The sequence below is a fragment of the Leptosomus discolor genome, chromosome 23 (assembly GCF_034619465.1).
Source record: "Leptosomus discolor isolate bLepDis1 chromosome 23, bLepDis1.hap2, whole genome shotgun sequence".
Lineage (NCBI taxonomy): Eukaryota > Metazoa > Chordata > Aves > Leptosomiformes > Leptosomidae > Leptosomus > Leptosomus discolor.
Window position 1 is genome coordinate 8490630 of NC_141413.1, and position 67941 is coordinate 8558570.

The following is a 67941-nucleotide window of genomic DNA, read 5'->3' on the forward strand; positions in this document are numbered from 1 at the left end:
CCGCCTCCTCCCGCAGCAGCAGGCCGCGACGGAGCCCCGGCCTCGATTTCCGCGCCCCCGCCGCTGGCGCCGGGCTCCGCCCCGGGAGGCCGCCCGCCCCCCCACCGCCCGCTCCCGGCCGGTGCGGCCAAGGGGAGGCGCTCGGCGGGGCGCGGGCGGGCGCGGGCGACCGCTGGCGGCGGGGGAAGGCGGCGCTCCGTGCCGCTCTGCCCGGGTCCCGGCCCCGCTTGCGCGCCCTCCGCCTCCGCCCCCCCCGCCGCCGCCGCCGCCGCGCACCGCGCAGGCGCGCGCGCACGCGCCGCCACCTCCCGCCCCCCCCTCCGCTTCCCATTGGCCTCCCGCGCGGCGCCCGCCGCAAGGCACGCCGGGAGATGTAGTCCCGCGGGACGGGCCCGGCAGCGCGGGGAGCCCGCACCGACGCGGCGGGCAGCGCGGTGCCGCCCCGCTCGAAGCAACCGGGCGTTGACATTCAGCGTTCGGCGGGGCGCACGGCGTGTGCCGGCTGCGGTCAAACCCCCGCTGGGCGCCCGGTGCCCCGGGAATCCAGCCGGTGGGGCCGGGGACCGCGGGCTCCCGAGCGGCGGCTCGTCGTGCCCTGGCCTCACCGCAGCACCCACACAAAGCTGTGGCGCCCACCACGAACAGAGCACGCCACGCTTAAACCCACGGAGGTGAACGTGGCGGGAGGATGGACGGCGGTGCCGGCAGCCCTGGCAGTGACGGCGGCGGGGGGTCGAGCAAGGAAGATGGCGGCGGGCACCGAGCATGGGGCGCGGCGAGGTGTCCCTGCGAAGCCCAGCGTGTGCCGAGGCGTTACCGGCCCCGTGGGCGCTCCGTGGCGGCACGAGGCCTGGGAAAACACCCAGTTCTACTGGAGAAATCGTAAGGCGCCGGGCGGCGTCTGGGTCTAGTTCCTGAGGTTTGGCGTCTGGGTTGGAGCGAGAAAGAAAATGCTGTCATCCTCAGGAGTTTCTAATCCTAGTTTGGCTGGAAAATTATGCACGGAGATGTTTGCAATTAATTCCCCCTCCTCCACAACCCTCAAGTCTTTCTTTTGCGGAAGAAAACACAACTGAAGTGCAGACAATAAATCTTTCCTGCAGCAAAAACATGAACATGCAAGGGGGGGAAAAAAAAAACGAAAATGGAAAGGAAGAAAAGCACAAGAGAATGGAAGGTAAACAAGATGGGGAGATAAGGTGACGTCTGTTACCAGAACACAAAAAGAAGAATTAGGCAGAGACATGCCCCAACACGAAAGAGGAAGCTGTGGAGATAGGAGCTTTACGAGTCCCCGCGCAAAGGCTGAGCAAGGACTCCCAAATTCACGGCGTTTCCTGCTGCCCAGAACGCAGCAGCTCGGAGCCCACAATGAGGCAGCATTGCTCCTGGGGGGGCGGGGAGGGGGGAATTGCTGTAATAAAGTGAATTTAAAAAGCGACTCTCCTCCTCCTTAAACACAGTAAGGCACCAAAAATGGAGGTGACCTAGAAAAGGCCTTCTGTCCCTCTCTCTTCTCCCTCCTGTGAATTCTAAATGCTTAATATTAAGCATTAATATTAATATTGAATATACGGGGGGGTCCTGATGTTCCTGCAGCTGAAGGGATGAGAATATATTTTCTTTCCGATTCCTTTTGACAACTAATGAACGTTCTCACAGGAATTACAGTTTTTCCTGCGTTCTTCTCTTGTTCGCTTTCATGTCACATTCCTGTTTGCTGCTCCCGGCAGCTGTTCCCGGGAATGACCTGTTGGCTGGGACACGGCACGCAGGGGTGAAGCCCAGCGCAGAGGAAGGAAGCGCCACGACAGCACCTTCACCGTTCTCAGCCCCGGAGGAGGGCTGGGTGATCCGTGCCGCGGCCAGCGCAGCACAGCGCCTCGGGGACCCACGGCACGCCGCTTCGCCTGCCCCGGGCAGGGCCTACAGGCCACAACCAGCCACCAGAAGAACACACCACCATGGCAACTGGGACCGCCGCTCCGCCTGCCCCGATGATCCTGCGGGTACCTGACCCCGGCTCTCGGAACAAGCACTTCTGCTGCTCTCCGGGCGCTCGGGACCTCCCCGACAGGCTCCGCGTTCCCACCCCCGCGAGTGACCGCAGCCCCACCAGGAGCAGACCCCGGCATTCCATTCCTCACGCGCTCGAGTGTTTCACAGCAACCCTGAGGACGTCCGCAGGAGAAAACAATCCCCTCGAACCACGGGAGAGGCGGCGCGTTCTCCCTGAGGAATGTCCCCTGCACACGCAGGGCGCTAATTGCTTCCAGAGGCTGCGCCCCCAGTCGTGCTGCCTGCGCGGCTCAGAGCAGCTCAGAACCGGTGCCCGTTCCTGGACAAGACAAACGCCCCCAAACATGGGGTGACACAGCCAGGGGGCTCTGACCGGCGGCGCGGACGCTGCGGCTCCCCGACGGGGCAGTCTCGAGGAGCAGCTCTGCGCCCTCACCGCTGGAGTGACTCTCCTAGAGGCCCCGTGCTCGACACGGCAGGGGAGCACCCACCCACGGTCCCCTTCGAACAGGAGCATCCAGCCCTCACTCACGCAGGAAGAACTCCACCAGACACAACCGAAGTCTGCTCAAACCACAGTTTTGGACGCCCTGAGAGCGAGAAGGCAAACGAGCACACCCCACAGCCTCTGCCCTGCGCCGTCCCAGAAGCCAACGCACAAATTCACGTGGAAAAGTGTCTCTGAGGAGACCCCCGCGTCTGCAGGTGCTCAAAAGCTGGAGCAAGGCAGAGCTCCTGCTCTGGCGCCATGAACAGAGGACACCTTCCTGAGCCGGGGTCAGAGGACAGGAGTTTGTGTTTGATACCCATCTAGTTGTAATTTCCTTTTCTGTCACTTCCTCAAGCAAGAGCCTCTCCCAAAGGAAGGAAAAAACCCCCAAAACTAAACCCTCTTCTGCGATCCCAGGGGACGTGGCTGGGCAGAACAAAGCACAGGGGAACTACACCGTACCACTGCAGGGTCTGCATTGACAACGCAGAAATGGTTTTGACAGTAAAAAAGTATTTGGGTTAAGGGTGGGGTGGGTTTTTTTTCAGAATTTAAAGGACTTGGAGACCAGCCCTTTACGGGAGACATGGAAAACACAGCAACGCATCAACAGCTCTGGTGGCAGACCTCAGGAACTTTCTGTCCCGTTTCTTACTCATCTTTCCCCATTTTATTTTCTACGTTTGAAAAATACTGTTCATCTGTTTGGGAACCCAGGAGTGAAGTTGCCAAAGGGTTACATACCTTTTTCGCTGCAGGCAGTAAAGTGTTTTTTCCCCACTAGCCTCTCAGGCACAGCAGACGTTTTGACACCAAGTCTCCTGTCACCCACCGCGAACCTTTCTGCAGCTGCCTGCATGTTTCCTCAGGTCCGCAGACCCACAGAATTTGTCTCAAACACGTCAGGGCTTGAAAACTTCCTTCTGACACCTCATTCCATGCAAAGCTGCTCTCAGGCGACAACACGCAAAAGGAGGCTCCACTCTTACGTGCCCCATCGCACACGCAGCTGCTCAGAACGTGTTCTGCTCTATACACAGGCTCAAACTGCAATCACTTCAATGGGAACCTTTCACTGAAAAGCAGTTTTGTTCCATACGAAGAAATAAAGGGGCACTATCAACGTTGTGCTGGAGAGCGTGGGCCAGCTCCTGTGGGCTGCTGAACGACCGACGGCGTTTTCCCTTTTGAAAACCACATAAACACACCAGGAAACGCCCGACGTGGCCGATGGAACGGCTTTAGCGTGCGAGTTCACTGCCCCAGCGGCTCTCCTGCCTTGCGCCAGGACCCGAGCCCAGGCTGGGCGGGATGCGGCAGGCGGGTGGAGCAGAGCCAGAGCGTCCCCTCCGGCCCGGAGCCCCTCTCCGTGCGTGGCTCCCGGCTTCTCTCCCGCTCTCCAGGTGCGACGTGAACAACATGGAAAAGGCGGAGCTGAAAAGACGCCACCAGCACAGCTCCCCTGGCCCCGCCATCCGGGCGGGAGCACTGCCGGCCCTGGGAACGCGCTGGGGCAGCCTGCGGCAACACCGCTGAGAGCTGACGTCACGAGTGGGGGAAAGGGGCGTCCCCAGGCCCGGCAGCCCCGAGCGCGGCCTGTGCCACCCCGGGCCGGGGAGGAGGCCCCGCCGCAGGCCCCAGGCCCCGGGCCCAGAGGCCGCCCCGGCCGCTGTCACGGCCCTCCCATCCGCCCCCCCCTCACCCTCCCTTGACGTCACGCGCAGCCCCACCGCCTCGCGATGGCGTCACGCACCGGCCCGTGACATCACCCTCTCAAGGCCCGCCCTCCCGCACGTCGCCACCGCCGCCTTCGCAGCCAATGAGCGACTCTTCCTGAGGGCACCTCGGGTCAAGCTCCGCCCCTCCTAGCTCCCATTGGGTGGCCTCCGGCAGGGCCGCGAGTCCTGCTTTCTGATTGGCTCCCGCCGAAGGGGCTGTGAGGCAACGCGATGGAGTGATGGAGGGCGGACCATAGAGCGCCGCTCGCCGGGCTAGAGCGCCGCGGGCGGGGCGCGATGGGAGAGCCCGGGAGGACTGGAGCGGGGCCGGCGGTGAGCGGGGCGGGGACACCGGGACCGGGCCGGGGGAAGGGCCGCGGGACCTGCGGGGATCAGCCGGGCGCTGCCCCGGGGCGGCCTCGTCCCCCAGCCGGCCCAGGGCCCGCCGGCCCGCCGCCGCCGCTCACGTCCCCCCTCTCACCCAGGGCGGGCAGGGGATGTGCCCGAGGCCCGGCGGGTCCTGCCAGGGCCCGGCCCCGCGGCGCGGAGGGCCGCAGCGCTCCCCCAGGCTCCGCGGCCGCTCGCCCCCGCCGCCGGCGGTGAGGGTCCCTGCGCCGCCCGCGTCCAGCCGGAGCCGGTGACCCCGTGGCGCCATGGCCGCCCGCGGCTGTAGCACGCTCCTGGCGATCGCCAGGTCGAGGTAAGAGCGGGTTGGCTTCGGGAGGCGCCCGCGGTTCCTTGTGCTGGATGGGGTGAAGGGCGATCGCCCCCAAGGAGCGAGGGGGCTCCCCGGCATGACAGCCCTCTTCTTTAGCCTTTTATTAGCGCTGCTGCCCCGCTGGGCGCTGGCGTGCACGTTCAGCGCGATGTCAGCGCTTTAGGGTGCTTCCACAAAAGATTACACGTGAGAAGTACGAGGTTTGATTTGTCTCAAACTAACGGGTTTCGGCAGTGGTCATCGTGCACAGCGAGGTCTCGGCTCTTCTATGAAGAGAGATCTCCTGTCTAACCACTTGCCTCTCCTGGGTGCTGCCCCCCTTTGCCAGCTGACGTTGCCGGCGGAGGGAGGTGCAGGAGATGCAGCCAACTCTGTTCTGAGCGCCTGGTGAGAGCAGAAGGGGCTTCGGTTTTAATTTGTTTGCAACTGACAAATTTTCACCAGTGCAATTGGTAGCAGGGCTTCCTAAAGGCAGGCTGAAGTCTTGAGCCATCCTCCCCCATGAGGAAAGTGTTAGCGTGGGATGAATTCTCAGTATTTTATCTGTAGCTGAAGGACAGAATCTCAGACACTGAGGCAGCCACGAGGTCAGTTTCCCAAAGTTAATTTGGCACGAAGAACACTGGTTTCTGTGTAATGCCGAGGCGCCTTAGCCACGACACGCTGTTCCTTGCTTAAACACCTCTGCAGTTTCAGGTGCTCCCACCTTCTCGCGCACCCTGGTTCTCCGTGCTCCCCAGCAGCCGCTTTTGTCCAGCTCGTGGATTCTCATCTAAACCGGACTCATCCCAGAGGCTCCGAGAACCTGCTGGCGCTGCGCTGCGCACGGTGGGGCGCCGGCCTCCCCCGCGCCCCGGCCACAGCCCTGCGGGGGCTGCACACGGCCACCCGCGCGTGTCAGGAGCCCCGCGGCGACCCCCCGCCCCGCCGGAGCCCCGTCAGCCAGGAGCCCGCTGGGACTCCGGCCAAACGGGTCACGGGCGCGCCCGGGGGGAACAAGTCCGTACGCCAAAGGATCGCGGATGAGCTGAGGCATTACTGCAGCGGGTTCCACCTGCTCTGGATCGACACCAAGGTGGCTGCCAGGATGGTGTGGAGGCTGTTACACGGGCAGGTCCTCACTAGGAGGGAGAGACGAAGGGTAAGTGCCAGACATGCAGACACCTTGCTAAAGCAGTGCACCAAGAGGCTTACTGTAATGGAAGAGGTTTAACCCCTCAGTTCCCACACTCCTGTGGAAGACGTGTTTTTGGCGCCTGGCTGACCGATAGTTTTCCTGTGCCCTTCTCTGTGCAGCTGCTGAGAACTTGCGCAGATCTCTTCCGGCTGGTGCCCTTCCTGGTGTTTGTCATTGTCCCCTTCATGGAATTTCTGTTGCCTGTGTTCTTGAAGCTCTTTCCCGAAATGCTGCCCTCGACGTTTGAGACGGAGTCAAAAAAGGTTTGTGTCCTTTCTGACGACGTAGGCCGTGTACTCCAGCGCGGTAGAACATCTGTACGGCTGCGTAAAGAGCCCGTGTTTCCTGCCTGCGGCTGTGAGCGAGCCTCAGCCTCACACGTCTAGGTCGGGCATTCCCAGCTTGTTCCTGTACAGGGCAGCGGAACCACTTGAAGGTTGTGCTGTAAACAGTGATCAGTGGGAACGTGCACAGCAGTTGCATTTCCTACAGTCACCAGAACCCGTTTGCTTTCAGTGCTGAGCCTCGTTTCACCTCTTTCCCAGAGTCCCCTCCCTTTTGATTTTCACGTGGAATTTCTGATTATGTTTTATTCCCTAAATGAAGGAGGAAAAGCAGAAAAAGAAATTGAACGCAAAGCTGGAGTTAGCAAAGTTCCTGCAGGAGACCATTGCAGAGATGGCCAAAAGGAACAAAGCAGATACAGGACAAGGGAAACAATTCTCCTCTTACGTGCACCAGGTAACACGGGCTGGGCTGGGGATGGCAGCAATAGTGCTTACGCCAGCTTTAGTGCTGTGGCCTCGGGCAGAGAATATGGGGTTTGTACAAAGATTGCAGAGGTTTGGCAGCCTAGAGCTGTCCCATCGGGTGTGACTTAACTGGAGACACTCTTGCAGCATCTGTCAGAGCCAGCAGTACAGCCAAGCATTTCCATCCTGCCACAACAGTGAAAGTTTCACCCTGTGAAATCCTTTAAGTGGCCACTCAAGGACACTGATTCACTTTGGCCTTTGCACTGTCACCAGTCTGTTTCTGCCGAGAGACAGGAATACCAGTGTGGGAAACGGGAGGGACTTCTTCCTTAGAGGGGGAAGAGGATCCACAGACTGACCCTGTTTTAGTTTGGCTTTTGGCCCTGATGCCTCTGCTTTGTGCAGATCCGTCACACCGGCCATCAGCCCAGCACCCAGGAGATCGTGCGCTTCTCCAAGCTCTTCGAGGACGAGCTGACCCTGGAGCACCTGGAGCGGCCGCAGTTGGTGGCTCTCTGCAAACTGCTGGAGCTGCAGCCCATCGGCACCAACAACCTGCTCCGCTTCCAGCTTCTGCTGAGGCTCAGGACGATCAAGGCAGACGACGAGGTAAGTTGAAGACCGCGCAGATGGGACAGCTTTGGTGGAACGCCGGCTTTTGGCAGCCTCGAGTGCTGAGTCACGGCCTGCGTGACGGAAGGCGGGGGTCCCTGCCTGGGCTGCCCCCTCAGATGTGGCGTTTAACGGTGGTGGGAGTTGGATTCTCCCCCTGAGAGATTCCAGGACAATACCAGCACGAGAGTTCATCTTCCTGCACCCTTGCTGCCTTTGGTGCACCCTGACCCGTGTGCCGCTGCAGGTATTGTCACTGTTCGGAAGCTGTCGGGTTTTTATCCTGGAGTCACGCTGACTTGTGAAAAAGGGAGGTTCCAGTTCTGGGGTAAATATTGTGTGGGAACACCAGATTTTAAACAACTGAATTCAGTGTGAGTTTATACCAGTGGATAAAGTGGCTGGATTTGTTTAGCCTGGAGAAGGGCAAGGGACAACCTGCCTGCTGTTGGCAGCTGCCTCATGGGGTTATCCAGAAAGTGGAACTGGGCTTACAGGTGCGTAGTGAAAGGACAGCGGGTGATGGGCATCAGTTGCAGCAAGGGAAATGACAACTTGGTAAGAAAAAAAAATTAAAATCCGTGAGTGGCTGAACAGTGGAACAGGTTGTCTAGAGGCTGTGAAATCCCCATCCCTGGAGTGGCTCGAAGCGTAAGCAGAAAAGACGGAGCAACATAACAACACTTTGGAGTTAACCAGCCCTCTTGAACAGGAGGTTGGACTGGGGACCTCCAGAAGTCCCTTCCAGCCCACATTCTGTGATGGTGTAGGATCTGTCATTTGAAATGCTGTGAAGAATCCTGTTACGACACGAACACCCAGAAAACTTCTCGCTAGCGAGAGGCGAGCAGCTCCGAAAGGCCTGTGCAGCTCCCGCGGGTTCAGCTCAAGGCCTGCCCGTGAGCGAGTTCTTCAGACCTGTGGGATCACGTGTCAAAGGAAATTCTCAGTACTTGGGGGGAAACCAAAATAATCACAACTGAAGTTTTTCGTCCTCCGTAGCCAGAGACTGTCAGCTTTCAAGGACAGAGGGAATCAGCCACAAAGTCGGTTCTGTCCCGTCTTTGACTTTGTGCCCAGTTACCCACCGGCGCTTCTCGGGGCTCGAGCTCACCGCGTGCGTCAGGTTTTGGCGTGCGCTGTGCCTGGGTAGGAGCGTTGCTTTTCATTTCAGATGATCGCCAAGGAAGGAGTCAGCGGGCTGAGCGTGTCGGAACTGCAGAGCGCCTGCAGAGCCAGGGGAATGCGGTCGCTGGGCCTCTCGGAGGAGCAGCTGAAGGAGCAGCTCAGGCAGGCGAGTAACTCTGGTCTGGCCTTGTTGGAGGAGGTTTCTCCCAGGACAGCGTGCCGTGCAGCGCAGACAGAGCAGGCACGGGTTCACTCGGTTCACACCAGCGTTCCTGGATGGTGCTCCCCTGCACGGCTGAGCTTTAAGGCGTGAAGTATCAGATTAGACTGAAGAGAAACCCGAGCAGCATCAGGGTCAGCTAGAAGCAAGATGAAGTGCGGGGCAGGGCTGGGCGTGTGTTTGAAGCTTCTAAAGTAGCCAAGTTGTCGTAGAGCCAGCGCTGGTCTTTTATGAGCCTTCAGACAGGTCACAGACACTGCCGTGGTGCTGCCTTGCAGAGAAGCTGTGGGTAGTTCCAAGTACTTGGCGTTCGCTGTTGGCTGTTTGTCAGTAGTGATGTTGGTACCTCACTAGTAGCTGGAAACTTCTTCCCCAGTGTGTATCCCATACGGTGCTCTTAACTCTTCAAAACTATTCCTGCCCCTTGTGGTAACTTAAACCTGTATCAGCCAAACTCGCGATAGCTGCGAGCTCTGTAAGGACAGAGTGCTGGATACCTAAGTACTGACGTGGGGCCGACGGGAAATAACTGTTCCTCCTCTTTTCTTCTAACAGTGGCTGGATCTGCATTTGAAGGAGAACGTTCCACCTTCTCTGCTCCTGCTTTCCCGTGCCTTGTACTTAATAGATATAAAGCCACAAGCTGTTCCGGTGCCACAAAATAAGGTGAGTGGTTTGAGTAAAACTTCCAGGTTAATAGTTTAACCAGGACACATTATAAGATGAAGCACTGTGACATGTATCTTGTTCTTTGATCCTCTAAGTGGGCTGAAGTGGTAACTGTGCTGAACTGTGTGTCCTCCTGCAGGTGGGTGAAACTGCTGGAATCGTGACGTCTGCTCTTGGAGGTCAAGAGGCTCTAGTGGATCCCGCCCCCGTGGTGCGGGGAAGGAAGGTGAGAAAATAGCACCCTGCGAGTAGGAAAACGCGTGTGTGGCGCTGGGAAGAGCCCGTGACAGATCTTCCCAAAGCCAGACGAACCCGCGGCGCGACACCTTGCACAGAGCACAGGAGCAGTGCGTGTCCTTGGTCGCGTGCCTCAGCCGCGCGCTCTGACTGAGGAGGCGATGCAGAGGTGCAGAGATCCGCTGCGGCACGGCTCGTCCTAGGGCTGGAGACGGCTGGTTCTTCCATGCCGGGGTACTGGCTTCCAGCAGAGGAGCACTCACAAGCTTCTCAGCTGCTTTGTTCACATAAATACAGAGACTTCAGTCCAGGTACGCGTAGCTCAGAGAAGCCAGTTAAAGGTGGCTCGTTTTCAGTCCTCCAAGTGAACTTGGGCTGAGTCATCCAAGACAAAGAGCCAAAATACCTGGAGTAAGAAAGCCAGAGCATATGGTTCTCAGCGTAAGGCTGAAATGAATTCCTCAGATTAGCCCAGGCTGGTAAAAGCAGCAAATGAAAGGAGGATGTTGTGCCAACTGCTGGAAATATTTCCCAATCGCTCTGGTAAGTCTGTAGGGGAAGCAGTGGAGGTGTCGACACGGAGCTTACACACACGCATTGCAGGGAGCAGCCTTGCTCGGGAAGGGGAAGGGCCTGTATGGGCTCTAGCGAGGGCGTTGTTTTCTGAGAGGGTTCTGGGACTTCAAGCTGCTCTTTCCTTAAAGAATGAAGAGTTTGTGTCTCAGCCGACAGAGAAAGCGCCAGTCGCAGAAGCAGCCGTTCAGCCGCCCCCACGACAGGTAAGCTTTTCAGAATCCTTAGACTTTCCAAGGGAGGTTGTTCTTCACACAGCTCGTAGACAAACTGTGGGAATTTGTGCCACAAGACGTTGTGAGCGTTAAGTTCAAGGAGCTACTGGAGAAATTGTGGATGAGAACCGCAGTGAAGGCTGTTAAATACAAAAATATCACGTGTGGCCAAGAGACTGCAGTCAGGTTGGGGGGGGCAGCAGAGCACTGTGGGGAATTGCCCGGAGAACGCTCCTTTACCCTGAAGAACTTTGTTCTTAGCAGCTCTTACTCTGCAGAGCAGCTTCCCATAGTAAATGGGAAGATTCCTTTTTCAAGAAAGGTTTTGGATTTCAAGAAGCATTTGTGCGGGCACTGCCTAAACCCTGCGCCTTCCTCTTACACCTAGGCTCGGATGGAAGCGCCTCAGAGCAGCAAGGCCGGCGCCAATGGAGCCTAGCCTGAAGCCAGCAAGGACTAACACTGGGAGAGAGGAGCTTTCACCTCTGCACCTCCTTGAAAGGGAAGAGCGATTTCCCAGGATGCTGCTTTGCCCAAAAAGGTGTCGGTGCCCCTCAGGGGCCCCTCTGTCTATTCCAAGCTTGTGAGGAACCGGGCCGTGCCAAGGCTGTCTGCGTGGCACCGGCATCTCTTGTACTGGATCCCCTGCCCCACCATTTCAGCTTGCTGCTGTCTGTGCTGTCGCTGGAGCGGCGTTGGTGCTCCGACCCCCTGGGAAAGGCAGCTTTTCGTGGTCAGGGAGCTGGGCTGGAAGCCCGGTAATGCCTGTTCTGCGGTTTGAAGTCCTCTGTGAGAACTTACCCCCACACCCAGGGCTTGCAGCTCGTCCTGCTGCTGCAGCTTTACGGGCTCGAGCTCTTGATCCCAGTTAACGTGGTTTAACCGATAACCAGCGCACGGAGTGACCCCTGTAGCCATGGTATTTCAGTCACGTTTGTACCCAGGGGAGTAACCGCAGCAGCGGGGGACCAGCGCTCTCCTCAGTGGTGCTGTGGCTGAAGTTAACAGTTCAGAAAGACTTCAGAACTTGCTGGGCGAGAGCAGAGCTGTGGGGAGGACAGCTTCTACCACGTGAGCATTTGCGTTCGTCAGCAAGAGCTGCAGCAGGTGCCGGGCGCTGTCACACAAGGCAGAGATTTGTATTTTTTTAGGATCCCAGTGGGTCATGGGAGGTAGTAACCTGGGGACCCGCACACGTTTCCCAAGTCCGATGTAAGGCTTGGTTAAACCTTATCAGGCTCAGAACTGCACATCAGCAAGCACTCTCAGACTTACTGTGCTCTACAGAACGATTCTTCACGCACTCCAGTGCTGACTGTTACTTTGGTAGACTCCATAGGAGGATTCTGAAAAGCTGGTTTTAGCGTTTGTTAATTTTTTTACTTGGTCCTATGTAAAACTTGTCCTGCATCCTGCCTGGAAATTACTCACAGTACGGATTTTAAATATGTATATTTATACTTCCTGTAAAATTAAGGTTAGGCTTGGTGCTAAGTAGAAGGAAATTTCTTTTCTAGAGGTCAGGCAGCCTTTAGAACAATCAGACAGAAAAAAAGCCAGTCATCCCACGGTCAGGTGTTCCCAGCACTTTAACCATGTGATTCAGGCTCTCAGGAGCAGCAGGAACAGCTTGTGGAAGGCGGCTGCCGGGGGCTGTGCTCTCCGCTCTGGACCTGCATCCCGCCTTGCGACTGCGGCCAGGGTGCGACGCTGAACGCCTGTATTTTGTTGGTGGTTAGTGAGAACAAACGTTATTTCAATAAAATAACCCCATTGCTCAAGTGTCACTCCTGCCTCTGCGTAGCACGGACGAGGTGTTGCTGGTAGCCATTACTTGCTGGCCACGACGGAAGAGCCCTTGGCCGCTTGTCTCCTTGATATCACTGAGCGTTGCTGTTCTTCGAACAGGTCTGTGACCCAGCACCCGCAGAGCCAGCTCCCTCGAGAGAAGCGTTTCACCCCTGGCAGAGCCGAGCACGAGTGATGCTCGGTGCCAGATTGCTGAGCAATCCGAGATTAGCGTGCAGAAGTCAAAGGATGCAGGTAATTCCTGTGTTTTGGCTAAAAACATGTAAATAGCGAGAGGGAATTCCTGAGTTCGAGGTAAGTGAGAAGAGCTGTGCAAGGGAAAACTCTCCTGGTTTAAAGCACACGACCTGGGCTTGCAGGGCCAGCCTGGGTCACCGAACCCCACCAAAGCAAGGCCGTCCCAGGCAGGAGGAAAGTTGGCCTCGTTGATGAGGTGAGCAGAGCTCAGGGGGTGGGATGTCTTGAAGGGCAAAAGCAAAGAAGCAGCAGTGAGAGAACCTCGAGTAAGCCGTTGCTGGGGGGGGGGAAGCGGCTACCGCCGGCCGGAGGGTCCCGGCCGCAGAGCCGGGGTTGGGGACCGGGGACCTCCGCTGCGTCCGCAGGGGGTGTTGGGGGGCTGCAGCTCCGGCCGTGATGGAGGGTGGGCTCAGGGTAGCGCGGTCCCAGCGGAGGGTCCCGGCCCCGCTGCGGGGACGGGGGTCCCGGCCGGGGGCTGCCCGCGCGGCCGCTGCCCGTTCCCGCCGGCAGGGGGCAGCACCGGCCGCTCCGCCGCGGGAGAGCCCCGGGAACGGCTGGCGGGAGCCGGAGCGCCGCGTCCTCCCCGGCGGGCAGGGCTGGTAGCCCGCGGCTGGCGGGAGCCCGCGGCTCTGGGGCTCCGCGGGGCCGGGCGCAGGCAGCGCCTGCCGAGCACAAAGCCGCAAAACCCCCTCCAAACAGCGGGGGCAAACACACCCCCACCCCCCCCTCCAAACAGCGGGGGCAAACACACACACACACCCCCCCCCCTCCAAACAGCGGGGGCAAACACACACACCCCCCCCCTCCAAACAGCGGGGGCAAACACACACACACACACACCCACCCCTTCAAACAGCGGGGGCAAACACACACACCCCCCCCCCCCCCCTCCAAACAGCGGGGGCAAACACACCCCCACCCCCCCCTCCAAACAGCGGGGGCAAACACACACACACACACACCCCCCCCCTCCAAACAGCGGGGGCAAACACACACACACACACACACCCCCCCTCCAAACAGCGGGGGCAAACACACACACACACACACACACCCCCCCTCCAAACAGCGGGGGCAAACACACACACACACACACACACACCCCCTCCAAACAGCGGGGGCAAACACACACACACACACCCCCCCTCCAAACAGCGGGGGCAAACACACACACACACACACACACCCCTCTCCAAACAGCGGGGGCAAACACACACACACACCCCCCCCCCTCTCCAAACAGCGGGGGCAAACACACACACACACCCCCCCCCCTCTCCAAACAGCGGGGGCAAACACACACACACACCCCCCCCCCTCCAAACAGCGGGGGCAAACACACACACACACACCCCCCCCCTCCAAACAGCGGGGGCAAACACACCCCCCCCCCCTCCAAACAGCGGGGGCAAACACACCCCCACCCCCCCCTCCAAACAGCGGGGGCAAACACACCCCCACCCCCCCCTCCAAACAGCGGGGGCAAACACACACACACACACACACCCCCCCTCCAAACAGCGGGGGCAAACACACCCCCCCCCCCTCCAAACAGCGGGGGCAAACACACCCCCACCCCCCCCTCCAAACAGCGGGGGCAAACACACACACACACACACACCCCCCCTCCAAACAGCGGGGGCAAACACACACACACACCCCCCTCTCCAAACAGCGGGGGCAAACACACACACACACACCCCCCTCCAAACAGCGGGGGCAAACACACACACACACCCCCCCCCTCCAAACAGCGGGGGCAAACACACACACACACACACACACACCCCCCTCCAAACAGCGGGGGCAAACACACACACACACCACACACCACACCCCCCCCCTCCAAACAGCAGGGGCAAACACACACACACACACCCCCCTCCAAACAGCGGGGCCAGGGTCCTGCCTCCAGATGTGGCATCCGCAGCCAGCACGGAAAACCCCCCCGACCCCGTAGTGATCACCGACCCGGGTGATGCTGGTCACTGCACTGGGATCGCGCTTGCTCCCCAGTACCAGGGGCTCCCCAGTACCGGGGGCTCGGCCACGCAGGCAGCAATCCTCCGGCTCACGCCGAGCCCACCCGCGGGGTTCGGGCTCCAGCTCCCCGAGCAACCCCTGAAAGCCCAGTGGAAGGCGCACGGCGAGCCCTCCGCCGTTGGCGGGAGTTGGCTGCAGCCCTGGCACAGCAGAGCGGCCCTCGGGGACCCCCGGCCTCGCCCCCAGCCCCGCTGCAGCGAGCCAGCGGCTGCGCCGGGGAAGGCGAAGTTGGGTTGAGACACGGTTTGTGTTTCCAGGGGCAATGAAGAGCCCCGGGAGGGAGCGATACCCAGAAAAGCCCGTCCGAAGGCCCCATCACCGCTGAGGAATTTCAAATCCCCAGCACCGGCCGCTCACCAGCGCGGGGTGACGAAGCGTTCTCGGCACCAGCCCCACGTCAAAGGTCTCTGCTCTCCCCCCCACGCCCGCAGCAGCAGCTGAGCTTCAAAGCTCAGACCCCGGCGCTGCGTCCAGACCCCCTCCAGCCCACGGAGGCGAAGCAAACCCACCGGGACACACGCTGCGGAGCTGGCCCGCAAGCAGCGGGGAGATGCTGCCCGTGACCCAGCCTGCCCACCTGCTCCTGCCCCATCCACAGTCCCCCCCCCCCCCCGAGGGCAGCACGTCGGTGGGACGCAGGGCATGCCAGGCACGGGTTCCCCAAGGCTCCCGTGCATGTGTGGGCATCACCTCCCGGTTGCCGCTCCTGCAGCCCGCCTGGGAACTGGTGCTGGAGCCATGTCCTGCCCCAGGCCCCCCAGGTGAGCTCCGGTGCAAGCACCACCAGCGCACAGACGCGCTTCCTCCACCGCTAACAGCCCGTGGAAGCGAGCCTGGCAGGTCCCTTCTGCACAGCAGCAACGGGCTCATCTTTCCCCCGCCTTAATGTTGCATCCCACACAGACCCACATGCCAGCAGCGCCAACAGCTGAGCAGGATCAGCCCATCAGCTTCTTGGGGTAAACAATCCAACAAGGACAGGCTTGGAAAAGCTGATTTTGAACCAGTACCAATGCTCCGTTGCAAACCTGAGGAGGTCTGAGCTGGTCACGGGTTGCAGGGAGGGATATTTACTGCTCCGGCACAGCAGCGTCAAGGCTGCATGAAGCCGTGTGCCAGGGCAGCGTCAGCCACAGCGCCCCCGAAAAGGGCTGGTGGGGGAGACAGCACGGGGGGGTGTGGGGTGTGTGTATCTGCCCTCCTTGCTTCTGGAGCTGTAGAATCAACACTGTCCTGTTTTCTGCCCTACTACAGGGAGGAGAGTCACTAAATCAGAGTTACTGTGGGTGCCTGAACACCTGACCCTGGGAACGAGGGTTTTGGGCCAAAGCACGTGCCCACAGGCCTCCGGAGGGGCAAGGGCCACGCACCGAGTTCCTCAACAGCTGGGAATGGGAGTTAACAGCAGGAGTTCACCAGCATTTCCAGAGAAATCCCTGCTGCCAGCAGCTCAGCTGCTTGGGCAGGAGTGAGCAGCTGCAGGGAGGAGACTCCTCTGTGCCCATTTCACAGCCCCCATTATGCAAAAAATTTCTGAGAAAACCATAACAAGAGCACACAGCCCCAGAGCTGGGGAGCACTTACCGGTGGCGCCCTGGGTGCTGCAGGCTACAGGGATCCCCTCCCACCGCCAGGGTCTGTGTGGCACAGTGTGATGGTAGGCCTGGCCAGGGGACAAGCACCGTGTTATTCTGGCAGCCTGGAAAGTTTTCAGGGTGTTTGGAGAATTTGGAGTTGAATTTCAAATTGTCAGGGGCTTTTCCGGTCTCGGTGCAAGAGGTAGGCAGAAAATTACTGAGATAATACCCTTAATTTCCTGCAAATGGGTAATGTTCCCCTGAAAGACTGACACTCTGACAGTCCTTAAATACATCCTAGGAGAACATCTTATACCACATAATACAGGATAATGAGGGAAGTCATCTTCTCCTGCCCGGTGTTCCAGGCCTGCGACTGCTCCAACTCCTGAACCAGACCGAACCCTTCCTGGAGCATTTAGCAACTGCCCTGGGAAGCCTGAGCTGAAATGATCAGGTAAGGGCTCCTTTGGTGGCTGCTCTGCCAGCCGGGCTCAACCAGCCCAGGGGAGCAGCAGCTCTGTCCGAAAGGTCCGGCAGCCCCTGAGCACCCTGCGCAAGAGGCGCCTTCTGGCCAGGGGTGGGTCTGTCTGCCAGGGTTGGGGATCCCCCCGGCCCTGCAGCTGTCTGAAACTCACCCACCGCTGCCATCCTTCATCAGGGGGCTCAAACACAACATAGTTCCTCCAGGTAACCCAAGATCCAGGGGAGCTGCTCAGCTCCGCGCCCTTGGCAGCTTCCCCAGGGTGTGAGGCACTGCAAGTTGTTACCCAGTCGAGGCACAGGAGCGTGAGGAGGCCTGTCCTCTGCTGCTTTATGGTCATCAACAGTAATTAACATGGGAAACAGCTGTTGGCACCCAGGGCCATGGTGGGAGCCCAGCCGGGGCTCAGTTCAGCTCATCCCAGCCCCCACCAAGCTGTTCCCATTGCCTACCTGCTCCCTCCGAGCACCCGCCCCATGCCGGCTCCCTCGGGATGCTCCCGCTCATGGTGGAGGGAGAGGAGGAGGCTGATGGCAGGTCCTGGGTGGGATGAAGGCAGAGACAGCCTGTGCCTGCCACGGAGGGAGCAGCACCTTCTTCTTCTGAGAGGTTTTGCAGACGGGGAGCAAAGCGGGGCTGGCCGGGAGCCTGCAGCATCCCCCGGGCGCTGCGCTTCGGCCGCCCGTCCCCGGGCGAGCTGAGGGCGAGCTGAGGTGCTCCCCGTGGCCCTGGCTGCGCTCTGCCGTGGCCACGCCACGCTGGCGTGTGTGCGAGGGCTCGCTTCGTGCCTGTTCTCCTCCTGTGTTTTTAACGCAGAAAGCTCTGGAAGCCGGGGCTTGCTCCTCCCTGGTTTTCCGGCGGTGACCCCCCGCCACGCGGCAGGGCTGCCAGCCTCGGCACTTAGCCGGGATGCGGCACGAACCATCAACGAAGCCACCCTTCTCCTGCGGGGAGAGGGGCACTGGAGCCAGGAGGAGGCAGGTGAACCCAGGGCAGTCTTGGGCTGCTTACAATCAGTCCAGAAATCCCTGCACACCCCCTCCCCCCCCGCAATTGCTCCCCCCAGCCCCTGGACTGGGAGAGGCAGGTCCTTCCCATGTGGGTTTGTGCCGCAAAGATGCGGAGAGGAGCTCTGGTCCCCCGTGCCCCTCGGCTGGTGTCTGTGGGCGCTGCGGGGCCGGTGGCACGTGCCCAAGTCTGGGCTCCACCGGCACCTTCCTGGGAACCCCTTTACCCCACAGGCACAAAGAGGGGAGAGTCAGCGGTTTTGTTACATGACCCCCCGAGCGAGCGGAGGAAACGAACCCAGCAGAGCCCCATAAATTACTGGATTCTGTTCTGCAACATCGGGCAAATTAAACGTTGCAGAGATCCAAGGCCGTGTGTGCTTTGGCGTGGGGAGAGCTTTTCCAGCCACGCCGGTGCCAAACACCTTTCAGCCCTCCCCTCGGCTCGGAGAGCCGGCTCCTCCGCCGGTTTACCCTTCCCCAGGGCATCCCCGCGCTATCGCAGCTCCTGGCTTGGAGCCGGGCTTTGTGTCTGCCGCCATCCCACCAGCGGACGCCGTGCCGGCGCGGGGACAGCGGCTTGCCCGGGCGATGGGGGGTTCCTGCTGGATGCTGGTCGGACACATCTCCCGCGCCGCAGCCAGCCCCGGTCCTTGCGTCAGCCCCTTCCCCAGAAAGCTGTTGGGGAAAGATGCACCGGTCAGCACTTTCAGAGTAGATTAATATTCAGAGGGAAAAGCACTGATTTAGTGAGGCCCAAGCACAACAAAGGCTGAGATTTATAGCCTCCTGTATTCGAGCGTTGCATTCCTAGCAGGCTTTCTGTCTCTGTTACGAATTTGTAACAAAGGAGGCGGAGGCTTACACCAGCTTAAAGTAACGTAGAACAAGGGCTCCACAGCCAAACCTTGCACAGAGCGTTACAGGGCCGGGCGGCAACGTCCCCGGGTCGTCTGCCAGGGGTGGTCCCGTCCCACCTCTGCCCGTCCTCACACCCCCACATGCCCTGGCTGCACCCGACGGAGCCCCAGCCGCGGCACAGGGGTGCTGGGGGGATGCTCAACCCCTGCAGCCGGAGCTGAGCCGCGGTGCCAGCACCAGCCCGGCACGGGCTGCGCTCGGGGTTTGGGAGCATCCCGTCCCGGAGCCGTGCTGCGAGGCCGGCCGCGGCGTGAGGAGGCACGTGGGGGTGCGGAGGGTGCAGGGTCCCTTCCGAGCCCACCGCGCAGCGGCAGGGCTTGGCCAGGAGCGGGAACCGCCTGCAGCTGCCCCGGTTCATAACCGACGTTTTGTTTGGGTGAAATGAAGCCGATCCGGGGCGTTTGACAGGGTCTGGTGCGCGAGCTGTCAGGGCGGTGATGTGCAGCAGGGGAGCCTCGCCGAGAGCCGTGCCAAGTTCCCGCCTCGGGACGGCCTGCGCGGACGGTGCAATCCGTGCCGAGACACCGACAGCCACCGCAGGGCTGGGTGGCCACGCCGGGGCAGGGGCACAGCCCCCCGTGTGCCCGCGGCCCCTTCCAGAGCTGCCCTCCCCTGCCCCTGCCTCGCAGCCCCCCGCACCCAGCATCCACCCCACAGTTGGGGCTGTGAGAAGGGGCATCCGTTCCCTGACATCCCTGGGGTTTTGGGGAGCGCTGCCCCGAGCCCTGGGCAGACGGTGGCTGCCGGGGGCTGCTGGCACCCCTCTGCCCACCGCGCTCACCTGCAGCCTGTCCCAGAGCAGGTGCAGCCCCGAGGGTTTTGGGGGGAGCCGCGTGCCCCCTCGCAGGTTGCCTCCACCGCGGCTGCGCACACCTGGCTCCGTCTTTGTGGGTGGACGGCCAGGAGCGGGGCTGGAGCCAGACCCCCGGGTCCCGCTGCCTCGCAGCGGTGCTGACCCCGCAGCTGGGGAGGACACGCGGGGCAGGGGCCGGCGATGGCCCCGGGCCGGGGGGGTTGCTCCCGGTGCACCCCCTGAGCCGTGCTGCGGGAGCTGGGCCGTGGGACCCCGTGTCAAGGTGGGATGGCAGAGGAGGGATCCTGTCCTGGCTGGCAGCAGGACAAAGCCCAGCTCCGCGCCGAGCAGAGCAGCCAGGTCCTGGGCCCCGGCCAAGAGATTGTCTCGGTCCTGCACAGCCGGAGGGCTTTAAAAGGAGAGAAAGAGGAAGGCGAGGGGTGGAAGAGACAAAGGATGCTGTGAGAGCCAAGCACGCTGTCATGGGCCGAGCGCTCAGCGGCCGCCAGCGCCCAATGCCCCCCGCCACCCACTCGGGGGGCTCCCGCAGGCAGCGACTCCGGATCCCCCATTATTTCGCGGTCATTTCCTGAGCGACCCCATCTCACCCACCCCCTGAGTTCAGTTGCAGCTGGGAGGGAGGGCCCGCAGGCACCCCCCGAGCTGGGACCCAGCAGCGCCGGGCGATGGGGATGGCTTTGGTTCCACGGGACCCCAGGCAGCCCTGAGCAGGGCTTGCAGGGCATCCCACCCAGGGGTTGCAGGACGAGCTCCTGCAGCCTCGTCCCAGGTTTGCTGCCGCCCTCGGGGTCCCGCCCCGTGCGGGGCTCAGCCGTGTGCTGCTCCGTGAGTGCGGGGTGCTGACACCAGCGTCGGGGCACCCCCGTCTCCTGGCGCAGCCGGCGTGAAGAGGACGCTGTAGTGGGAAGAGCAGAGAGGAGCCACACATCCCTGCTCCGGGGCCAGCGCCCAGCAGCACCGATCCTGCAGCCCTCCGAGGCTGTGGCTTGGTGAAAGGCAGCGCAGCATCCCCAGGGCTCTGCCGGAGGCATCGGCCGTGCCTGAGGCACCAGCTCCCCGAGGGGATGCCAAGAGGGCACCCAGCTCTGCTGCCCAGCCCTTCCCCAGCCCTGCAGCGGGCGTTAGCAGCGCCGCTGGAGTCGCTCTGCTTATTATCATATTTAATTGCCCTCCTGGTAACCCCAGGAAATGAGCAGAAGATTGTGATAGCAGCAGTTTCTGATGATGTAAACACGAGCTCCAGCTCTCCCCGCCGCCTTGCCAAGTCGGTCCCGGGGAGAGCGGTGATTTATGGAGACCCCCAGCCCCACTCCCCGCACTGCCGGCTGCCTGGGCTGCGAGTTTAATCTAGGACTGTGAATTCAACATAAATCACTTGATTAAAAGCTCTACTTAATTTAGGAGGGGGGGGGAGGGGGGGGGCAGAGCGCAGCTGATCGATTTAATTTACACAGGGAAACAGCAACAAGCAGATGCTTTTAAAAGGGCCAGTGAGGCCGGTGATGCTGCAGCCGTTTCATCTTAACCATTTAAGTGCTCGGTAAAGGGGCCGGCAGCCTCTCACCCCCCAGGGTGAGCCACCACCCAACACCCCTGCCCCGACCCCGCACGCCCGAGCAGCCTGGGGGGCCGTGGGGCATGCGATGCCCTGATGGAGGGTCCTCGGCACCATCTTTACCCGCTTTAACTGGGTTTCTGGGGCGATGAAACGCTTTTCCCAGGGCCGGCGGATTCTGGAGGCAGTAGGTCAAGTTTAAATGCAAACAGGCTGGGGCTGGCACCGGCTCTGTCCTGGGAGGGGAAAAACACGACTGGAAAAGTGGAGAGATTGAACCAGAGCCCCAGCGGTACCGTCAGGAGGGGAGGGCCGCCCGGCCGGACCCCACCGCCCCAGCCCGCGGGGACGGTGGCACCTTCTACAGGGTCCTCGCCTGCCAGCCAGCGGGCCCCGGGCCCTTTGCGGGCGAATGGGTGATCGCCAGGAAGGCACCCGCCCTGGTGACGCTTTCTGACACATCAGAGTCGCCCACACGTGGATTTGGGAGCAAAAAGGAGAGGAATGGGTTTTCGTGTTGAACGGGAGGATATTTTTATGGGGAATGAAGCCATGAAAAACAAGAGCTCCTGCAAAACCAGCCGCCATTCCTCGCTGCCCTCTGAACGTCACTTTCCCAACCCGGTCGCTTGGATGAGCTTTCGCACCCGGACCCCTCACAGCCCCTTCCCCATCGCCCACCAGCCCAGAGCATCTCCCACCCCCCTCCCCCCAGGGATGGGGCCATGGCTGGCAAAGTCTCGGTTAAAGTCTTTAATAATTACAAGAATTCCAGATTCATTACAGAAGAGTTTACAACAAATAATATTTCTCCATACAAAGGCAAAATAAACTTTTCAAGTAACAGCCTCCCGGCTCTGGAGCCTCAACACTAGCGACGGGGAGGGAGCGGGGCACACGTGGCCCCTTCCCCGGCAAGGGGCTGCCCCCGGCCAGGGAAATGCCCCGTCCTCCCCGGCACAGCAAACCGGCACCAGCTCCGCGGAGCAGAGCTCGGACACCGCAACCGCCTCCGGGACAGAGACCGGCGGGCATGGACGGGCAGAGCCGGGCGGTGCGGTGCCCCGGACGAGGACGCTCCCCGGGCGCCGGTAAGGCACTGGTGGGCATCGCCCGGGGAGCGGGGGCTGTGCAGGGCGCACGTCCCCCGGCCGGGGCACAGCGGGGCTGGGACCGGGCACCGAGCCGGGCTGGGGGGGTTGGCACCACACAGCACCGCTCCGGTGTCCTGGTGCTTCATGGGGCGGCGTGGGACCGGCGTGACCCCCCGCTCCTCCCCAAAGGGGGCCAACCGCCAGGGCAGGGGCTGCAGCCCCCTCCCCAGGGCTCCGTCCCGACCCCTCGCCGGCGCTGCCGAAACCACGGGGCACGCCCGCGCCCCGGCACCCCACGCACCAATATGGTGCCGCGGGCGCTGGGCAGGCGATGCCCGGCCCCAGCCCCGCCAGAGCCCCGGGGGGTGCGGGGGGACGCGGGGGCCAGGGAAAGGCCAGGCACGTAACGACAACGTATTCCCGAAAGGCATCGACACGTTATTATTATTGTTTAATACAACCCCATATAAAACTGAAGCAGCAGCAGCAATTCTTATCGAGGGACCTAAACTGAAATAGGTTTAGAACATAATTTAAAAAAATAAAAACAGCAAAAGTAGCAAAATATATGAACTTTTTTTTTTTATAGCAACTGATATCTACCAGCCACTAGTACCTTACTACCAAACTGGTATATCTCTGGTAACAACCCTTTTAAAAAGACATGTAAATATATATTCATATTTATACATATTTTTAGTTATGTACACAGGACTTTTGTTTTTAGCACTGGTGTATTTGGCTGCCTCTGCCACCAGTGCTGAGCGATGCGTACGCTGCGCCTCCCACTGCCGAGGGACCTGGGGTTTGGTCAGCCAAGCCCGTCGGTGCTGGCACTGCCGAGCTGCGGGACCAGCCCCGGAGCATCTCGGGCAGCGAGCGCGGCGCCGGCAGGACTCCCGTGCTGACGCTCCCCGGCTCGCGCGGCCGCGGAAACCCGGCGCTGGTCTCGGCTCAGCGAGTTCTCCGAGTCGCAGATGAGCCCGGCGCTCCGTGCCCTGCCAGGACGGGCTGTCCCGGGATGGGAGGCTGGCTGCCTGGCAGGGCGCTGCCCGCAGGAGAGGATTTCAGCTTAACCAAGTGGAAATATTCAAGCACAGACTTCATGGAAAAGAGGGTTTTTTTTTTTAAAAAAAAAAAGGAAACACCAAAAAAAACCACCAGAACAAACCCTTTGGGCTGCAGAGAGCTCACAACTAAGGCGGCAGGAGAAGCTGGCATGAGAGGTGGGTGGTTTTGGTTACGTGAGATGCTACGGTTGTGTCTCTGAACCCTTTCTGCCACAGCTCAGCACGACCGGGCTGCGCAGGCAGCGTCCGCCGGCAGCCGTGGGCACGGCCCGGCACGGCACGGCAGTCCCTGCTGGCAGTGCCACCCTCAGTGTCGCTTCAGTCCGCCGTTGGTGTGCTGAGGGGGGAACTTGGGAAGGCACGGCTCGTCTGGAAGAGGGTCGTGAGAAAAAACAGAGTCCTCTCCCGAGGAGCAGGTGGAGCTGCGGGTGTCCGGGAAGCCGGGAGAATACTGGTCCAGCGGCATGGAGAGGTCCAGGTACTCCTGGGAGGGACAAACCCCGAGGACGGGCTCAGGAGGGGACTGGGCATCCCCCAGGGAGCGCCCACCCCAGGCAGGGTGGGTGCAGGTGGGGGCTCGTGGGTGCCACCTCTCCTACCTGGTTGGAGGTCATGGCCACGATCCTGTCCAGGTCTTCCACCAGCTGCTTGAAGGTGGGTCTCTGGGAGGGGACGGCGTGCCAGCAATCCCGCATCATCATGTACCTGGGGGGGCAGAGGGGAGGCGAGGGCTGAGCCCGGAGAGAGCGGCTGGGGCTGGGGACCCCCCACCCATGGCAGCGGAGCGGCACCCCGGGACAGCCGCCGGCACTCGGGCTGGACCTGTGGCCAGCGAGGACACTATTCCGGAGATTTAGGGCTAATCCCTGCGTGGAGGGAAGGGAACTCCCTGCCCACCCTCCCGGCTGCTGGGAAGGCGTTTTGGGAGGAGGATGTACAGGGAGCGCAGCTAGTCCCTGCTCCGGGGTCATCCTGGGATTCACTCCTGGTGAGAAATACCGAAGGGAGACGTTGGTTATTGCAAACAGATTGAGCTGATGTTCTTGCAGGGCTGGGAGCCGCTGGGAAAGGAACTCTGAACATCTGCCCGGCCCCCTCCTGCACCTGCCTGCGCCCCGCGCTCGCACCCGGAGGCTCCCGACCCCTCGCTGCCGCTGCAGCCCCGGCTCCGGGGAGGGGAAGCGGTGCCGGTCCCCGGCCGGGTGGGGGGGCCTTGGGGTGCCAGCATCCCCCCTTCCTTCCCCGGCACTCACAGCTCGTTGGTGCAGTTGCTGGGCTTGTCCATCCTGTGACCTTCCTTCAGCAGCTTGAAGAGCTCCTCGACCGGCACGCCGGGGTAGGGCGAGCCGCCCAGCGTGAAGATCTCCCACAGCAGCACGCCGAAGGACCACCTGCCCGGGGCAAACGCAGGGCAGATGCTGGGGCACCCGGCTCCGTGGAGCCGACCCCAACACGTCAGAGCTTTGGGCCCGGTTTGCTGGGAGGGACGAGCACCAAGAGCTTTGATTCGCTCCGCAAGACGAACGAGTCCCAGCGCCAAGTAGAATTTGGATTCAAAACGCTTTGTCTGCTGCCGCTAATTGTATTTCCCTTAAATTAAGACGAATCGCATCTGGTGCACTTCGCCCGGCACACACCGCGCTCGCCAGCGGGGCGGGACGTGGCCTCAGCAAGATGCTGCGAGATGCAGGCGGTGACGCAGGCGGCAAGGACGTGGCCGGACGGGGTGGCCGAGAAGGGCCACGTCCCCCAGCTCACAGCACCCAGCAGACACGAGAGGGTTCTCCCCGCTGCACCGGCAGTTTTGGCTCCCCGTCACCCCCCCGACCCAGCCCATCGCTGGCGAGGCCCGGCAGGGAGCACGTGTCCCGCGGCTGCTACTCACACGTCGCTCTGGTGGGTGTAGATTCGGTCGAACAGAGCCTCCGGGGCCATCCACTTCACCGGCAGGCGACCCTGGGATGCAAGAAAGCCCCGCATGGGCTCCGTGCCGCCAGGGAGCAGGGGGATCTGAGGGGAGCAGCCCTGCACACCCGTGGCATCACCAGCACGGGTTGGGGGCACCCCCGGCACGGAGAGTGCCACTGCCCTCGCCCACCCTGGCAAAGCCCCTCGCCCACCACTCACGTTTGTTGTCTTCTTGTAGTAATCTATGTGGTGGATGTCACGGGCCAGACCGAAGTCAGCGATCTTCATCACGTTGTCCTCGGTCACCAGGACGTTCCTGGCTGCCAGGTCCCTGTGGATGCACTGACCGAGCACGGGGCCATCAGGTGGTCCCCAAAGCCCCCGGATGGTTCCCCACAATGAAACGGGCTGGGAGGGAAGGGCATATCCCTGCCCTGAGCCCAGCTGCCAGGCTCCCCGTCCCACCACAGCCCCCCGGGATCTCCTCACCTTCTTGGAGGCCAGGTACTCCATGCCCCGGGCCACCTGGTAGGCGCAGGAGACCAGGTCCTTGAAGGAGAGCTGCTCCTCGGGGACGCGGGTGGGGTTGTAGCAGTACTCCATGCCGGGGGGCCGCCGGGCCTGCAGGTACTCCCGCAGGTTGCCCTTGCTTGCGTACTCCACGATCACATAGAGGGGTCCTGCGGGGGCGGCGGGATGAGCAGCTGCACCACGGGACCCCACGGGTGCAGGGTCAGCCCCCTCCCCTACGTGGACGGCAGCTGAAGGGGCAGCAGAGGGGACGCCCCCTCCCCGCTCTGTGCCCTCACCGTCCTGCGTGCAGGCTCCCAGCAGGTTGATGATGTTCTTGTGCTTGCCGATCATCTTCATCATCTCCATCTCGGAGATGAGGTCGGACAAGTCCTTCTCCGTGGCGTCGGCTAAAGCGGCAGAGAAGGCAGCAGTTGGGGGGCGGCCAGGCTGGGTCCCCCTGCGTTGCACACACCCGGCATTGTGCCGGGACTCCCCCTTCTCGCCGCCACTTACACTTGAGCATCTTCACCGCCACCTTGGTCACACGGTTTGGCTTGTCCTTGTCGAGGCCGATGGCTTCTGCCAGCACCACCTGCCCGAAGCACCCTTCTCCCAGGGGCTTGCCCAGGATCAGCCTGGCGGGAGGAGAGACCCCCGAGGCGGGGGCCGGCGGCCACGGGGGGGAAGCAGGTTGGTCACCGGCATTGGCAAGTGGCCTCGGTGGTGCCACCGTCCTCACCCGGCTCCCACCCAGGCTGCTCCAGCAGCTCGACCCTGGGGACGGGACCTCACCTGTCCCGGGGCAGCTCCCAGCGCGGGTCCTCGGGGAGCTCGTACTCGGAGACGCCGGCCAGCATGGGGGTGCCGCTGGAGGAGAGCCGCGAGGGCCGCACCAGCATCACGCCCGAGTTCATGGAGGAGCTGGAATCGGCCGACACCTGCGGTGGGGACCGTGGGTTACCTTCACGCAGCACCCGGGGCCACGGCCGGCTGCCCCCGCCGGGAGGGAGACGTGACCAGGAGCCTGACCCTGCCCGCAGCCCCCTCTGCCTGCAGCCCCGTCAGCGCTGCTTCCGTGATGGACCCGGGCTAAGTAATTATTAATTACTTCCCGGCATGCGGTACCGCAAAATACACAGCCTGGGAGTCCTCCTGTCTCCTCATGCTCTTCTCCTCGAACATTAACCTGCTGTAAACCCTCCTCATCACCCCCACTAAGCAGGACGAGGTGGTCCCGCCGCTCCCCCCCCCATCCTCATCCAGGACCTCCCCCCTGGGAAGGGCAGGTCTCCCGGGAAGGGGCAGTAGGTGCAAACAAACCCCCTCTCTACTTTCTGTTACCTGTCTGCGCAGGGGGATGCTCTTGGCCAGCTTGTGCACGGCCAGCTGGCTGTTGAAGTCCGTCTTCTTGGTGGTGCTCTTCATCTTGTAGATGATGACGGTCACCACCATGCAGGAGATGAGGAAGGCCCCGGTGCAGTAAATGATGATCTCCAGGTACAGGGGGGACGTCATCATGGCCGGGGTGTCTTCAATAGCTGGGTCAGCGTGAACAGGGCGTTAGCACCCACGAGCCCGTCCAGGGCTGGGGAGAGGAGCTGTGCTGGGGGGAGCCCCCCCTGGCTCTCCCCCACACTCGGCAGGGACACGCTCTGCATCGCTGGAGGCCTCAGTGCAGCGTGTGGCAGGGATTGGGGGGCTGCCCACCCACCCCAGCGGGGAAGGCGTGCGTGCACCCCCGGGCTCCTCACCCCCCCGGCCGTGCAATGCCTCCCGCCTCCGGGCAGGATGGGGCCAACCGAGAAAGGTGTGAGAAGTGGGGGGGACGGTGCCCGTGTCCCTCGGCCGGGGCCAGGCAGGGCAGCAGCTCTCCCGTCAGGGCTGCGCTGGGGTTCCTCCTGCATCGCCCCGCAGGGACGGGCCATCGCGGGCAGCCCCCGGGGACGGTCCCCGTCCCAGCTGCTACGCTCTGCCCACACTCGGAGCTGCAAGTCCCTGGGGGTCTGGGGGCTACCCTGAGCACGGTGGGACGGAGGGGGCAGCCCGCAGTGCCTGGGGCTGCGGGAGTCCAGGCGTTACTGATAATGACCGGGGAGAGCTCGGGGCGGAGCAGCCAGAAGCACTTCCAGTGGCAGCGACCGACCGTGGGACCCCCGGGCTGCTGGGGAGGAGGGTCCCGTCCCCGCCGTGCCGTAGGGCAGACCCCGCTTTGGTGGCCGCCGGTGGCAAAGGAGGTGTCAGTGCCGTGAACAGCTCAGAGCAGCTGCAGCCACGCGGCACGGTCCGGCGTGGCCACAAACCGTGGTGAATCTGGCAGGGTGGGAGCTGCCATTGTACCCCGCCGGCAGCACCCCCGACCTGACCCCCCCAAAGAACAAAGCCTCAGAGAGAGGTGTAAGAGCGAGTCAAAGATTTCTGTCCCACCTCCGAGCACACCCGGCTGACAAAGCAGCGGCTGATAACGGGGAAAGTTTTTGGCTGGAAAGCAACCACCACGCAAGCACCCCAAAAACTTTCCCGACTGCTGTTATCAGGCTTTGGTCCGTGCAGCATTGATGCCCGAGGAGCAGCATCAATGGGGACAGGGGCAGCCGTCCCCAGCAGAAGCGACACACAGCCCCGGCGTGGGTCCTGTGCCAAGCAGCCCCTGGTTAAGGTCCCCACGGTATGCATTGCCTGGGCCAGGGAGAGAGCAGGGGGGCAGACCCCAGTTGGGGGGTGGACGGCGGGGGAACACGTGCCCCATCCCGCTCAGGCTGCAGAGAGCAGCCCCGCAGCTCTCCCGCTGCGCCCAAACCAGCCCCGGGTCGGCAGGGGCCGGGACGCGCTCTCTCCCGGACCACAATGCATACGTTGGACAGGAGGGAGGAAAGGGAGAGGAAGAGGAGTATATACCTTCGAGAACTGTCAACCATGCAGAGTGATGGGAGATCCCAATAGAATTACCCGCCAAACATGTATACTCCCCAGCATCCTCAAATGAGACATTCCTTAAGTGAAGGACTTCCATTTCTTTGTCTGTTGTGTTAACGCCAGCCGTCTAGAAGGAAAAATGGAAGCAAAAAACGGAGAAGCAAACGACATGAGATCTTCTGGGAAGGAGGCCAGAGAGGAGGGAGAGCCCAGTCTCATTTGCCAGACCCCCGGGGAGCAGACAGAGACCACTGCAGACCTGCTAGAGAGACCCTCAGGATGACCACTCATCCAGGCGGACCTAAGGAGATGCTGGTTGAAAACCCTTCACCAAACTGAGCGTCCTGCCCATCTGAACATGCTGGCAATGGGCCACATGGAGAAATAAACCTCAGGCAGAGCCGGCCGGCCGACTTGCACGACACGGGGGGGCACGAGGACGGAGACGGGAGGACAGAGACAGGAGGGCAGCACAGACGGGGGATGCAGACGGGGCGCCCGGGCTGGGTGCGAGGGTGGCCAGGTTCGGGGGTGCCGGACCCAGCAGGCACTCAGGCAGTCCCGGTGTCTGCGTGACGGGGGGGAAGCACAGAGGAGAAGCGCTGGGACACACACAGAGCACAAAACCTAGCCGGCCCCGCTGAGTATTTTTCCATGGCTTGTCGCACCAGAAACACAGCAGAAACAAGAGAGCCCAGAGTTTTGTTTTCCACCGCCGGGGACTGACGGTCCGAGGAAACACCCCGCCGGGCGTTCTTCCGATTACCTTGTGCCAGAGGTCTGGTGACAGTGAGCCACGCAGACTGGTTGGCCTCGCCAATATAATTGGAAACCTTACAAACATACTCCCCGCTCTCCGCCTCTGTCACATTATACAGGGTCAGCACCTCCGCATCAGAGCTATTAATCCCCGAGTGCTGGAACAGACCAACAACATGGAGTCACATTGACGCGGTCGGGAACGGCAGCGCCCGCAGCATCAGCACCGGCTCTGCCGGCGTGGGGGCTGCTCCCCGCACCGGTACCCGCTGCCGGGCGGGAGGGACGGGGCTGCCCACGGGCGGTGGTGGGCACGGGAGGCCGGGGCAGACAGTCGCGGGGCTGTATTCCTGCTCCCCCCCCTGCACCCCGGGGGCCAGGGGCAGGGCTGGGGATGGCTGCGCGCCCCGGGGTTTGCACAGCAGCCGGTTCGCTTGCAGCGTGCGGAGGGAGCTGCTCTCGCTGGGGCGGAGCAGGGGCTCAGCAACCCTCCTCCAGCGCCATGCCTGCTCCCCAGGATAGCCCACCCAGCCCCACAGCGTGTTCCCGCTCCCTGGGCTAGCCCACCCAGCCCCACGGCATGTGCCCACTCCCTGGGCTAGCCCACCAGCCCCATAGCGTGTTCCCACTCCCCGGGCTAGCCCACCAGCCCCACAGTGTGTTCCCGCTCCCTGGGCTAGCCCACCAGCCCCACAGCATCTGCCTTTAGGGCTTCAAAGGGATTGCGCTGCCTTACGCAGCCCCCCCTGCCCACCTCTCACCCCGCGCTCCTCCGGAGCCCGGGCAGGCTGGTGACGGCTCTGGGGCTCGGCTGCCAGCCGGTGGTCCCCAGCCTGGCGTGCGGCTTTACCTTCAGGATCTGCACGTAGGGCAGGTTGTCGGGGCCGATCTTGCTGCCGTTCACCTCGATGTGCTTCAGCCACTGGATGTGGGGCTGGGGGTCGCTGTAGACCTTGCAGACAAACTCCACGTTGCTGCCCAGGGCCACCGTCTTGTTGGCAGGTAGCCCGGCCTGCAGGATGGGCCGGTGCGGGGACCGCTCTGCAGGACCCGGGGAGACGGGGCACCTTAGGATGGGGCTCAGGGGTCTCACCCACCCGCCCACGGGGAAGCGCCTGCCTGGCGCGGGGGTGCACCCTGCAGCCCCCCCCGTGCATGAGGACCCCTGGCCGGCGTGGGCACCGATGCACCCGGCAGCGCCGTGGCATCCCCTTGCCCAGGGGCCCCCCTGCCACGGGGTGAGAGCAGCCAGGAGGGGATGGGGACAGGTGAAATCCGGGCGCGGGGACGGGGAGGTCAGTACCTATTCGGGGGGTCAGAGGTCAAACAAACCTAACGAGGGCCCCGGCCGTTAACAAAGCGGCTGCCACTGTGGTGAGTCAGCATTAACAAACCCCTTTGTTCACCTCGCTGACTGTTCCCTTCAGTTTGCTCAGTGTAATCAAATTAAATCACATTTTTAATGGTTCATTTACTGGCATTTAGAGCAGCTCCACATGTGGAACTGCTCAGACCAGCCTTCCCAGCTGGGAATTATGGCTAATAAGGCGATTAGAAAAAGTTTCTGTCTGGTCTATGAAATTATTTCCACCACAATTAAAAACCCCCAGAACGGGCTGAGGTGAAGCTTCTGCCTCGCCTGCTCGCGGGCCCGCTGTGCCGCAGAGGTGCACGCCGGGGCGGGCGGCTGCGAGGACGGTGAGTGTGCCCTGACCCCGCGCGCGCTCCCCATCCCCGTCTGTGCAGGGGGCAGCGCCCGCTTCTGCCCAGGGAGGCTGGGGTGGACGGGGACCCGGGGTAAGCCCCCCCAGCCCCGCGCTCCTCACCCACGACATCCAGCTGGTAGGTGTGGTTGATGCTCCCGTATTTGTTCTCCACGATGCAGGTGTAGTTGCCCTTATCGGACGGCACCACCGAGTCCATGATGATGCTCCAGGTCGCGTAGCGGACCTGGGGGCACGAGGATGACGACAGAGCCCGTTACGTGCAGGCAGGAGCACGCGAGCCCTCGTTCCTGTCCACGTCAGAGCCGGCTCAGCCCCCCGGCCCCCGCCGTACGGGCAGGACATAAATCTCCCTTTGAGGTCACCTTTCCCCTTTCCTACAGAGGGACCGTAATTGCTCCCAGCTGTCCCAGGACAGCCTCGCCACGGAGCCAACTGCGCCGAGAAGCAGATGTTGTGAGCCGAGCGTGATGGGCTCACCCGGCGCGCAGGGACACCCCTCTCCGGCGGCCCCAGCGTGCGGAGGGAACAGACCGGCATTGTTCCCCCGCCGCCGCAGTCCGGGAAGAGCCGCTTCCCCCGGCGGGCCCTGGGGCTCGGCCCCGCGCTGCTCCCCACGGCCAGCCCCGCCGGCAGGAGGGCACCGTGCCGGTCAGCAGGCAGGCTGCAGCCCGGGCGTTTCACCCCGTGCACCCAGGACGCCTCCGTGGGTGCTGCTGACCAGGCACGTCTCCTCTGGGACGGGTCCCAGCGCCACAGCTGGGCTGCGAGTGCTCCCCAGGTCCCTCCCGGCCACGGGGCGCAGGGACGGCTTTCCGACACCCAGCCCCTGCTGCTGCCAGCTCTGGCTGCGGCTTCTCCTGGCAAGACCTCCCTAAGCCCTGCTCCCTGCCGGGGCGGCTGCATTCCTCCCTCCCAGTTGGAAACTGGTTATTTCCACAGTCCTGCATTTCAGCCCCATTAGCTATCCAGGGCACCACGCTGTCACCATCCGGGGAGCTGCGGCGCTGCCCGCAGCCCCTCTCCTCCCTGCCCACGAGCTCGCATCCTCCCTGGGACGTGCTACACGGAGCTGGGAGCCGTGACACAGCCATGTCGCTGCTCCGTGTCCCCGGCAGCGGGCTGGAGCCCGCGGCACGCAGGGCCATGGCTGGATCCCATTTGCACAACGCGGTGCACGACCCGGTGGCGAGCGAGCGCCCAAAGGCACGGCCCTGCAGCGCCCAGCCGGGCTGGTACGGGGGTCCCACCCAAGGAGACACCCACCGAGGGGCGTGAGCCCTGGGCAGGCTGCAGCCCCACTCCAGAATACTGAGAGATGAAAAAAGGGGATGGTGCTCCCTTGTAGGGTCACCCTGGGGGGGTCCCGGGGCTGGAGCTGCCACCGGCGCAACAGCGGCTCTGCACGCCGGAGAAGCACAGTCCGTCCTCTCCTTTGGGGGGGGATGGAGCTCGGGGGTCCTGGCGTGCTGGTCCCACTGCTGGGGCTCTTCTGCAGCAGGAGCAGCAACCCTGCTGCGGGACCGTTGTGAGAAGGGGAAAGCCAAGCCCCCATCACCCCCCGGAGGGGACCTGCAGCCTCAGGGAGCGAAGGTGGCCCCCGCACGCAGGCCGGGGCACCCTCCCTGCCAAGCCAGTACCCCTGGGCTGCTGGTGCGGCTCCTGCCGACCGCTGCTGGGCAATGGAGGGGCTCTTCCACCCCTGCAGCCCCAGGGCGGCCCAGCCAGCCCCGGCAGCCCCTGCGCCTGCCGGGGACGCCAAGACCCCCGCTCTCCTTGGCGGGGGGATTAGGCGAAGCCAGGACAGGCAGGCTGGCTTCGTCCGCCGCCCCCTCCCCCAGAGGTTGAGCTGGTGCAAACATGACCCAGAAGCAGGTCACTGCCGTAGGGCTATTTTGCAACAGGAATGTCAGAGGGGCCCATCTGCCCCTGCCAGGGGCTGCGTGGACAGGGGGCTCGGTGCCTCTTAAGCTGCAGAGCCCCTTCCCAGTCCTCCCCCTCCCCGCGCCACCCCAGAGCGAGCCCTCCAGCCCCGGCTCCTCGAGGTGCGCAGAGCCTGCACCCGGCCGGATTGAGCCCGCAGGCAGCTGCCCGCAGCATCCGCGCAGGCAGGGCCAGGGGCTGCCTCCCCATCGTGCTGCCCTGCGCCGCCCCGGCCCCCCCCAGCGGTGCCGGTACCTTGTACCCCCCGATGCGGTGGTCGGGTTTGAACTCCTTGCCGTTCTTCAGCCAGCGCAGCGTGGGGTTGGGCGTCCCGCTGGACGGACACTTGAATTTCACCGTTTTGGCGGCGGGGACGGCGTGGAGCTTCTTCTCCATCTTCTCAGGATAGGTCCAGTAGGGAGCGATGGCCTCTGGGGAGCAGAACGAGGGGGTTCAGCACGGCTGGCGTGGGGCACCCGGCCAAGCCCACCAGGGCTTCAGCCACAGGGAGCTCCAGCATTTTACCCCCAGTTTAACCCTGAGGGTGCCCAGGCAGGGCTGAGCCGGGAAGCCCGAGAGGTGCAGGCAGCTGAGCCTGGCTCTGGCAGGAGGGGAGCTCCCGGACACGGGGCGTTATCCGGGAGTCGGAGCAGCCCTTTCTGAGCAAGGCTCATGCTCAGCACCCACGGCTGCAGCAGCAGTTACCCGACGTGCCCGTGCCGGCACCTCTCCTTGCTCTGACCAGGCTGCTTTGCCCGGTGCACCCAGACCTGCTCCCTGCACCAACCCTCGCCACTGCTGGGTGCCCCGGGCTGCAGCGGGAGCCCCTGCCCACCCTTGTCTGCCTTCCTCCATCCCTGGGCAATGCTTGCAAGGGTGCCCAGCTCCCCCCTCGCCCACCCCCAAAGGCCAGGGCGGCTCCAGGGGCAAACCCATCTCACACATACGGTTCGGCTTGGTGTTGTCCGCCTCCTTCTCCTCCGAAGAGGAATCGTCTTCGTCATCGTCATCCTCTGCAGAGGGGAGCGCGTCTGCAAGAGAAGAGACGGCCCAGCTGAGCGTCTGTGCCCGGACCCTTCCCGAGCGGGGCCAGTCCGGGACCGCAGCACCGTGGGCTGGTGGCGTGGGACTGCGCCCGGTGGGGCGGGCAGGGCAGGGCAGCGCTGACGCACGGTGCGGAGGCAGGGGGGATCCCGGGGGAACGCTGTGCATGCCCACCAGCACAGCCAGGGCTGACCGTGCCGGCCGCCCCGGTGCTCACAGCCCGCGGACATCGTGGAGCAATTTGCCCCCAGAGGTGATTTCAGAGCTCCGCGCCGTGCGCCCAAGCACGGCTCCTCGCCCCGTGCCTGGTGCCACCAACCCCCCTGGGGCGGCAGCCGAGACCCTGCGGGCACAGAAACGCCCCACGCCCAGCGGACACCTCGAGCGTTCGTTGTTCTCCAGCCTCAGGCTCCATCAACGCCAACGCGGACCTCGGCTCACGCCCGGCACGCGCCCGCTCCTGCGGGCAGCCCCGCAGCCCCCCGGCCCCACGCAGACAAACACTGGGCAACCTCCGGCTGCTTCTCCCTGCACCGCGGCAGGCGGGCAGTCACCGCGCTGCGCCCGTAACTCCTCCGGGCACCCCCACATCGCAGGTCCGCCCCGAACTCACCGCGCAGCCGGACAGGTCCGTGCAAAGCCGGTGCCCGTGCCGGCGAGCATGCAAAGGCGTGCAGAGGCAGCCTGCTCCTCGCTCCGCAGCCCGGCCCGGGGGCTGCCCCTTCCCTGCGCACCCAGGGCCGCTACGAACCTGAGACATTCACGGAGAAGTAGGTGGTCTCGCTTCCCGAGGGGCTGTTGGTCATGCAGGCATAGAGCCCCGAGTCCTCGGGCACCGCGTCCCTGACCTCTACCTCCTCCCCGGTAATGCGGGTCCGGTTGTTCTCGGCCAGCTGGACGCCGTCGCGCACCCAGTTGATGCTCTGGACGTCATCCCTCAGCCGGCAGCGCAGCTGGAGGAGGTCACCGGGATGGGCCGAGTAGGACTCCACTTCGATTTTTGCTTTGGGCAGAACTAGAGGAGTTAGGAGAGAGAAGAAGGAAGGGAGGGGGAAAAAAAAAGGAGAAAAGAAATAGAGACCAAAGGAAACCATGCTGCTGCTGCTGCTGCTGCTGCTGCTGCCGCGGCTCCGTGTTAATGAGGCAACATGCGCTGCTGGGATGGTCCCGCGGCGGCACCGAGGACCGGCCGCCCTGGCGAGCCCAGGGGAGCCGGCGGGGGCGGCTGCGGAGGGAGCGCGGGAGGCAGAGGCAGAGAGCACCCCAAGCAGCACCAAGCGCTTCACCCCTGCGGCAGGACCCGCTCGGTGGGTGGGGAGTTCCAAAGCGCCCACGGCACCCCTCGGTCCTCAGCGAGCACTGCTCGGCCCGGAGGGAGCGTGCCACTGCAGGGGCGTCGGCGTCGGGGACAAACGGGCGACTTGAGGCATGTCAGGCAGCGCCGGCTGCTTGGGCAGGGTTTGGCCTCTCCCAGGAGCATCCCAAATCCCTGCTCGGCTCTGCCACTGCGCAGGGGTCCTGGGATCCCCACCACCATGAGCGGGCAGCCAGCGAAGCAGGCCAGGGTCCCCGTGCCACCAGGACCCTCGCCCCGGTTAGAGCGCTTCGGGGCAGGGGCGGGAAGGCCAAGGGGGGTGAGGGGGCTGCGGCGGGACAGCAGGCAGAGAGCGAGAGGCTGCGAGAGCGGCATCGCTGGGAAAGGTCAGCCCAGGGGAGCTCCGGCGAGACAGGTGCCGGCTGCGGCGTTCCCCTTCGCAGCGACCCTGGGCAGGGCGAGCTGCAGCTGCTCCCCGATGCGACACTTGTGTGAGCAGCACAAAGATCCTTTCTCTCCATCCCGCTGCTACGTGATCTTGTCTCTCCTGGCCACCGGTCGTGCAGACACGGCTCCTCCGTCCTCCAGCGCTGCCCTCCACCCTCCGCGGTGGCGCACGAGTGGCTCTCCCGGCCCGGGGCTCGGTGCAGATTTCGGGTTTTCAAACCACCTCTTCTGATTTCACAGCCCGAGGAAGGGGCTGCTGCAGCTCCACGGGCACCAGGGCTCCCTGCGGTGGTGCGGGGTGGCCGCAGCGGGAGCATCGCCCCGGGAACGAGCACCATGGGCTGGCGTGGATGGCTCCGGGTCCTGAGCGCTGCTGCGGGAGCAGCACGGAGGGGCACACAGCGCTGCTGCGGACGCTGCTCTCGGGGGTCAGAGCTGCTCGGCAGCGCCCTGGAAGGACACACCGTGTTTCCACTGTCCCTCCGGGCCGGGGGCAGGCCAGCCTCGGGCCGGCTGAGGGCAAGAGCCGGCGGTGCCGTGGCGGCACAGCTAAAGGTCTCTGCAGTGCAACTGCGCTGCACCAGAGGGGTCCAGAGCGGAGGCTGGAGAGTCCCAACAAACCCTGCGCAGGCAGCCCAGCAGAAACGGTCTGGAAACGTCCAAACTTCAGCTGATTCGCGGCTCGAGGGCTGTTCCCCCTCAAAGGACCGAGGTGCTCGGCGGGCACGCAGCCTGCAGGCACCGTACTCTGCCCACGGGGGTCAGAGCAAAGGCACAGCTCTCCCCTGGGACCCACAGAGCCCCCAGCGCGGCAGTTTGCGAAACAGCAGCTAATTACGAGCGCCCGCAGCACCCGGGCCGACACACGAACTAAGACACGCTGCCACCTCCCCTCGTGGTGCCCACCGAGCCAGACAAACTCAACCTCTTCCCCTCCTCTGCGCGCTCACCCCGTGCCCATCAGCTGCCGGCAGCCAGCGCAGGGTCTCTGCCTGCACCAAACCCTCCCGGTGAAACCTCCCCCGGCCGAGCCAGCGCAGGCAGGGAGCGCAGGCTGGCAGCGAGCAGCACGGCGCTGGGGCCGTCAGCAAGGCACCGCTCCTCCCAGGACCCACCAGCGGCTCCGTAATGCCAAAAGCTCTTCAGAAACTCTCATTTACTGCGTCGTGATCTGCACTTCGCTTTTCCTTGTACTGATGAGGAGCTTCATGGGGAAAACACCTACGAGCAGCTCCAGAGCTTCTCCTTTTTCTTTTCCTTTACACTTGAAGGAAACCAGCGTGCTGGGTGAGATTCACGTTCCTCAGCTGCCAGAAGACCAAAAGCCAGGGCTCCAGATCCATCAGCAAGAGGCTACAAAGCACTTTAACGTGGAAGGTGAAGGCTGGTGGGAGTCCCTTAGGTGGTGGGGGAAGGGTCTTGCTTTTGCAATCCTGTTTTCCCCCTGGTTTTCTCTCGCAGCCTCGCAGGACGGGCCCTTCTAGTAGCTCTGATTTGTGTTTCAAGTGATTAGTCACAGGCGCCTTCCAATGCACACAATGCAGCAGCGATGTCCCGTCGCTGTCTGCCTGAACACCGTGGGACCCGGTAACACGACGTCCTCCTGTCCGTCCCGACTCCCTTCTCAAACAGAGCAAGGTCGGCGAGCGATAAACAGCCACAAAAACCCAAACCGACACAAAACGCTGGGCCGCAGCCGTATCTGCCCTTATCTCGCTCCCTCCCCACCCCGTGCTCAGGTCTGCCCCTCCCCACGCACCGACAAACTTACTCCTTATCGAACAGAATAACCTGCAGAACGTGGCTGGAGCTGCCAAGGACGCCCACCGCCCACGAACGTCCCCTGTCGTCCCTGCCACCTGTCCCCAGCCACCTGCACTCTGGCACACGAGGAGCCACGCGCAGGTCCGGGGTCCCACGGCCCCGGTGCTGAGGTGCGGTGGGCGCTGCTGGACCTGCGGGGTCCCGCCACGCCGCAACTGAACCGACGCTGGGCCAGGGCCAGCTCCAGCCAAACACCGCTGTGACCCAAGAGCTCACCCAGGTCTCATCCTCACCGAGCCCACCCTAGGGACCGCCACAGGCTCCTGCCCACCAGCTCGCCCGGAAAGGTCTGCAGGAAAACCTGCCCTGCTGGCGCCGGGAGGGAAGCTCCTGTCAGCCCCGTGCTCTGCAAACACCTCTCAGATGGACCCGCAGACCAGAGAGGAGGTGGCCTGGGGGTAGAAACGGTTTTGGAGGGAGGGAAAACTTCACGCCACCCCAATCCAATGCTGGAAGGCAGTGTCCCAGGCTCGGGCGGGTCCCCTCCGATGGGCACAGCACGGCGCGGGCCCCCGGGCACCCCGTGCAAGTGCCACCGCTCCTCCAGGCCACCGAGCCGCGGGCTCTGCTGCGCCGAGGAGCTGGGGCAGGCGGGGGCCGGGGGTCCGCCGGCGTGCGGCCAGATCGCTTTTCAAAGGCAGCAGCCCCCTCCCCCAGCCCCTCCGAGTCGGGGGCTGTTTTGCATTAACAGCATGACCGGGGAGGAGCGGAGGCGTCGAGTGGGATGGGCGGGAGAGGGGAGGCAGAGGACAGGGCGGGATCCTGCCCTTCGGTCACCCAAAGCACATCCCTGGCACTCGGGGATAAGGCGGAAAACGCGGCATGGTGGGAAGAGCCTGAGAACGGATTCACAAGCCAACAAGCGTGTCCAGGGTAGCTCACCCTCCAGGCGGGAGCGGGACCGGGCCGGTGCGCAGGCTGGGGCGACGGTGCTGCGGGGCGGCCCTGGCAGGCAGACAGCCCCACGGCCGTGCTGCTGGCACCGGGGCAGCCCAGCTCGCGCGGCAGCCGAGGCACAGAAGCCCCCTTGGACATGCAGCCTCGGCGTAAAACCAGGGATGGCAGCGGCTGCACCGGGAGCAGCGCGGCCCCGGGCTGCCCCTCGCCTGGGGGCTGCCGGCAGCGTGAGCCGCGTTACTGGTGTGCCCCCCACGCCCGTTAACGAGGGTGAGCCCGTTTGATCACTGGGCTCCATCAGCCTCAAACGTCCCCTTCTCATGTTCTGCCTTTCTGTAACCCAAACCGAGGCGCCAGGTGCAGCCCCTCCGCAGAGCCCGGCCGGCTGCGCCCATCGGGGTGCGAGCGAGCCCCGAGCCGGCCACGTTAGCAAAGGTTTAATCAGGCAGACAAACGCTTGGCTCCCCTCCCCGGGCCCTTGCCCGCCCTGGCGCCGCACAGCGAGGCTCTGGGTGCTCCCAGCGTCGCACAAAGGCTGGGTGGCGCTGGGCAATGCCCGGGGCGGGGGGGATTCCTCTCCCCAGCCGGGCTGCAGCAGCACCGAGCGGGAGCTGCGTGGCTGCAGGGGTGCCCACAGCCCCCTTTGAGCAAGACAGGGCAAGAGCGAGGGGAGCCAACAAAACACCAGCGGCGCCTGCCTGGAGAAAGCAGCAAAGAGCACGTTAGATCTGGCACATCTAAACTATCTGCTCTCCCCTTTTTGAACTTAATCCCTTCACACCAGGGAGGCAGCACCAGCTTCCCGGGCTGGATCCCGCAGGGCAGAGCCCGTCCCGTCCCAGCGCAGCAGGGACCCCAGCACTTACCGCCCGCGGGGAGCCCCGATCCTCTGGGCGAGGCGAGGGGCAGCTCCGGCCCCGGCCCATCGCACCTCTGCTTTCGAACGAGTCCAACAAGTAGACACACGCTGCCACGGCCAGAGCAGCCCGCGGCGGTTTTATTACTTTATTCCAGCTTTGAAATGGAACCAAAAGCCGAGCCGAGCCTGGCGAGCGCCGGCCAGATGGAGAGTGTCACCAAGTGCGTATAACTGTCACTGGCTCCCCCGGGGCTGGCCCCCACCGGGGACGGGGACACGGGGCAGCAGCCCTGGGGAGAGGAGCAGCACAGATTAACCTTCACCCCACGGTTCTCCACACAGCCCGAGCACGCCCAGGGAGCCGCGGGCTGCGCCGGCGATGGCGATGGTGGCAATAAAGCGGCCAACAAAGCGGCGCTGGGGACAATGCGGGCGGGGGGCGCGGGGCCACGGCCGCCGGTTGCCCTGGAGACCCCAGCGGGGCTTTCCGAAGGTATTTCCTGAAGAAAAAGCACACACATGCCCGGCAGCCCCACTAATCCCAACAGGAAGCGCTTACCGGGATGCGGGGATTGGCTTCTTTCTTTTTAAAAACCTCCTCGCCCTGCTGCCCCCCGCCAAACCCGGGTGGCACTGGGGGGATGCCCCCAGCAGCATCCCTGCGCACCCCGGCTGCTCCTGGGGGGATGCACAGCCCCGGTGCCCCTTTCCCGGGGAAAGGCTGCAGCAGGGAGACGCCGGTGGGCGAGGGTCAGGGGCTGAAGGTACCACTGGCTCTTCCTGGGGGGCTCAGGGCAACACCGGCTCCTCCAGACCAAGCCAGCCCGGGAAGTAGCGGGCTTCTGCCCACTCTGCGGTCCCTGGATGCTTCCTCCGGCAGGGAGAAGGGGATTTATGTACTGCTCCGGGCACTCCTGCTCTCCCTAGCCCGCACGTCAAATGAAGCAGCACTTAATTAACAGGCCTGTTGGTAGTTCGCAAAGCTGCCGGAATAAATCCACCCCTTTCCCCCCGGGACACCCCCGGCCACGCGGAGAGCTCTGCAGCAGAGAGCAGCCCACGGGGCAGCAGCTCGGGGCACAGACACTCACCCATCGGCTCCCCCCAGGCGTGGGACAGCCGGGGGTCCTGTCCATCCCGGGGGGACACGAGCAAACACCCCCATCCGCACACGTGCCTACGGTTTTTTGCAATAACCGCTGGCTTCGCCTGGGCTCTGGCTCACTGCCGGCGCAGGCAGAGTTCGCATTCCTCTCCCCACATCATTCCTGAGCAGACCCGGGCTGTTGCACACGGAGGGGGGCCAACAGCCAGGCAGCCCCCAGACACACGGACACCCCCTTGCACGGCTCCGCTCGCCGTGGGGCAGCTCTGCAGCCCAGGCTCCGGCAGAGCGCTGCTGCTTTTCCCAAAGACTCATATTTCTTTTTTTCCTCCTCAATTAAGGGCCGGAGTGACAGCATCCGAGTGGAAAGGCGGGAGGCGGGGAACAATGCCTGCTCAACAGGCTGGGAGGGGAAGGCCAGCAGCGTGATGCCCCAGAGGACACGGCGAAGCCCCGGGGACTGAGCGGCTGCAGCAATTGGGGTCTGGGGGAGCAGAGGGCTGAGAGGTGCAGGTGGGGGCTGCTGCCCCCCCCCCCCCCCGAGCTCTGGTAACGACCCTGGGCTGCTGCCATCAACAGCAAAAGTGCAGGAGGCTTCAAGGCTTGCCAGGGGATCTCCAAGCTGCTCATAGGGCTCGGGCGAGGAGTTGGCTACTCCAGACCCGACGCCCCGGGGCTCCCTGGCACAAGGGGTGAGGAGACACCGAGAGCTGCAAAAACAAGGGGGCGGGGGGCTGGGCAGCCGGGAAATGGGGAGGGGGGCACAGAGCCGAGGGCCAGTGGTCCACCCAGGGAGCAGCAGGGACAAGCTGAGGACCCTCGCTGTGCCACTGCCTCTGGGGATGCTGTGGCTGGTGACAGCACGTCCCAGGGTACAGCTGTGCCGAACAGCCCCAAACACCTTTGCTGCTGGGTGGGAGGGGGGCGGCGCAGATGTAGCCCCTGGGTTCCTGTGCTACACCTCTGCCAGTGCCGAGGGGGTTTTGGGGAGAGGAGGAGGAGGTGGCAGCACAGCCCCATGCTCACATCGGTCCCCAGAGCTGCCTGGGCTGAGCACGCTTCCAGCCCCGGACTTTTGGCTCCTGTTGGGTCCAGAGCAAGACCCTCTGGATGACCTGGGCACAACAAAGCCCCGGGAGCCAGGGCCCCCGCTGGCCCCGCAGATGGGGCCAGGGGGAGGTTAAGCCTGTGGCCAGCTGGGCGGCTGGCAGCACCGGGAAATGGGGCAGCACCGGGAAACGGGGCAGCCCCGGGAAATGGGGCAGCCCCCCTCAAGGCTCGGTTGCACATTGAGGGGGCTGCAGCCTCGCACCCCTCTGCCAAACACCCTCCTGCTCCGGGGGGCAGATGCACCACCTGGGCAAGCAGCTGTGGCTGCCAGGGCTCAACGTGCCCCAAAACGAGCTGCCCAAGGCAGAAGCCCCCCCAGCCCTGTGACACGGCAGTGCCTGGCTGCCCCCGAAAACCTGCTCGGCCGCTTTGCACCCCAAGCACCCCCCAGGCAGGGACGAGGCAGACCCCGAGCGGTGGAAATGCCTGAACAGCGGCGAGGACAATAGCAGACAAGGAGAGGGGAAAAAAATCCCCTCGGCAATTTTCTGCAGGTTTCTATTTAACCTGAAGACAAAGACGGGCTTTGTGCGGGAAGGCGATGGAGGTTGCTCATGGAAATTTCTTGGCTTTTCCCCTTAACTAAGTTTTTTTTTTTTTACCACCTCCAAATTTAGGTAACTATAAAAATGCAGTGACTGCCCATTAATATTTTATTTGCTGCAGATTTTTCAGTAATGGGAGCGAGTCCCTGACAAAGGCAGAGTTCCCAAGCCCCCTCCCCACGCCACGAGGAGAGGCGGGCCGGCGACTGGAAATCCTCCTCCGCGGCGAGGCAGGGGCCGCTGGCCGGGCGCGGGGGATTACTCGCTCCCTGAGAAGGGAGCTTAGCTGCCTCAGAACCGGGAGTAAACTGAAACCCCATAAACATCCAGAACAAAGTCCGGGAAAGCTGCTGCCTCCGCCACGGAGGGGACCCGAGCATGGCCACCGCTGCCCCCGGGCCGGCATGGGCGACGCTCACGAACCAGTGGTGATGTTGGGGAAGGACAGCGAGCCCGTCCCTGGGGACACAATGCCCCACGGCACATGATGCCCCACAGCACGGGAGCTGAACCCCCACGCACACCCCACGGGACCCCAAACTCCCCCAGAGCCCTGGCAGGCGACCTGCAAGGTGCCGATGACACAGCCCCGGCCACGGCTGCTGGCCCAGGACCGGCTCTTCCCATCCCGCACGTCCTGCCGGGAACATTTTGTTCCCACCAGCCAGCCCCGGAGCCAAGTGACGGACTCTGCCCCAGCCGGGCTCCTGCTGTGGCACTAATTGGGCCGCCCTGGTGAGAACCGTGTCGGGAAATGTTTCCAGAGGTTATTGTTAGCCCTGGCATGAGGCTGGCGAGGAACCAGCTCCCTCCTCTCCAACCTCTCCTCCTCCACCGCCGCCGCCTGACGCTGCTCCCCGAACCCTCCGGGGCCTGCAGGGCTCCTTAAGCACCCCAGCACCCACCTCTGCTCGAATCAGCCCGAACACCCCAACAGCTTTCCTGGCACCACAGCCAGGGCCGCCAGCGCCGCTCTCCCGGCAGCACGAAAGCCACCCTTACCCCAAACGCCGCCAGGAAACCTCTTCCAGGAAGAGCAATCTCCCGAGAAAAACATGTTTACCACCGTCAGCCGCGTTATTTACAGAAGCTGGGAGTAAGCATGCCAATGGAAAAATCTCGGAGATGGTCCCCGTGAGCGATGCTCTGCCCAGGCTCCTCTCTGGAGCTCCCCAGGCGACACCACGCACGGCTCCAGCTCTCCCGTGGGATGCAGCTGTGACAGGGTCCCTGCTGCTCAGACCCGCGGCACCGACCCCAGCCCCCCGGCCACGGCGTCACGGCACGCTTCCAGCCGGGATCACCCAGTCGTCCCCCACCGAGGGACCCCAGCCGCAGCGTGGTTTGCTCGCTGGTGCCAGCTCTCGGTGAGGGAGGGACCATGGGCACGGGGACCACGGCTGTTCACCGGGGTGCCACGCAGCACCGCGCCCACGCCGGCAGCACCAGCAATCAGCCTCTCAGGGCTTTGGTGGGAGGAAGAGGGAAGGGGGAGTGAGCCTTAAAAAGAAAAGCAGTACCCCACCGACCAGACATTCTTGGGTAATTAAAACCAAAAGGCAGCAAGTCCTGCGCGGCGCTGCCTGGTCTGTTTATTCTCTGCCTCACCGAGGGGAAGGCCAAGGCTTTGAAATGCTGGCGCGGTGCTTTCTGTCTCCAGGGCCAGGTGACCCGCTCAGCCCATCCACCGCATCTTGGGGTGCCACTGGGCTCCGGAGCAAACCCCCAGCCTGCCCGTCATGGGCCACAAGCCCTCACAAGGCTTTTAGGGGAAAGCAGTGCCGAAAGACGAGGGGGATGCCCTCGCCTGGGGCTGTGCTCTCCAGCCCCACCAGTGCAGAGATCAGGGCTGCAGGAACCGCCTGAGCCAGCCCCGGCTCTGAAGCCAGCCGGGAGCAACGCCGGAGCATGCCGGGGGTGTCCGCGGGGTGCATTCATCCCACACACTGCCAGCCGGCCAAGTCCCCACCGGCACCCTGCACCCAAATCCTTGTCCCCACCTGCTGAGCCCAGGATCACCCCGGTGTCAAGCAGGGGTGGGAGAACACTTCAGGGTCGTCGCAGGGAAGCAAGTGCCATGACACGCGACGGCCCCCCAGGGTTTGTACCCTTCTCCAAACCAACCGGGTTTCCCCACCATTTCCCTCCAGGTTTACAACGTCCACGGGCGACACTGGGACCGTGCGTGCGCTTCCCGTGCCCAAGCGAATTGCTCTCGGCAGACAACATGTGCCACGTCCCCGCCGGCCGATGGCTCCCGGGCGGCCACACGGCACCGTGCTGCTGCCAGGGGACGTGCCCGTGCCCCCGCTGCAGCCCCCGCGGCTGGGCCTCGCACCAGCCTCGGCCTCTCCCGCCAGGGAGACCGTCCGTCTTATCGCAGAGCAGGAACGCGAAGGACGAGGGCGCCGGGCGCTGCCCGGCGCGGCCGCGGCAGCCGTTTGCTCGTCTTACCTTGGTCGGGCAGGGTGGGGGCCGGCCTGGCAGCGGAGAGCGCGGCTGTGACCAGCACAGCCCAAAGGATGAGGCACCGCCAGGTAAACATCCCACTGCTGCGGCTACTGCTCGGCGACTGGGCTCCGCAACTCCCACTCCATGGGGACCCCGGGCTGGCCCCGGGCGGGCGCGGGGGGGGTCTCCGCCGGGCCGTCAGCCCCTCCGAGCTGCGAACGAGGAAAGCAGAGTCAGGGCAGGGGGAGCTGCGCCCCGACGTCCCACCACCCAGCCCCGCTTCGTGCACGGCACAGCTCCGCGCGTGGGACGCGCTCGCCGTGGCAGGCGATGCTCTTCGAGCGTCCGGCCCGGACAGCAAGATGTCCCCAGACCCGTGACGGCAGGTCCCCGCAGACCCCTCCGCAGCCTGAAGCGACCCAGCGCTGACTGGCAGGGTTATGTTTTCCTGCATAAAAGCGCTGATGTGTCGAGAGTAAAACCGCTGGCGAAGCAGAATCGAATGCAGCAAAATTTCCCAGAACGGTGGGAGAAATTTCCTAATGCCGGCTAAAGGAAGAGATTGTGCTCTCTTGCTTTCCTCCCCCTGCACTTGCTTTGTGCTGGAAAGAGGAACCCCATACAGATCAAACTGACACAAAACTTTCAGAACAAAGCCCCCCTTGGTCCAAGCTGGGTCATCACGGTGCGGCACCTCCCAGAAAACTCATAGTTTTCTTTGACTCTGTTCAGGTGAAAAATAATCTCAAAATCTTGACAAGTTCTGTGGGACAGGAGAGATGTTTCTGTTGGGCTCTGAAAGGCCGTTTCTCCCCCGCACAAGCAGGCCTGCAGGCAAACGCCCTCCTGCCTCTCTCCCTTGTATCCACAACATCTTCTGCCCCAAACGCCCCAGGCAGCGCTGGGACCAAGCCCAGGACCCTCGGGCACCCCAGGACCAGCAGCACCCCGCTCCGCTGCGGCTGGCCCAAGGCTTGGCTGCGGCAAATCCCACGTATCCAGACCAAAATCTGATGTCGCCCACGTCACTGTGCACCCCCAGTGAAGCAGATCCTGCTGCAAACCCCAGCCCCTCCATCCCCTATAGGATCCACAGGGCACGCACGCAGCCACCCCCTATGGAAGCGCCTTCCCGGAGCCGAAGGGGTTAGCCGGCGCCTCGGCCCCGCTCCCACGTGTGGGAGATCTCTTTCCACCGACAGCTGTTTTCAGAGCGGCCGTTTGGGGAGAAATCCCCCGGCTTCCATGGCCAATACTGCAATTTGCTCTCATCCCTGCCAGCTCTCACGTCGGGCTCTCCAACCCGCCCATCCCCGCGGGTCCCTGTCCCCTTCCCCTGCCAGGGGACCACTCCATGCGGGGAGGCATCAGAGCTGGGTTCTGGTACTGGGAGACCCAGCGGAGCCCAATCCCGGCTCACGGTGCCCTGGGGATGTGCCCTCCAGGGCCCTCATCCCTCCTTCCCTCTGACCGTCCCTCCTTCCCGCCATGCCGGGAGCGCAGAGCTCTGCCAAAACACGTTCGAGGGGGACGCTGGAGCCAGAGCCGAAGCCCGGCCGCTCCTGGCCAACTGCTCCCAGCAGCGGGGATGCGAGCAAACCCCCGCGCTCCACCCCCGCGACACATCTGCGGCTCCGCAGAAGCCTGGGATGGAGGTCCTGACACCGGCCGTCGTTAATCGCCCCGCTGGGGCTCGCTGACGAGCTCGCCAGCGAGATCCCTGCCCAGTTCATTGCACAACCCGAGCACGGCCGTGCTGGTCCGGCCAGGGTGCCGCTGGCCCAGGACCGGCTGGCCGCAGATGCTCCGGGAGAAGTGCAAGGACCAGGGCGGGGATGGGATGATACCATCCCCCAAACCCTCCTCCGGGCTCCGTCAGCCGGACGCCAGAGCACCTCCCCGGGGTGCAGCCGTACCTCCGTGTCCCGCAGCCCTCGCCAAGTACCCTGAGCTCACCCCGTTCCTCTCCCGACTGACGCGCGCTCCCCGAAGCCCCGTGCCGAGCTGTTCCCAACCTGCCGTGTGAACGAGCGCTTCCTTTTGCCGTAAGGCGTCTGTCTAAAGTATGTGCTGGTAAAAACAGTGAGTAATAATCATAGTGAGTAATAAGCCACTACTCATCCTCTCCACACGTTCGGTCCATCGGGGCTCCGGACACCCTGGCCGCTGCCCCTCCTGCTCCAGTGAGGGAGCAAGACCTTCGCTCCCCTTGCCCGAAGCGCCGGTTTTTCCCCAGGGATGGGCTGAGCAGCCGCCAGCACCAGCTCCAAGGGGCTCCCGGTTGACACCGGGTGCTGCCCGGGGAGCTCAGTCCCCCCACGCAGCCTCTGCAGCCCAAGGAAACCCAGCTGGGGTGCAGGTTTGGGGGCTCTGGCTGCCTCCTCCCTGCCCCAACTGCTCTGGCTGGTGCAGGAGCATTTGGCACCCAAAATACTGAAACAAGCAGTGGAAAGTGGCACCCAGCAAACACCGGCGTTATCTCCAAGCGCCAGCACTCCCAGGCGCCAGGCAGCGCGCGTTAAAATAGTTATTGAATGTTAACAATTTATCAGGGTTTGGAAGGGGGAGGTGGAATTCCTTGTGGAAAAAAAAAAAAAAAAGTCTTTGGTATTTCTGGAAATTATTTTCCGTCTCTAAGTGGTTTTGTTTATCGACAGCACATGCTCTCCGGAACATGCCCTAATGCGGAGTGTCTGCGTGGGCCTCCCGAGCCAGCCCCATGCTGAGGGGAGGGATGGAGGGATGGAGGGACGGAGGGACGAGAGCGCCTCCAGAAGTGGCAGAAAACTGAGCCAGTGCTGGCTCGGCGCACAGCAAAGCCCTTCTCCAGATACACCTCGGAGCAGGCGCCTTCCAGCTGATTCAGGGGCTCGACAGCAGCATATTTCCACGGCGTACGGACCGCTCGGCAGTGAAGAGCTGCCCCGCGTCTGAGAGAGTCACTGGGAGGGAGGGAGGGACGCGTGCCAGGATCCAGAGGGAGCGCACAACCGACGCTCGGCTCCCCGGGGGCAGAAAGGGAGGTGGCAGCAGCCACGGCTCTGCTAGAAGGCAGACAGGCGCGGGACAGGGACACATCCTGCACACAGGGGTCAAACCAAGCGTCCTGCCTGATCCCCTTGGACAGGCTCAGCAGCACCCAAGGAAACCCTGGTGTTCGGAGAGGAGTGGATGCTGAAGGGAAAGGGCAGCACAGACCCTTCCCTCCTCCCCAAGGTAAAAGGGAGCCCAGGGAGCCCCACGGCACCTGCCCCTGCCCCCCCAGGGCTCCTCCGTGCCCGCTCGGGAAGGAGGTGAGGAAGCAGGGAGAGCGCTCCTACCTGCACAGACAACGGCATGGCGCTTCTCCGTGCCTGCACAGCTCTTATATCAATCCCAACAGGAAACTGTTCGCTCGGGAGGACGGCGGCTCGAGCGGGGTGGGTCTCCGGCTCCGGCTGGGCACCATCCCCGCGCCCCGGCACACTGCAATTTACTGCTCAGGGGTGGATTCAAACAGCTAAAAATGGAAGCAGCAAGAGCGGAGCCAGGGCTAACTGCCCCTCGGAGACCTGCCTCCGAGACTGCAATTACGACTGGCCATTACACCCACGGAGCTATTTCGGAGCGGTGACGGATACCCCTGCGCCCACCTGCGCGCCCTCCCAGGGGCACACGCTCCCCGCACACCCGTGCGTCGGGGAAGGTGCTCGCACGCCGCCTTTGTACGCCCGTGAGTTCAGCAGCAGCCTCACACAACCTGCCTCCCCTGTTGTCCCCGGGGACCCCGAGGGCTGCACTTTGGCCTCTCGCCTCTCCCACGCCCGTGAGTCACCACGCTGAGCTGTCCCAGGGCCAGACCGGACCTTCCACGCTCGGACGGCAGCCTGTGCCGAACGTTTCCGAGCTGAGTGCAGCAGGGAAGCCCCTTCCCATCCCACAGCTCATCCCCAGGAATGCATCCGGGGTGCCAAAAGCACGAGCCGGTGCCGGAGCAGGGTGCTTGGCTGGGGTACCCGGGAGCCGGAGCCCAGGTGATGCCGTGCCAGCCCGCAGGGGAGCCCCTGGGAGCAGACGGTGATAGGGGGCAGCTGCTGCCGGTGGGCTCGGTGGGGCTGAGGTGGCTCTGGACCGGGAGAGCTTGGCCTCGGCTCACGCAGCCGCCGCCTCCCCGTTGGAGCAGAGCTGGCCCGCGCAGCATCCACCACGTCAGAGCGTCCCGGAGGCAGGCGAGCGCCAGGGTGCCTTGGCGCCAGCCACCAGCATTTAACGCAGCGGGCAGAAAAACAACAGGGCAAGGACAAATTCAACAGGGAGAAGAGCCTGAGCTCGGCTCCCAGGTCTGCAAGGCTTCAGGAGCCCACGGCGGGGGGCTGCACCCCGCTCGGGGCCACACGTCCCTCGGGGTGGAGAGGTGGTGACGGCCAACGGGAGACCTCGCCTGGCACAGATGCCCGCCAGCTCCAAAACACAGAAAGGAGACTCAATTTTTCTCTGAGGCTCAACACAAGCAGCCCTCCAGGCGCCCTTGGGGGAAGAAGGGCACACCAAAGGCAAAATCCAAGGGCAACGCGGAGAAAAGCCTTTCCCCTGCCCAGCGTTCCTTGCCCCAGCCTGCGGCTCAGGGCAGGAACCGAGTATTTGCTGAAATAAAAAGCAAACACAACTGCAAATGTAGCTATAGGGGGAAACTATAATGCTTAAAGCAGACGCATGCTTGGAAAAATAAATATCCAACTGTGCAGCACTCATACTGCGTTAACCCTTCCCGGCCATACGCGCTGCAGCCTGCCGCCAGGCCTTACAGCTACCCGGTATCTCCAGGCAACGAGTTCACTGCACGCTGTGGGCATCCAGCAGCGAGGGAGCCTGGCATGTGGGGCAGGAGGGATGGGGAAAGGCCCAGCCTCACCCACAGATCTCTCTAAAACCAGTTCAGTTTTGTAAGCACCCCCAAATTCAGGGATCCCTACCCGAGGGCTTCATTTTCAGATCTACAGAGCATCCATTGGTACCTGAGAAATCTCTGCTGGGCTGGTACCACTGGAGGGGACAGGTCCAGGACAGGGATGCTGGGACACAGCCACAGCCTGCCATCCCCTAGGAAGGGGCAGCGCCCTGTTATCCAGCCTGGGAGGGAGCTGGATGGGGTTTTTGCTACCTTCAACTCTTCCAAGGAAAGCTGCTGGGAAGGGAAGGGCATGCACCTCTCCAGCAAACACAGCTCCAACCGTTGGCATTCAATCTTGCGCCCAGAAGCAGAAGGTCCCCAATGGAGGAGAGAGATGAGCCACCGGGATGGGACGAGCATCTGCAACCCAGCCCTGGTCAAGTGGCCCCTTCTAGCAGCCAGGGCTTGGGGGGCTGGAGCACCACGGGGGAAACCAGCTGTGCCTGGAGGCAACACAGCTCCTAGTTCAGTTCCCATTTTTTGGCAGATAAATAAGCAGGGAGCTCCAGTTCACACCCGAAAGCAACCTGGGCTCCTGCCCAGCACGGCTGGGGCAAGCACCTTGTGCGCGGAGCCGAGGGATGCACACGCAGGCTGCTCTTGCAACGGCGCTGCTCCTGCCTGCGCCCCGCCAGGTCAGGGACTATTTATTTTAATCCTCTCTGAGCAACACAACGAAAAGGCAACAGTGCATGCCAGCTACCGCAGAGATTAAGGGAGGAAGTGCTCCTGTGTGGGGAAAATGGCTGCTAGCCAGAGCAGGGGTCCGCAGGGTCCACGCTCCTGCAGCACCCCCAGGGCCGGGCAGGGGGGCTGCCTGCCCCGCGCCCCCGCACGCACGCTCGCATCCAGCTGGTCGGCACCCGGAGATCTCCAGCCAGAGCAAATCGCCGCCTCCGCTGGAACACAACCCCCAATTTCACTCTGCCTGGGACCCTGGCAGACCAGCAGCCCCCGAGCCCGTCTGTTTTAGTAACACACGCAGTTGGGCCAACCGCAGTGTTGAGGTTTAAACATTGACGGGGAGGAAGCTGCACCAGCCAGCCGTGACACTCAAGACACGGAGCAGTAACCCAACGGTCTGGGCAGAGAAGGGAATCGCCAGGCGGCTTCAGAGCTCCTCGGCGTAACCTGAACGCGGACACGCTCCGCTCCGTCCTCGCACAAGGCCAGCGGGCTGCGACCGCGCCTCACGGCCCCAACAGCCAAAGAATAAATCACCAACACTGCAACCGAAAAGGCCCCCCGAAACCCACCCTGGCGCTGGCGGGCGGCGCACGTCGGCCCAGCCGACCCCGACCATCGCCCGCGCAGCCGGCCGCCACGCCGCGCTCCCCGCGCCCTCGCCATGTACAGAGGAGGGCGATTCCCAGAGACCCGCGAAGAGTTTGGATAAAGGAGGCTCCCGGAGTCCCCCACCTCCCCGCCAGCAGCCTGCGAACACAAAGGGAAACACAAAACTCCAGGACCGCGTTATTCCGAGCGACTCCGTGACCACCGGAACGCCCCAGGACCCGAAATCTTAAACAAAACCAAACCCAGCTCCTTTTCCACCTTTTTCTGGAAGCCGCGAGGCTCCCGCTCAGGAACTTTTCGGGAATAAGGGACCAGGCAGCGACTCGGAAAACAGCCCCCAGCCGCCCAGCCGGGCTCCCTCGCAGCCGGGAGGGGTCTCGGGCCCCCGCCCGCTCCCGGGGCCGGCGCTGCGGGGAGGTTTCCAGCCCGGGCTCGGCCCGAAGGACGGGCTCGGACCCGCCGCGTTTCAAAACTGCTGCCCGCCGAGTGGCTGCAAACCGGGACCCCCACCGCCTGCCACCCCCAGGGGGAAGGGGGGGCTGCAAACCGGGACCCCCGAAACACGCACACCGGATAGCCCCGGCGCCCGCAAACGCCCAGCGCCCGCAAACCGGAGCTCCCCCCCCCCCGCCCGGTGCCAGCGAACTGGGGCCGCCGTCGAGCCGCCCCACCACCGCGGGGATGGGGCTGGGGCTAGGGGGGGGCGGGGGTCCGGTCGCGGCGGATGCCCGTGGGACCGGGGATGGCCCCAGGTCCCGGATCGGGCCCCCGCCGCCCGGAGCACAAAGCGACGCCCCGCGGTGCCGCTCCCCGCCGCGGTGCCGGTGCCGGGCAGCCCCGGCCGGCCGTACTCACCGGAGCCCCGCGGGCGGCGGCGGCGGCGCGGTGCCCGCCGCTCCCGGGAACAATGGAGGGGAGCCCCGGCCGGGGCGAGAGGCGCAGCCCCGCCGCCGCCGCGCTCACAGCGGCCGCCCCATGGCGGGGTCGGCCCCGAGGTGGCGGCGGGAGGCGCTCCCGGAGCCGCGGCCGCCCCGACGGCCGCCGCCGCTGCCGTTGCTGCCGCTGCCCGCTCCGCCGCGTCCCCGCCGTGCGCCCGCCGCCGCCGGACTGAGCCGCTCCCGCACCGCCCCGCCGCCTCCCCCCGGCTCCTCCCCCGCCTGCCTTCCTCCCACCCTCCTCCTCCTCCTCCTCAGCGGCCTGATGGGGCTTGTAGTCGCCGCCAGGCCGCGCCCCCCACCCCCCCCACCGCGGAGCCCCCGAGCTGCGCTCCCGGCAGCCGCCCGCCCGTGGGGGTCCCGGGGGTCCCCCCTGGGTTTCGCGGGCGGAGGTCGCCCCGCAGCCGGCCCAGGAGCGGGAGGGATGCTCGCCTGCCTGCCCGGTCGCACCGGGGAAGGCTCGGGCCCCGCGGGGCAGGCAGGGACGAGGGGCTCGCCTGCTCCCCCGCTGTTCCCTGCCCAGGGGCAGCAGCGCGCAGGCAGCGGGTGCGGGCAGGGCTTTGGGCAGCCCTGGGCACCCAGGGTGGCCCTTCTGCAAGCGCACCCGCTTGCTGGGTGCCAGACCCAAATCCTTCCCAGGAGCCATCGCCGCTGCGGTCCCTGCCCTTCCCAGCGGTGTGCATCAGGCAGCCCCTCACCGAGTTTTGGAGCGGGAACGTGGCAGCTCTAACACAGAGCACCCCAAAAAACTCTCCTCGCAGCACATGCACCTTCTGCTCGGTCTCAGCTGGGATCGCACTGGGTCCCCAAGTGGGAGGGCGAGGCGGGACATGGCCAGGCCAGTGAACCCAGCCTTGTCCTCTGTCCTCTCTGGCAGCAAGCCCACCCCATGGAGCCCCAGTTTGTGCAGCTCGGGTGAGTTCCCCCGCAGCTGGGCTGGCTCAGGGGGGTTCATCAGCCTCCATGCGGGATGCACGAGTAAGGGAGCAGCCCCGAGCCAGGCTCCAAGTCAGGGCATCCCAGGATGAAGATGTCTCTGGCTGGCAGTGAAAGACCTGCGCCAGGCAATGTGTAAGTGATTAAGTTACAACAGGGAAGAAGAGAGGCTGAATTAGCCCTGTCAATCACCAGAGCTATATTTGAACCAAATGCTGGGCATCCATCTTCAGGAGCAGCCTCTTGCTGGTTCAGGCAACTGTTCAGCTTGCCATGCCAAGACCCACTGAACATTTTCTTTCCAGGATGGCAGATGTGTGGACTAGGAGAAGGGGGGGAGGTAACACACCTGCCAGGACACTATTCTGCCAGCAAGTTGAGCACAGGGAGGGTGGCAGCAGGGCAGCAGAGCTGACCCCAGCCCCCCAAAAGCTCAACTCACCCCATGCACCTTTGGGGCATCCCAGGCAGCTGCTCACCCCCAGCCCTCCTTTCCTCTCCCCTCATCGCCCAACGGCCGGGAGCCAGGCCTCTTTGTGCCAGCCAGGCTGCTGGGGCGCTGGCTGGGCACCCGCGCGAGTTGGGGAGACGCCCCGCACAGCAGCTCCTGGCCCTGCTCTCCTCCAGAGCGGCTGGGCCTCCTGCTGAGCTTTTGTCTCAGAGTTATTAATGTTGGCCCTAAAATGGACCTTGCAGGATTGCACCCTTGTGATGGAAAGGGGACGGGCTCACACCTCTGCTGCTGCTGCTGCTCTTCCTTGGGGGTGGTTTTCTGCTTGGCTGCGTCAGCGGGAAACGAGTTCTTGGGCCTTTATAAATAAAGGTGTTTGCGAATGGCAGAAAATGGGGAAAACCATCCCCTGCTCCTCGGAGGCTCAAGGGTTCGGCTGCGTCCCTGGCCTCGGCATCACACTGGGGCTCAGCGCTGGAGTGACCACGAGCTGTCACCATCTGGTGGCATAAGCGGAGCATGAGCAGGTCCTCCAGGACGGACAGGGAGACAAACGCTCCCCCAGCATGGATGGGGGACTGCCGAGGGCCGTGGCTGAGACCGGGGAGCAACAAGGCCCCAAGGACCAAGCCGGAGCTCGCTGCCTACCTGTGCCTGCAGGGGTGGGCAGGGGGCTGGGGGACCGTGCGGGCAGCACCAGCTCCTGCCGGCCCGTGGTCCTTCTCCTGGACCAAGGAGGGTGATGTGCTGGGCTCTTCCACACGTGCGTTTGCATCGGCGATGCGATTTTGAGGCAATGCAGATGCTAATTTCACACGAGCCTGGGCTTGTCCCATCTGCATCCCCGCGCAGGGTCCCACGGACGTGCGCACGCTTCTCTACCTCCAGGCTCCGCGTGTGCACGCCCACACGCTCAGCACCGCCAGGCTGCCCACCTCCGCTTGCCAGCCCAAGGCCGTGGGGTGACCTTCCTCTGCCGCCCACCTCCGCACGCCGGCTCCCAGCTGCGGCACCGAGGAACAGCAAAACCCACCACGGGGTGAATCCACACCGTCCCCGCGGTCGGGCACGGGAACAGCAGCGGTGATGCCGATGGGCACCGGCACAGCCCCTGCGCCGGGGCTGGGGGAGCAGCCCGTCCTCCCTCGCCCACCCAGGCGGGTTTCCCCGCGTCTCCAGCGTGGTTCTAGTGGGAACCGGAGTGTGAAGAGGGGGCACAGAAAGGGCTGAGCTGGAGGAGGAGAGTCCCAGCACAATAGAGCGGCTCCCCCCTGACCTTGCGTTCCCTGTTAAAGATCTGCAGCTCTCCCCTCCTCCCCACTACAAAGGAGCTCTTTTCAGTCCCTAATTCTGCATTTAGAAAACAAAAGCAGATGCATCTAGTTTAGGTTTGGAGAGGGGGAGGCATGAGCAAATGCTGAAGAACAAAGAGCTTTCCCTGACAGATCTGACTGACAAAGACTTTGTCAGCTCCATCTCCCCCTGAAAAGGCCGGAGCACATCAGGGTGCGGGGCTCCTTGCAGGCAGCTGGCTGGCTTGTGGCTTCGAGCCTGTGCGAGGCAGGCAGAGCACGTCGTGGTCACACATGTGCGCGGGCGCTGCTCCCCGCGGGACGTGCACCAGCCGAGCGCGCACTCGTGTTGACGGCCGCGCCGCGGGATGCAGCCTGACCCCGGGGTTCAGGCGGGACACCCGTGTCCATCCCCGGATGGGAGCCAGCACCGAGGGCAGGCTGTGCCTCTGCCACCCTCCTTCCTGATGCCCAAGACGCGGCCGCTGCCTTTGCTCCCCTCTCCCCTCCCGGCCGGGCAGCAGGGTTTGCTCAGCGCTCTGCAGCCTCCCAGGTGCGTTGTCTGGCCTTGGCAAACTGCTTCCCCTCCCAGGGACGTCTGAGTCACGGGGAGCCACTCAGCACGCTGCCTCAAGGCCAGTCGGGATGCATGGATGCAGTTTGCCTACGCTGCCTTGGAGAGGTCAAGCCCCTCTCGAGGGCCAGCAGCCAGCCAGGCCGCCCCGCCATCGGCCAGCAGGACCCCGCGGGGAGCTCTCGAAACACCAGCTCTCCCAGGGAAACATGAAAATTGGCAACACCAGGGATGAAGCATCAGCTCCCAGGCATGATAGGGAAGCAAAGTGCTGCCTTTTGCAGGAAGCCCCCTCTCTTGCCTCTCCGCTCCAGCTCCATGAAGCGTTATTAGTGGCTCTGGCTGCAGCTCCAGGCACTGCCAGGGCTCAGCTGGATTTTGGCTGCCAGACCAGGTCAGTGCCCGTGGCTCAGCCACACGCAGCCCCATCCCAGCCCACATCACACCTGCCCGGGAGCGGCAGCTCTGGGGTGCTGCTGTGCGGGGGTAAAGCCTTGGCATGGGCAGAGCGCTGGCTGCAGGGCGCAGGCTGGCTCCCCAGCACCCTCCTTGCTCAGGGGTTTCTCTGCTACCAGCATTGACCCAAACTGGCTCTTTCCTTCCTTGGTCGCATCTCAACAGCACCATAACATCCCCCATCCATGGCTGCTTGGCTGCTCTCCTAAAGGTGATGAAGGAAGCGCATCCTTCAGGTGCCGCTGCCTGCTGAACTGCCCAAGCAGCATCTTACTCGTGGAGGAGGGGACCAGCTCCAGGGCCAGAGATGCTCAGGGCACCCACGGCCACACTGGGGTCTGCCCACAGACACGGCAATTAGTAGATTGAGCAAGAGCCGGATCAAGCGAGAGCTGGATCAAGCAAGCTCAGCCAGGGAGAGCAAAGCACCGAAGCCATCCTGCCTTGCCTTCAGAGGGCCCGAGCCCAGCTTTTTTTTGCCGCTTCCCTGACATTAGCACAGTATCACATTTTAAATCCCAGCTGGTAAGAGTTCTCTGCCCCTGCCCACAACATGCCCCTGCAGGGCAGAGCTGGTGCGGACAGGGCTGAGGGTCCCGGCCAGCCGGGTCCCCCACGGAGCCTCCTCTCTGCTCGGGGCAGGGCAGCTCCTCCCGTCCCCGACACCAAGCTGCTTGACAGTGACTGCTCACCGAGAAACCAGTGCTGGGAGCCAGGCAGGGTCCAGCCCCTCCGGCCGGGGCAGCCAGCTCTGCTACCCTGCAATTGTCAAACACCAAGGAGCTCATTAAGACATCACATGATATTTTATTGTCCGCAGACAACAATTGGGGCAGACAGTCACACGGCGGTGTTTGCAGCCAGGCCAGCAGTTAGGCACGTCCCCAGACTGGTGGCCCTCCAGGACAGGCTGCCACTGCCACCCCGAGCTCCTCCAGGGCTGCCTGGGGCAGGGGGAGAGGGGAGGAAGGATGCTCAACGCTCTGCATCCACTCAGGCTCTCCCAGCAGAGAGCCGCAGCCTTCCCCGTGCTCCTCTTCTGCCAGAGCCGCCAGGAAAGGCCTGAACCGTCCATCTGAGGAACCTGTTGCCCGAGGGGGACCTGCCCGGTTTGGTTCACGCAGCCTGGGCTCATCACCCTGGGCAGCTCTGGCAGGCGGTTCAGCCCGGCCGTAACTCACCGCGGCAGATAGTCCATGGCAGAGGGCCTGCAGCCTTGTCTCGCCCCCAGCCCAAGGTGGGGGCTCTTTAATTTGCTCAGGGGCTAGCAGCATGCCCTCGGAAGCGCAGCATGGGTCACCCGTCTGCGAGGACGATTATTCACTGCAGTGTATCTCCCACACCAGGCGGGTTTGACTTCTGGCCCCCGATTGATTTGCAGAGGGAAATTAATTACGTTTGTTTGACATTGCCCCTCTTGCGCTGAAGCCGAGCTCCGTGTGAATGTCAGACTGTTCCAGCCGGGCTCTCTCGCAGGGCTGTGATGTGTAATAAGCTGTCCCAGGGGACATCCAGCACTTCCCATTAGCTGCACTGATGCTCTGCTCATCCCGAGGCTGCTCGGGCTCAGGGAAGCGCCTGCACACTCCAGTGGGCTCAGAGAGCCGGGGACAGGGCCGTTCTATCCTGGATTCGCTCCCTGTGAGGGCGAAAGGGGACTGGGCTCTAAGCTCTTAGCACCAGGCTAAGCTGCCCTGGTGACATGAGATCAGGACACGCTGATGGCTGCCCAGGACAGCCGCTATCTCAAGAGCCGGGCGGTAACAGGGCACTGCCCTTCATCCCCTTGGCTCTCCACCCTGAGAAAGCCTCCTTCTATCTTCGGATCGGGCCCGCAAGATCTCTAGGGGTAGATAAAGGTGCTGAAGTCCACCAGAGTAATAACAGCAACCTCCTCTGGCTGTTATCTTGCCTTAGCAGGAGGAGGAATCTCCAGATAACAAATGCCTGTAATTTACAGCATTTGCAGCGGTGCAGGCGAAGAGCAAAAGACAAATCCCTTGGGCAGATCTCCTCCGGCCCTCGAGGACACGTTCCCTTATCGCAGCCCTGCATCGGCACCCACAGAGCCCAGCCCCGGTGCCAGCCCATGGGCGCTGCCACAGCCCCTTTCCTTGCTGGGAACTGGGGACACGGGGACAGGTCCCTTGAGCTGGCAGGGTCAGTGCAAGTCTCCAAGGACAGCAAACAGCCTGGGCCGCCGCAGAGAGGAGCTTGGCTGCGGGATATGCCTCTCCAGCTCTCGCACCCCTGTGCTGGCTGGGGCTGAGGATGGTGCTGGCTGCTCTTCCTCCCCAGGGCCGGACGCATTTTGCCTTCTTGTTGCTGCAAAGATTCTACCACTTGGATAATCTGATAACAGGGTTTTCTGCACACTGTCATTTAGGAGCCCAATGGCAGCTCCTTTCATCAGGAGAAAGGCTGTAATTATGTGTCATTACCCATGGGCTATGATTTTTCACCCCCCACTACCTAGAGCTGTTTTCTTCTTTCAAGCAATGCTGGGATATTTATAGCGAAACGAGCCACAGACAAGAACAAAACAACCGGGACGAGGACTTCCCCCTGCAAGGGTACAAACCGAAAGCAACGCAAAGCAAACTCCAACAGGTTCAGAGCCTGGAAGGAAGGAAGGACCAAGCAGCTGGGTCCTGGTGCTGTTTCCCAGGCCCTGATGAGCGAGGGATCCAGTGGATCCACTCACTAGGGCTGCTCTCACACACGCTGCTTTGCAAAGCTCGGGGTAAGGACGGGAGCAGAGGGGCCAGCTGGGCTGGGAGAGAGAAAGGCCGGAGCGGGATGGCCGGGGTGGTTGTGGCTGCACCGGTGAAAGTGCTCCACAGCACGGCCACGCTGCCTCTCCATCCTCCTCCTCCTCAGCCAAGGCCTTGGATCCCCTGGAACTGGAAGCAAGGTGCTTGGTGCAGGGCTCTCCCCATTGACAAACATAGGAAGGAGGAAGTTTCTCAGGAGTCTTTGCACCCTGAAGGACGAGGCACAGACACAGAGGGCAGGATGAGCTCTGCGGTGGCAGCAGGGCATGGGATGAAGGCAGCAGCTCTCGCCCAGCTGACCTAGGGCCAGGACCTCACTGCATCCAGGCCGCCTGGCACCCAGCCGGGTGGCAACGAGGCTCCCAGGGTCTGCGGCCCCTTTCAGAGGAGCTTCCTGGGCACACTGGAATATGTTGGTAGCCAGTTTTCCCTGGGCTCCCAGCGCAGGCTGCTGGTCCCCTTTAACACAGGGAGTTTTCTCCCAGTTCCCAGGCTGCTTCCTGTCTAGACAGCCCTGGAGAAGCCGCTGTATTTATAGAGCGGGGCAGAGCGCTGTGCCCGCTCGCTTTGCCAAACCCACATCAGCCTGATGCTGCTGGTGAGGCCGGACGAAGGTGCCTCCCACACGCTGGAAACAGGAGGAGGAGGAGGAAGGCAAAGCAAACCGCAGGCAGACCCTAAACTCTCTAACCCCCTCCAGATTGCAACCAGCTCCGCTCGCCTTCCCGTCCCGGACCGCTGGGTCCTCTTGCCCTTTCCCTGCTTCTGCAAACAGCCAGGCTTCTCCATCCCTCCCTGGAGGAGCCTCACTCCCAAAGAAGAGCCAGCGTTCCCACAGGACCGATGCACACTCTGCCAAGAGCACCTTCCCCAAGCACTGCTGGAGCATGCCTGTCCTCCCCCACCACGGCTGCCCTACACCCCACACCTCTGTGGTCTCACGCTCTCGCTTCTCCTGCAGCAGCTCTGCAACTTCCCCAGCTGCAGCCTGGCCCCATGCAGGAGCCTGTGGGTTGGAAACTCCCCTTTGGGGTCACAGGGGCTGGAAACCTCCACAGACACCGGAGGGTCACGGCTGGGGCCAAAGGCACTCTTCTAGGGGTGGCTCCAGCACGGAGAAACACCCTGTTGTCCCTGCTCACTGAAGAGCATTAAGATAGGAGAAGCCCCTGGTGATGATATTTAGGTTTTTCCAAGCTCATTTCTTTCCTCATCTCCCTTCAAAACCCTTCCTGCCTTGCTCACCCTGCCCGGAGCAACCCCATCCCCTGCAACAGCCCATCCTCCCCATCACCTTCTCCAGATCCTTGGAGACCTGCCCCACCACCCTCACTGCCTGGAGAGCCACCAGGCAGGGCTGCAGCCGAGGCTTGCTCCCAGCCAAGGGGAAGGAGCACCCCCAGGAGGGGTCCCTCAGTCCCGCTGCCTCTCCCACTGCAGGGACCTGCCACCCCCCAGCCAGCACACGACGAGCCCCAGGTGCCCCTGGGTCCCACAGCTCCCACACGGCTGCGGCCCTGACGTGCCACCCCCGGGTCCCCTTCAGCAGGGCAGGAGCTGAGGCTGCCATCTCGCATTTCCCATCACACAGGAACAAAAACTCGGGAGCAGGGGTAACCCCCTGGGAGGGGCAGCCGAAGATGCACCCCTGTGCCCGCTTCCCTGAAGCACAGCCCAGCCCCCCATGTCCCCGCTCTTGCCTGTGGCACTCCTGGCAGCCCCCAAGTGGACAGGGAATGGCCTCATGTGGCACCCCCAGCTAGACATAAAGAGGGCAGCAGCCTTCCCCAAGGCCTTACCCTGGTCAGCAGCTTATAAGGGCACCTGCAGTGCTGGGGTGGGCAAGTGGTAGAGAGGGAGGTCGAGCAAGAGCTGCACAAGTGCATAAAAACTTCTTAAATTAGACTCTTATCAATTAATTCCTTTGGGCTTAACCTGCAGGGGTAGGAAGCATCCTTCGGGCGTGCTCACCCCGATCTTTGACTTCAAAATATTTACCCTTCTCTTCGCTGACGGGCTGTGAATTCCAAGAAGGCTTTAAAGCCTGTTTGAACTCTTTGGTGCTAAAGGACGCAGAGCACAGCCTGGCTCAGAAGATGGCCCTGACAGAGGTTTCTGGCCAGCTCACCGGGAGCTGTTGCAGAGGGGTTTGGTGCCCAAAGGGTGGGAGCTCCCTCCCGTCCCTGCTGCCGAGCACTGAGGATGTGACGCTGGGGGGACGTGGCCGTGCAGGCTGCAGAGGTGCGACGTGTAAAGCCCCCTCAGCTTGCCCCGCCGCAGCTGGCAGTGGTCGGGGCTCTGTGCACAAGGAATTAGAGGAACAGAAGCTGAACTGGGTTTCCAGGAAGCTTCCCCGTGATGGATTTATAGGCACGGTGCCCTTTTTACAGGAGTTCACGCTGAAAACAAGCTGCAGATGCTCTCCTTGGGGTCTCCAGCAACGAGCCCAGATTTACTGCTGCCGTCTCAGCAGCTGCGCTCCGGGCCGGGGGGTCGGTGGCTGCGCCCACCTCTCCCAGAGCTGCAGCTACTGGGGACGGCTTCACAGAGCCGAGCTCCAGCTGATCTCGCTGCCCGGGGCAGCCGCCCGTGCCTGTCCCCCTCGGCGGCCGTGTGCCCGCGCTGCGAGTGTGACACCGCAGCCGCCGGGTCCAGGCACCACCATGGAGCACAAGGGTCTCTGTGTGCAGAGCCGAGCCCCCTGCCCGTGCCGGGGGGCAGAGGTTTTCCCTGTTGTTCCTGAGAGACCTCAAGGTCAGGCGTTCGCAGGGAGAGCGTGCCAGGCGGCTGCAGGGTCGGATTTGGCAGGTTGAGGGGGGGCCCTTCGCCCGGGGGTGTCTGCCTGCTCCCGTCAGAGGAGCTGGGTCTGCCAGGCAGACTGCTAACGCCACCGAGTCCTCGGGCTGAGCTTCCCCTTGTTCCCCAGGGAATTACCGCAAGGCTCCACACCTAACACGGGGCTGGGAAATCTCAGCTTGAGGGTTAAACCGAGACTTGCAAGACCCTGCTTCTGCGCAGCCCTCACCCCCAGCAAACCAGCCCTCCGTCCGCGGCTCTGCCCAGCCTGAAGCACCCGTCCCCCTGCCCCGGCATGACGCAGGGCTGTGACCACCGAGCAGCCGTGGTGACACGGCCCCGTGGGGAAACGCCTGCCCGAATCCGCCAGGGAGCTTGGTGGCTCTGGGAGCCCACGGCCGAGCCATTGGCTTGTGTAGCGGCGTGTGGTGGAGGCGAGAGCGGGGCAAGGCTGGCGGGGAGGGAGCCCTGCGCCATCCTGCCTGGCTGGCCGGCGCTTTCCGGGGTGTTTGGGGCAGAAGACAAAACGCAGGGTCTGTGCTGGGCTGCGTGGGGGGGAGGCAGGCGATGCTCCAGCCTCTCAAAATGCAAACCGCCCTCGCCGCTGCAGCCTGAGCGACGCGAGGGGCGACCCTGCTGCTGCGGGGTGTCAGCCCGGCTGCTGACCCGCTGCGGCCTCGTCTCCAGCAGCTCTGCGTGTCGGGCTGCGGCACCGCGGCTCTTCAGAATCAGTGACCCCCAGCTATGCCCTGCTCGGTGACAAAGGCAAATTCATGCTGAATAATCATGCAAATCACTGGCCCAGGAGCCTGGAGGGGTGCCCATGCGAGGGGCTCGCTCTGGTTGACGGAGTCTCTGGGCAAAACAATCCCTACCCTCTAGCTGGGCGATTCCCGGCCCTGACAATCATCTCCCTATTTGTGTGTTGTAACAACCTGCCGATGCCAAGTGGCCCAAACCTTCCTCTGGATGCACCCCTGGGCTGCCTGGCTGCAGTTCTGCAAGGTGCCGGGTCACCTCAGGTGACAGGGCACAGAGGGATTGTTGCTGCCAAGCCTGATTCCCATGGCTGCCCATCCTTCCCTGGGGGGTTTCTTCTCCAGAGTCACCCTTTCCACCACCCCCACACCCGGCCGTGGGGCTGCCCAGCTGCCGGTGCCCGGAGCTGCCCTGGCGCAGCTCCTGGGGGGCCAAAACGTGAAGCAGATGCTGGGAGTGGTGGTGACAGACAAACCCCATCCCCGTGTCCCTGCCCATCCCACGGCAGCTGGAGGTGCAGTCACCCGCGGTTGCAGCATCACCCACAGTGCGCTGGGTTCTGCTGGACCCATGGGAACTCCGCAGCCCTCCCTGCCCAGCTCCGACCTCCTTGGCCACGGGGGCTCACCCTGTGCCCAGCCGTGGGGTTTCGGGTAGCCCTGGGGGCGGAGAGCACCAATGACACTGTGTGTTTGTGGACCCCAATGCTTGGAAGCTCTTCCCTGAAGCACCTGGGAACAGGCTTCATCCCAAACTGGCCCTTCCCGCGCTCTGGCCACGCGGCGAGCAGCTGCGGCCCCAGGCAGGAGGAAAGGCTGAGCCACTGGCGACTCTCAGAAATGCCCCAGCGGTGCTGTTTTGTCCTGTGTGGCACAGGCAGAGGTGGGGAAGAAGCCACTGAAAGGGTCCCTCGAGCACGCCGAGCACTGCAGCAGGGCTTGCAAAGTCCCCTGCCCGCCCCATCACAGCTCCGTCAACTCCATCGCTGTCCAGCAGGCTCCAAGGCTGGATAAAGAAGGAAAGACCCCGAGGCTGGGGCCGGGAGCATCCCTCCTGCCCTGCCTGTGTGCAGAGCTGAAAGCGGGATGGTAAACTAAGGAGATTAGTGCTGGGGTTGGAGCTGGTGTGAAAACTGACTCCCGTTTTGAACGGATAAAGCTGCTTTTCTCTGCTGTGCGCCGGGACCGCGGAAGCAGATTCAAAGTTTAATCCCTTCCGCCTGATCCTTCTCGTTAGACATAATGTAATTAACGGGACGGCGAGGAGCTGCAAAGCTGTTTGTGCTCCAGGGTCACGTTGGAGAACAACAGGGCACCAACTGCCGCCAGGGCAGGGCAGCCAGCGGAGGAATTTGGGGGACACGGAGTGTCCGTGCGGAGGGCATGCAGCACGGGGGGCAACGGCCATGGCGGCACCTGCCGAGGGCTGCAGGAGCTAAACGGGGAGCTGACCCCGCTAAGCTCGTTCAGAGGAGGACGTGGGGCTGCCCCACAGAGCCCCCGTGCGCCAGGGTGCCAGCAGCCCCTGCTCCCAGCTGGGGTACGGATAGTGGGGGACCGGCGGGTCTCTGGCACCCCGTGGTTCTGAGGTCGCTCCCCCCACCCCAGGCAGAGGGACCCCGGTGCTGCCAGCCAGGAGAAGGACCCTCCCGTGAGCCCAGAGGCATCGCCCACCACTCCGTCCTGCCGCTGCACCTTGGCTAGACGGCTGCTGGGCTGGACCGCCAAAACCTCCCGGGGCTGGCGGTCCTGGCACAAGGGCCCCTCGGGGGGACAGAGGGCCCTCTCCCACCCTCAGCAGAACATGGGGGAAAGGTCCAGACTCAGCAGGGAGCCTCCGACACCCCCCCCCCACGCTGCCCCCATCGCACCAGCCCCTCCCCACCTGTCACCCGCCGGCTCGGCGGCCCCGTTGGAATAAAAGGGCCCATTTATTTCAGCCGGGCTAAATAACTCGGCACGGCCGCGCTGGCCTGGCTGAAGACACCCCTGGCTGTCCTCGGGAATGCTCCCAGGGTGCCAGCTCCAAAGGCAGCTGTGGTGGGCCTTAGATCTTTATGGCCAGTAAAGGGGTCCGTGGCTAATTTATGCCCCTCCTATAATTTACAGCCTCTTTACAGCTGCTGTAAAATGACCTATAAATCACGGGCAACATCATAGGCCAGAGACAAAGCCCCAGCATCGTCACCTGCCAGCTGGCCCCGGGCAGGGGGTGGTGGCTGCCCAGGGACCGAGAGGGGCTGAGCCCGCGGCAGGTACATCCACGCTGCAGCCAGGCACTGGGAGCACTGGTCGGCGTTTATAGCTGCTACCCGTTGAGCTCAGGGAGAGGAGGGTGTCCGGAGGCGTTGCAACACGGACAGCCTGAGGTCTTGCCCGCCTGCGCCGTGCCATCGCGCAGGGGCAGGCGGCGCCTTGGGATGCTGCAGCCGCATCCCACGCCGTGCTGGCCATGGGCTTCCCAGCCGGGGCTCCCGGGGTGGCCCAGGGTGCAGGGCAGTGGGTTGGATTCCTTGGCTGCAAAGGTGAGGCCGTTTTTCCCCTTGTCTGTGCGGCTCAGGCAGCAGCGTGGGCTCATGGCAAGAGCAACGGTCCTCGGTTCACAGCCCCAAGAAGGAGCACGGGTCCAGCCCCCGCTGCCTGGGACTCACAGCACGTGGAGCACCACAGACAAAAACCTACGCTCGTCCCACCCTGCCCTCTCCTACAGCCCCGACGTGCAGGACGCAGGCTGCGGTGCTCGTTAGCACCGCTCCTCGTTAGCCCAGGTGCTCTGCTGACCGCGGGTCAGCGGCTCCCCGTCCCCCCTGTTGCTGCCTCCGCCAGGCAGGGGAGCGCGCTCGGGATGGGGCCCCCACTGAGCAGGGCAGGGACGGCAGATGCAGCGTCGAGGGTCACTCGGGTCCTGGTGGGGCCTGACCGAAGGGAAACTCGGTGGCTTCGCGCGGAGGCGCTTGCGGAGGCTTTTGCTCCCAGCGCGCTGCAGAAAGGGCTGACTCAAACGGTGGTGGGGAGGAAGCAAAAACCCCCAAAGCCGCGGCATCCGAGCTGGCAGGAGGTGGTTTGTGCCTGAGCCTGAGCAAAGGCTCTGGACTCCGCTCTGCCTCTTCCCGCCGAGGCAGCAGCCTGTGTTGGCTTTGGCAGGGCTGGGGTTTCTGTTGCGCAACCCCCCGGGGGGCTCAGCTAGTGGGGGTGTCGCCTTCCCGGCACAGTGGCTGCCTTTGTGCCCAGGTGTGGGGGCAGAGCAGGTGCTGCCGGGGCACCCCTGGTCCCGGCATTCGGCATTTGCTGATGCTGCGCCTTCCCGGTGCCGTGGGAGCCCCGTGGCTTTGGGGTGCTGCGGCACCGGGGCGGCCGTGCCCCTCGGAGGGGGAATCCCGTAGGAAGCAGTGGGGAGGGGAGCTGGGGCAGGGGGCTACCCGCAGCTCTGCCCTTCACCAGGGCAGGTACCGCAGAGCCGGACTCGGCCGCTCCGCCCCACACCACCTCCGGTGTTTATTTGAGCTTCCTCCAACCCCTACGGACGCTCCTATTTTTGCCGGGCGATGGGTCCGTGACCCTGGAGCGCAGCCACCGGGCTGGGTCTGTGTCCTCAGCTTGCACCTATGCCCCATTCCTAAAAAACAAGCTTGGCACTGGCCTCCTTGCCTGGGCTTTAAATAGCCACCCTGTTCAGCTGCGCTCCTGCGTGTGCAGACGTAGGTATTTATGTACCAACTGCGAACCACAACAGTGCGCAGGAAGCACGGGTGGTATTTTTAGGTGACGCGTGTCCTAAAGGGACAATGGCCCAAGTTTACACCTGCTGTGGCAAGCCTGGAGGCACCTGGCTGCTGCCCAAGGAGGGGACTCCAGGTTGTACAGAGAAGGATGGGGGTCCTGCCAGGCCTGGGGAGAGCGGGGACCAGCGGTCCTGGTGGCCGGTGGGACAATCGATGAGCCCAGCATGGGAACCAGCCCCTCTGTCCCCTGCCCACGCACACAGGCACCACGCGGCCGTCTGAGCTTCCAGGGCTTGAGGAAGGCTCCCGCCGCAATGCCATGACCAGGGGCGTTCAGGAGAGGTAGCGCCATCACTGAGCTGCGGCGGGCGCGCTTTGCTGGCCGGCGAGGAGGGGTCGGACCAGGGTCGGCACTGGCACCGCGGGGGTGGCCGGGGCCCCGAATGCCCCCACCCCGTGCTGCAGGCAGGGTCCCCTGCTGTGCCCAGCGCTGTGCGGGTGACAGAGCAGGCTCAGGCTCCGCAGAGATGTCCTGCCCGGCGCAGGCACCCGGCTCCTCCAGCCCGGCTGGCACATGGCTTGCACCGAAGCTGCCGGCAGCTCTGGCAATGATGCCAAAACCAGTGGTGGCGGGAAGAGGGGAGCGGTTTTGCTCTCAATTGCAAGACCGCGGAAATATTAGGTGGGCAGGAGGGGATTGCCCGGGGACGTGTCCTGCTCCCTCCGGCCGCAGCAGACCGCGGCGGCATCCGGAGCACAGGGCGAGTCCGGTGCCGTGACGCCCGCTGCGCCCTCGCACCGACACCGACACGGTGGGCAGCGGTGGGGAGGAGTGGGCTGGGGCTGGGGCTGCCGGGGGCATCTGGGGCTGGGCACATTTCTGAAATGTTTTAGGCTGTTCTGGTTAAAAACCAACAAACCAGAAAGTGAAATTGTATCTGCGAGAGAGAATGTGAGGTTTCAGTAAAAAAAAACCTGCAGATTTTCTGTTCTGCTTTGTTTTGGCAAAAAGGCCAGCTCTGCGTGAAAGCATGTCGGTGCCTTCTCGCTGCTGCCGTGCCTGCAGCAGACCCGTCCTGCTGTGCCGGGATCCAGCCGGATCAGCCCCAGACCCTGCTGCCCTGGACCCTTGGCTCAGCTCGGTTGCCCCACGACCCCCCCTTCCCCCCCTGCCTGCCCACGCCCGTGTCTCTGCTCCCCCGGCACGGCACTGCGGTTGTCTTCTGGTTACTGCGGCTTTGCACAAACACTTGCTCGGGGAGGCACAGCGGCATTGAAGTGGCCACTGATGGTTCTGGTGGCTCACGCAGCCCCCAGCCTCACGTGTACTCGGCGGGGGCTGCAGCACCCCCAAAGCAAGTGGTGTGGGGGCTTGAGTCCGTCCGGGAGGGCACTCGCTGCTGCTCCTCGTGCGCCGCAGCCTGGAACTGGCTTTCGCAGCCCACCCGTTAGTGAGATTTATCGAAGGCTGCGCACGCACGGCTGCCGCTGCCGGGAGGGTCTCGGCGGAGCCGGGGCACGGCGCAGGGGCTGCTGCCTGCAGCCCTGAGGTGAGGCCCCGTGCGGAGGCTGCGGGCGGAGGAAGAGCTGACGGATGGGCAGGATGATTTTTCAGCACCTTGCATTGCATTTCGCTGGGTTAGCAGACGCTCAGCCTCACTTTCCCAGGTGTTCCCCTGTAGGGGGACAACCTGCCACCCTGCAGCCGTGCCCTGCTCAACTCAGGCACGGGCAACCGCCCTGCTCTCCTCTAGAGGGTTTTTTTTAAATCTGGGTGTTTTGCCTTTTCCCTCTTTAGGACAAAGGCTCCAGCGGTGCCAAGCCCATCCCTGCAGATGCTGTTGCTGCTGCCTGGGCACATGGGAAGCAGCCACTTGGCTCCGGACCCCGGCAGCTCCAGGAGGGGGAAGCAGGCGGCCAAACCCATTCCTGGCACGGCTGCCCGGGCAGCGGCACTGCAGCGGGGGAGGCTGCGGGGGCTGGATGCACTGCGTGGCTGCTAACGGGCTGTGTGACACGGAGGAGGGCAATCCCCGCTCTGCCACCCTTCCCACGGCACACCGGGGTGCCTCTGCCGGGAGTCCTGGCATGGCCAGACCCACCACGAGGAGCCAGGGCTAGGGATAAACCCCAGTTTGGCCACTCCTGTGTCCCAGTCAGAGCTGGAAATGGGACTGGACCGGGCAGAAATCTGGCACAAGGTGCAGGGCAGCGTCACGGGTGCTGCCACTGCCGCCCTGCACCGGGCGACAGCCACCTCTGCCTCGGGGTGAGCTCCCGCAGGTGCCCGAGGCTGGAGCCCTCCTCCACGCGGTTTCGTGGGCAGGATGGGGCCCCTCTGCCTTGATTTATGCCCGGGGGGAAGAAGCGTGCGCAGGGCGTTCATTGCAGGGACGTGCTTTCGGAGCAAAACTCCTAATTAGAAGGGCAGCTCTACACTGTAATTTAAGATGAACTCAACAGACCCGTCTAATTTGTGGCTGGGGACAGATTTAACCTGCAGGACGGGTGCCAGGAACCTGCCAGCTCTGCCTCTCTGCAA

The 67941-nt window shown here is 63.5% G+C and overlaps 2 protein-coding genes across 3 annotated transcripts; one reads left to right on the plus strand and one right to left on the minus strand.

Moving 5' to 3' along the window:
* Window positions 1–4880: 4880 nt before the first annotated feature.
* Window positions 4881–11423, plus strand: LETM2 (leucine zipper and EF-hand containing transmembrane protein 2). Its single transcript, XM_086477134.1, has 10 exons — window positions 4881–4927; window positions 5636–6086; window positions 6242–6385; window positions 6729–6863; window positions 7283–7486; window positions 8664–8783; window positions 9393–9503; window positions 9646–9732; window positions 10448–10522; window positions 10920–11423. Exons 1-10 carry the CDS (start codon window positions 4881–4883, stop codon window positions 10968–10970), a joined length of 1425 nt encoding a protein of 474 aa, XP_086333260.1. The 3' UTR covers window positions 10971–11423.
* Window positions 11424–23449: 12026 nt separating this feature from the next.
* Window positions 23450–44573, minus strand: FGFR1 (fibroblast growth factor receptor 1). Of its 2 annotated transcripts, none has more exons than XM_086477120.1 (17): window positions 44483–44573; window positions 34678–34941; window positions 33830–33913; window positions 33138–33313; window positions 31062–31185; window positions 30086–30276; window positions 28459–28603; window positions 26884–27101; window positions 26356–26501; window positions 26077–26198; window positions 25860–25970; window positions 25540–25730; window positions 25270–25392; window positions 25028–25098; window positions 24396–24533; window positions 23742–23847; window positions 23450–23626 (listed from the first exon to the last, which is right to left on the minus strand). In XM_086477120.1, exons 1-17 carry the CDS (start codon window positions 44571–44573, stop codon window positions 23450–23452), a joined length of 2478 nt encoding a protein of 825 aa, XP_086333246.1. The 2 variants fall into 2 exon arrangements, with proteins under 2 accessions (XP_086333246.1, XP_086333245.1); XM_086477119.1 differs by lacking the exon at window positions 28459–28603 and adding an exon at window positions 29243–29393.
* Window positions 44574–67941: the final 23368 nt, after the last annotated feature.

What these genes read in the sequence shown, in the direction of transcription:
- LETM2 (XM_086477134.1), top strand. Translation starts at nt 4,881, where the DNA reads ATGGCCGCCCGCGGCTGTAGCACGCTCCTGGCGATCGCCAGGTCGAG. An exon ending in CGATCAAGGCAGACGACGAG is followed by an intron (nt 7,487 to 8,663) that starts GTAAGTTGAAGA and finishes TTTTCATTTCAG; the next exon opens with ATGATCGCCAAGGAAGGAGT. An exon ending in CCGTGGTGCGGGGAAGGAAG is followed by an intron (nt 9,733 to 10,447) that starts GTGAGAAAATAG and finishes CTTTCCTTAAAG; the next exon opens with AATGAAGAGTTTGTGTCTCA.
- FGFR1 (XM_086477119.1), bottom strand. Translation starts at nt 44,573, where the DNA reads ATGTTTACCTGGCGGTGCCTCATCCTTTGGGCTGTGCTGGTCACAGCC. An exon ending in CTACCAGCTGGATGTCGTGG is followed by an intron (nt 30,277 to 31,061) that starts GTGAGGAGCGCG and finishes CGGGTCCTGCAG; the next exon opens with AGCGGTCCCCGCACCGGCCC. An exon ending in TAACAGAAAGTAGAGAGGGG is followed by an intron (nt 26,502 to 26,883) that starts GTTTGTTTGCAC and finishes TCCCCACCGCAG; the next exon opens with GTGTCGGCCGATTCCAGCTC.